Here is a 54,188-nt window from a genome sequence, read left to right on the forward strand (position 1 = left end):
TGAGCTTCACAAGTTCTCCAGAGACGTGCATCATGTACATGTCACTAGATCAGCCTTGTCCTTTAGGCAATGCTTTTGTTCCGTTTAGCAATCCTCTAGAGCGCGAGAAGTTTCTTAGCGTGGTTTCTCATTTGGAATCTACAACTTGTCCGTTTTCAAGCACAATGAAGTAGTTAATGCAAGGTATTTTGATTTGGATCGAGAAGACTAGATGATATGCTTCTTGGATTTCTAGAAGATCTATGCTACTTGGATTTCTAAAAGATCTTTACAACACCGTTGTCATTGGTAGGGTAGTTTCTACCATTGGTGTTGTGTGGTACACTAACAAGAATCTAACAACCTGGCCAAGGTCATGTTGAAAGTTTACCTCAATAATGACATGAGGATCCTAGATTCTATGAAGGTGAATGTTGGGCTCCCTCCTAAGGGTTGTTCATGAACAGTCCCCGTCTTTGCTCTGAAGAAGAAGAAGAGTGTGCCAGAGATACTAGATGAAGAGGCTTTTGTCACCTATTCCTCTAGCAAGATCAAAATATACCCCTAGTCGACTCTAACATTAGATGGATTTACACATGAACTTGGATTATGAAGTTAACCCAGAGGGTGAAGTTCAGGCTAGGATCATAGAAGTGGTGGAAAAAGTTGCAGAGCCAGTTGGCAAGGATTCAGTCTAGCAATGGATTTTAGTTCCTTCACCTATGCCATTTATCACTCTAAGAAGAAAATAGTGATCGTAAAACTTGACTTTGAAAAGGCTTTTGATAAGATGGAACACCAAACTAACTTGGAGGTTCTCAAGCTCAAAGGTTTCACTAACAAATGGGTCAACTGGGCAGAAGGCATCCTAAATTCTAGAACCTCTTCTATGTTGCTAAATGAAATTCCTAGTAAACCTTTTACCTATAAAAGGGGGGGTTAGATCGATAGGGATATCCTCTATCTCCTCTTCTTTTTATTCTCACAAATGATCTTCTATAATCCATCATTAACAAAGCATGGCGGCTAGGGGTTCTGTCCCACCCTTTAAGTGAGTACTTTGTTGGTGACTTTCTAGTTGTGCAGTATGCTGATAACACTTTGCTCATCCTCTGGGCCAAAGCCAGAACCCTTTTCAACTTAAAGGGTATACTCATACCTTTCTCTAATTCCACTAGTCTTCATGTAAATTTTAGAAAGTCTTTCTTGGCGCTAATAAATATAGAAGACACCCAAGCCAAGCATTTAGCAGAAACAATTGGTTGCAAGGTTAGAACAATGTCATTCACATATCTTTGGATTACCCCTAGGCACCACCAGACCTAGCTTACAAGGATCCATCCCTCTTCTTTCCAGAATAGAGGGCATACTTGGAGGAATCAACAAATTCCAAATTCCATTCACCTACCTTGGCTTACCATGGGCACCAGCAGACCTAGCTTACAAGAAATTAACCCTCTTCTTTCAAGATAGAGGGCAAACTTGGAGGAATCAACAAATTCATCTCCTATCATGGAAGGTTTATTCTGGTAATTCTATGTTCTAAGCCCTACCAACCTTTTACATGTGCAATCTTCCATTTCCTCCATGGATCATCAAACAAACAGATAGAAACAGAAAGCATTGTCTTTGGAGAGGGGGCGACATCAACAAGAAAGGTTCATGCTTAGCTAACTAGGAAATAGCTTGCAGGGATTATCAATATGAAAAACCGGAATTCAGCCCAACTCACCGTTTGCCTAAGCGGCCGTTTAGACCATTTAAACACTGTGTAAACGCTACACATTGGTACACCATTTCAGTTTAATCATCCGTTTAGTCCATTTAATTGACCGTTTAGCCCGTTTAATGGACTGTTTAGCCTGAATAATGGCTAAACGGCAGGTGACCGACTGTTTACCGTTTAGCATTTAGGAAAACATTGGCTCTACTCGTGCAGAAATCTCATGGGTGACCCTAACCTGGACAAAATTGTATAGAAACATAGATGTCCCTCTCCACGCAAGAAGCCTAGTGGGTTCTTTTTGGTGGAAAGACGTTCTCAAATTAGCTGAAGATTTTAGAACTCTAACTCAATGTATAACAAACAAAGGAAATTCAGTGATGTTTTGGCAAGACAACTGGTTCACCTCATCCCTAAGAAGTTTATTCCCCCAATTGTTTTCATTGGCAATCAAACCAAAAGGGTTAGTAGTCTACTTCCTGGAAGCTCACAAATATATAGTCTTTGACTACCACTCTCCTCCTAGGATTCAAACCAATTGGATTCACTTCAAGACCTTATTTAGGGAAGGAGTTGGAGGATTAACTTAGAAGGCAGTTGGAAGTACATTTGCAACTCAGATCTCTTCTCGGCAAAGAAAATCTACACCCATCAACAAGGTACTCTAGAGGCCTCACCTCTTTTTCCTTGGCTATGGTCCTCTTCCAAGCTTAGGAAGATAAATTCTTTTTCTGGCTACTGCTCAGAGATAGGATTAATATTAGAAACCTACTAACAAGGAAGAACAAACTACTGAAAGACTAAAATTTTGCCCTATGCACTAATGATTGCGAATAAACCATTTTGATCTCTCCTTTGAATGCCCCTTCATCACTACTTGTTGGAACTCCCTTTCTATTCAATGGGGCATTACTCTATAGCTCTTAGATACGATGATCGAGGCCATAACCTCTTCTGGTAATCCTATCTTCAGAGAGTTGAGGATCACTGCATGTTGGACCATTTGGAAAACATGAAATAGATTCATCTTTGACAATGATACCTACAGCCTAAAAAATTGGAAGTATAGCTTTAAATATGATCTTGGATTGGTTTGCATCAAGGCCAAGCATAGTAAGAAACTAGCTCTAGATTTGTGGCGAGAGAGTTTCCATTAGAAGATGTATCTCTTTTTTCTTTTGAGCTTTACAAGCTTTGTAATTGTACAAACACCCTTTCCTTTTCATACATACATATAAAAAATATAGGCACTTGCTGAGGCTTCAAAAGTAATCGCATTCATCATTAGACTGGAAAATTCATTTGCGCGCGGGGAGGAGAAGAATCGCCAAAGGGTGGTGGGTTCGGCGCTCCTTGGTCGTTCCTGGTAGACCTAGATATTTGCCTTTTTAATTGTAGAAAGAGATAAGTTAGTTTGTTTGTAATATTTAATTATTAACTGGAAGTTGATTTTTTATAGTTTCATGCTTATGTGCGTCACAATTTGTTCACTAGAGTTAGGTGGAGTTGAGCCAACCATTTATTAGTGCTACACAAATTTTAATGTAGGACATCGGAGAAACATGGCACTGGCTAGTTCACACCATAAACGTTAAAATTTGCATATCATTGTAAAATTGCAGCTATTTGCTATACTATTATATGCCATGTTTATCCGATGGTCCATATAATGTTTTCATTTTAGTTTCATGTACGCTAAAGTTTGCTCATAAGGTCTATATGAAATTTAATTGTGTTACCGGTTCATTTGATGTCACCATTTTTCTTACACATTAGATATTATCGACTTATAGTTTCATAAATTATAGTTTTTTTGTAAGTCATGCATACAAGCAATCATTTTGTATATATTACTGTTTGATTGCAAGCGCTAGTTGTAATCGAGATAATTCTTTATTTTGCTATTTTAACTCTACTGTTTACTCATAAGAACTAGGTGATCTTGTCGAGTTGTCTACTTAATTTTCTGGTTTGTACTTGTCATACACTAAAATTATTTTGTAATTTCTACTTGTCGAGTTGTCTACTTATGTACGCTACTATTTGTTTGTAACAGCAAGATGGTATTAGCTGGCATTACCACTTTTTCTTGTCATTTCTAGTTGCCTGCAATTCTTATAAGCCCTACATGCAATTGAATTTTGTGATTTGTAATATTGTATGTTGCTATTTGTTCTTAAGTGTTGGATGGCATCAAGTTGATAATTTAATACTCACCCTGCTAGCTTCTATATATGATTTATATGTAAGCTCCACATGGTTTTCTTGTCATTTGTAGTTTTGAATATTACCGTTTGTTTGTTGTTGAGCTGATCACTTTTTTTTACTGTTTTAGTTTCACATGCTACAGTCGTAGCCCACACCTTAATGAATCTTTATTGTTTGTAGTTTTTTTATTTCTTCATAAGTACTAGGTGGTGTCGTCTTGACCACTAAATTTTGTCTTCTCTAGTTTCATATGTTACTAGTAAGCCCAACATGCAATCAATTTTTTTTGCTATATCAAATTTTGTCCATTACCATTTTATAGTTTCTAAGTGTTTTGGAGCTATATCAACTTTTTTTTTGCTATAAACATTAGTTTTGTAAGCACTTTATAAACAGAATCATCCATGGCATTTGTGGTTGTACATGAGTTAGTATATCTGGTCTAGGCGCAAAACCAAGATAATGGTTACACATTGTGGTTTATACTCCATTCATTACTCAATATTGTTAGTTTGTAACAGGTAATTTTGATTTCATGAGGATGAGGGGAATAACTATTACATAATAGATTGGTTAAGTTTCTCTTATCAAATTATTTGAAAAAAAGTGACCATGATTGATACATGCCAAGTGTGTGTGTCATACATTTTTTACAAAAATAAGCTAATGAAAATGAAAAGAGTACAATGTGTCAAATGAATAACATGAATGATACATAAGTGTTTGATGTCTAGTCTACCAATCTTATTGACATGTGCATTTCGTAACTAATCTCCAATGTTCACCTCATGCCATGTAGTGCTATCTGCGAATGATGAGATGGAGACTATGGCAAAGGCGATACAACATGGAGCTTGTCACTACATGGTGAAGCCAGTACGCCCTGAAATGGTCAAGAACATATGGTTGCATGTGGTGAGGAAGGGCAAGAGTAATCTAAGGAACAAAGTCAACACCAGAAATGATAAACCTAGTCAAATAGTGCAACCTGTGGATGATGAGAATGGTGAAAAGGATGATGCAAAGTACACAAGGAAGCATTGCAAGAAGAACAGAAAAGATGGAGATGGTGCTGAAAAGGATGAGGTCATATCGACCCAGAAAAAGCAAAGGGTTGAGTGGACTAGACAGCTACACTCCAAGTTTCTTGAAGCCATCAATCACATTGGCATGGACAGTAAGATATTACTTTCCATTGTTTTTTCTATCAATATGAAGCTTAATTAATAGTTAAGTTTGTTTAGTAATAAATCTTTTGTTAATATAATTTCAGAGGCTGTTCCGAAGAAAATACTCGAAGTGATGAATGTAGACGGCATCACTAAAGAGAACGTTGCAAGTCATCTGCAGGTTGTTTTTATTTCTATGCTTTATTCCTATGTTTGAATTCTTATCCACTATTTTATTATTAAATATATTTGTATCAAACTCCCTCCCAGCCAATTGCCGTCTCAAACTTAATATCTATGTTTGTCACCAAAACTTGTGTTTGCAACGTTCTCATGGAACTTCTGTGTGCACCACATAAATAGTTCTAGCTAGTGCCATACACACATATTGTTGAGTTTTGGCATGTGTGCAGAACCACAAACCCTCAGTGGCAATCACACCTATACATTTCTAGAGTTAATGAAACAACAAAATATCTTCAGCTTTTGTTTATGTCAATTTTTTCCTTAACAAATGTACCTGTCTTTCTTGTGATTTCAGAAATTTCGTATGTACTTGAAAAAGCAAAAAGAGGGCACACTCAAGTACTCAGCATTTGTGGATGAACAACAAGCATGGCTGAATGGCAAGACACATGTTAATAGCAACATGAGTGTACCAGAATGTTCATCTACACAAATTTCAAACGAGCATCCACCATTGGGCACAAGCATGAGCTTTCCTTCATCTTGTTCTGGCATTTCCTATGCAAGCAAATTGCGTGCCAGTATTTTGGGATCAAACAAAGGTATTCCATTTGATCCTGACAGCTTCTTTGAAGAAATGGCAGGTGGTGAGCTGTTGCAGTCTCCTGAGTTGGCAAACCACCCTTTGGCTCAAATTCAATCATTGTCTACTGACCAAGTGGCTCCTTCGAGTCATTTACCATTACAGTCACCTGAATTGGTGAACCAACCATCAACTCAGATTTGGTCATCTTCTATTGGCATGTTAAACCAAGTTGCCAGGGAGCCTCCCCAGTTTACTAGTAGAAACTCCAGCAACTACTGGACAACTAGTGTGTCGTCCAGCTTCCATGATGGTCAAAATGTTGGAATGTCTATTGGTCCATCACAAAGAAACAACATCTTCATGAACCAGTTGCCAGGACTAGTAGCCTCTTCTCACAGTGTTCCATCTTCTAGAAATGAATATCAGAACCAAATGGCAGGAGTCATGGGGACAACACCAATGGTAAGCTTCAATGAGAAGGCAACCCTAGCACCATTCAACTTTGGAAGCAACGGAAGCTCTACAGTGATGCCAGTTAACAACTTTGTTCCAGGTAGTTCTTTAAGCACTAGACCTTCATTGTCTAACCTTAAGATCTGTAATTCTCTCATACTAACCCAAATGCCAAATGGTGGGGGTACAACTGGAAATCTCCCTGAAGGTGGTACCGTTGGTCATCAAACTGTTGGTGATCAAGAGAATAACAAGATTCAACTCCCCATGTCAACAAGGGAAGTACAGATTGACATGCCAGTCCAGATGCTGAATGGTGGGGCAAGTGGCAATCTACCTAAAGGTAGCAACACCGATCTGCATCCTGCTGGTGATCAAGTGAATAGCACCAATGAACTTCCCACTGCAGGAACAAGCGAGGCACAGAATGGAGCCATTGATAATATAGATGCCTTTTTGGCCGACTGGGTTAAACAAGTAAGATCTTTTTATATCAATTTCCTGTCTACTTATTTCACAATATGTTTTACATGTGAAAGTGATGACTACTTAAGTGAGAATTATCTAACTCAACTTCTTTTCTCACAACAGGATTTACTCAACGATGATGATGCTTTCTTCAATGGGATGTAAATTTAATGGGAGGAAGATGTTTCTGTATTTGTCTTTTCCCATCTTGACAAATGTATGGTTATTGTGTGTTGTATGTGCAAAATTGTGCTATTTGGAGTAGGCTAGCTAGGGCCTAGGAGCAGGTTTCAGCGAATCACATGTGTCATGTATTATAGTTATGCAGATAAGCTCTTGCATCTGCTGTAGGTTTCAACTTGGTGGGATTAGGTTTGGAGGGAGGTGTGGATCTACCTCCCCTGCTGACCCAATCTATACAATCTTTGGTTCTGAATTTGGGTCAATATTTTTTCACAAGGAATAACCTATTTGTTCTTAGGGATCTTTTCTTAGTTCCTTGGATCATAAATAGGTAATGTCAGATGGATCTAAGCTTGGAGTATGCGTTGGACAGCCATACAATTACTGTTATTTTCTCGAAATATGGATAGCCCTTCTATATCCATGAAACAGAGAGAAAGTGTCGATATAGCACCACTGTTCCTTGCTGAGCACAACAGAAGCAATATAGTTAATAAACAGAAACTGAGCCAAGACTGCTTTGATCTACTGGCCAGAGGCCTGCACGATCAGTCAATCACTGCTCCGGTGCGGGTTGGAGTCCCAGAACCTGCACCACCCCTTCTAATTGATAAAGGGGGGCTTGCTTTTTGTAAGATTTAGCGGTTTCTGATGCTAAGTGCGTAAATTATTGATTTTTTTCACCTTCTGTTAACTTGCCCTGTTGATCATGTGTAAGAATACAAATTCCTTTTTTGGCCTTTATTTTTTCCATGGATCCAAATATTTGTTTTCCCTGACTGTAACCGCAATGGCGCTTTGTCAGGAAGATGTTTCCGCCATGTCCTGATGATACTGATCAATCCATCCCTGAATGATGTCAACTTCTTGTCTCCTTTGTTCTATAACCCAGTCTGGATCACCCTTTGTTGAAGATCTGAAGTCTAAATGATGAGCACCTGATCACCGTGACAAATAACTGCCAATAAGTGAATCAGGAGGGAAAAAAGTTGCTACTACCGTCTTACATTTTTTTCAGCAATTTATTGCTCACCTTTCTCTGTGACAAGGGCAATGATACTGGATGAGATGTTCTTGAGAACCCTGGTTGCAACACAAGGGAAATGCTTTAAAAATACTCCAGCGCATTAAAAATGTTTCTGAAAGACTTAAACTATGCTGATGAATGATGCAATAAAAAGAAATGATCAGATAGACTTACCCGCCTCGACTCCATGGGTCTCGCATTCCATTAGAGAAGATGATGTTGCTCCCAAACCTCTTGAGCACCTTATCAATTTTCTGCAGCAAATTGTGCAATGAAGCAGCAGATGAGCATTTGATACGTGCCAGCAATGGCTTCCACTAATGGTTCATTCCTGCAAACTGAAATTCTGAAACAACACTTACATATCTTACTTTTTAAAAAAAACAACACTTACATATCCACCATATTCAGTTGTGATCCAATGCGGTCTCGGTCGAACCCCCCAGCTCTGGAAACATTCATCGGACCTTTCATCATAGCTGAAGGAGGATGGTGGGAACATGCTCTCGTTGGAGACCGTCATTGGCATGATCATCTCTGTGCAGGCCTGCACACACAGGAGTATGTTACAATCTCAGATTCTCATTGTTGTCACCATTCAGTCATTCACTAACATGGTATTACTTATCTCTCAGGTTTCACCTGCCATTGCCAGCCATCGAGGCCATGCGGGTCGTCTCCATCCTCTATCTTATTGCAAGTCTGGTCTCCTGTGTAGTTGTAGTACAAGCTTGCCGCTGCGAATGCCTTCTCCAGGATGTCTGCGCCTGTGGGAAACCCATCGATGATCTTGCACATCTGCAGATGTTTTCATGTGAAACTTCATAATGGGTACAACTAATGTGCAGACACTTGTTATAATGATGCAGGGTTCAGTTTGCCAGACAGTTCTGAAACACATGTTCAGAAGAACCAAAGAATAAATAGTTCGTGTGGATCATATTGGCAAATTCTTAACACTTCCTGCTGTGGTTAGTCTGGTTGACATGTGGGTAAAATGGACAACCTCCTTGACTGGGTAGGCAGGCAGATTCTCCAGGAAATTGGCTGGGGTCGGATAGTCCACCATGGCAGTGTAAGAGAATGCTGTCCACAGCCAGTTTCGGATTGAATAAGCGTACTTCACTGTCCTGAAATTTTAGTGAAGAAGAAAATAATTATAGCTGTTCTGTATTTAAGGTATCCTTAATGCTTCCAATAAAACAAAATAAATCATTAGTGATCATCGGTTCATCGGTTTAGCTTAGCATCCTTGTCATGATGATTAAACACACCTGTTGTATTATTAGTCATCGAATGATGAATATAAGCCACTAGAAAACCTATAGCTGCTTGTGTAAACATGGTAAGATTGCAAGCGACTATCCATCCCTTGATTACTGCCTGCAAGTCATCTCATTTCTTGCCTAAATGTTTGGCTATTGCTCCACTTACTTGCACTTGACGCAACGCAACCCATTACTCAAGCATTACTTGCACGCAGGAAGTAACACCAGTAATTCAGCTTAACGAGCTTACTTGCAGGCTCTGAAAAGTTTGCTGAGGTCCAGGAGCCCTTTGTCTGTGGAACCCCTCTCATCCAGGACATCCCAGGTTCCCTTGATGACACTGAAGCAGTTCAGGCTTTCAGACTGCAAATGTTGATTACAAGCTACAATCAGTCAACATCTGAAGAAGAAATATTGTAATTTGCTACTGATTAGGACAATGACCCAAAAACATAAATCTGTTAGAGTACGTCACGGGCCTATTGGGCCTAGGCTGGCGGTATAGCCCGTTAGTGTTAGTTAATTAGAGAGAAGAGTCGCTTACTTAGCAAGCCTTGCTTGGGAGTTAACTAAACCTCAATATATAAGGAAAGGAGATGTATCAATCTAATAAAACAAGAATTAAGAAGGAAATTCCTTCCCTCTTGATCGGCCATGGGCAAAGGCACTGCGGCCGGCCCTCTCTCGCCTTCGTAGTCCTAGCCTGCAAACAGTACCCGTGAGTACTCTAGCTCTATGGGTACTGTAGTGTGGCAGCTGTCGTTGCTCCCCTCGACTCTCTCCTCTCAATCACAACAGCCACGTAACAGAATCCGACAAAGATGCCACCAGCACTCCAGCAGGCCGGAGAGCTACTTGGGTTGCTTTTTTAGCTTCTTTATTAGGCAGGGCATTCTAGAAATGGCAGCTTCGAACACCGGATAGGTTCCAAGTATGTAAGCGGGGAGAAGGAGACTCCCGAACCCCCGGCCCCTCCCTCGCAGCCGGCGCCCGCACACCGCTCCTCCTCTCGCCACCCCTCCCTCCTCTCCACGCCCATGCGCAGAGGCTCGCCCACGGGCCGCTCGGGAGCCTCCGCCGCCCTCGACGTCCACGGATGGGCCACCGCCGCCGCTGGGCGCTTCCTCCACCGGCGGGCCGCCACCGCCATCGCTCGTGGAGTCGGGATCCAGCGCCCCATGGCCGCCAACCCCTCCACGCACCGATGGAGCGCCCTGCTCTGATGGCACCTTTGTGCCGCCGGGGACGGCCGTGGGAGCCACGCCACCGTGGCGCCTCCGCCACCCCCACCGCCGTTGGCCACAGCAGTGCCATCCACCTCCTCCGCCATCACCCCCTCCTCCTTCACCTCTGCCCCCAACCACCTCCCATCTCCCTCTCGCGCGGACCGCTCGCCGGGTGTCATCGCCGACCATGGCAGACCCCCTCCGTCCGCGCAGCTGCCGGCCATGGGGGCTTCTTCGGACCTAACACCGTCGGTGCTGCCAGATCTGGTGCCTAGGGCTGCGGCCATGGCCTCCGCCAAAGACGATCTGGAGCTTGCGGTCAGACCTGGTTCCGGGCGTCCAGGGCCGCCGCTCTACCCACTGCAGTTTGTGGGAGACGACGCCGCCGTCTCGTCCACCAGCGCCTCGACCCCATGCGGGGAGGCCCAGCCACCACCTCTGAGTTCGATGGCGGTCCTTATCGTGGATGTTGTGGAAAGCGAGGATGATGATATGGGCGCGGACGTGAGCCCCCTCCGTCTGCCTGCCCCCTCTCCAAGCCCGGCATCCACCTTGTCCCAAAATGCCGCACCTTTCCCTTCGGGGCCAGGTCGGTCTAAGGCCCGTCGCTGGGCGGACGAGGACATCGTTGACGCCCCTGACTCAGACACGGCGCTAATCTCCTACCTGGATGCGCTTCATCGTGTGCCGCTGCCGCCAAGACCTTTGTCGTGGCCCGTGCCGCCCTTGCAGCACACCAGGCATTCGTCTTCGGGCCAGCTGGCGTGGTGCCGGCCACCAGGGTGGGGGCTGACGAGGTGGGAAGCGGCGTCGGCTGCATCCACAGCTGGTGCACGGCATGCCCATTCAGCCATTGGAGGGCGTATCCCAGCACGCCAGTGCCTCGGACGTCGTGGGCGGAGGTGGCGCGATAGGCCACGTCCGCAGTTGGTGTGTGGCCTACCTGTGTGGCCTGTGCAGGGTCGCACCCCATGCCAGCGTCGCCGTGGTCGGATCTTCGCCCCTAACGCCGACAGGTGGCAGGAGGTACTCCACCGACAACATACAGGGTCGGCTACTAGCTTGGTTGTGTCTCGCACCAGCCAGTTGTAGCGCCAGCAACCTCAGAAGATCCCCGCGGAGCTTTTTGGGATATGCTTCAACTGTCTCTCCGCTACTCACCAAGTAGCGACTTGCCGGTTACCTCGGCGCTGCCTACGCTGTCATGGTCTCCACCACCTTGCTAGGGACTGCAGACGCCCCATGCATGCTGTGGCACCCCAGCGCATGTCCCGCAGCTCGACTTGCGCGGGGCGGGGGGGCCTGTGCAGGTCACCGTGGCAGGCGTCGGGGGAAGCCGACAACATCGACGACGACAATGAGGAAAGCTGGCGAGGGCCGCCACCTCTAGCGGCGACAGCAACGCCACTACTACCGTTGAAGCCGACGACTCCCCTGTGCCAGACCTCGTGGGGATGGAGCCGCTCAGGAGCTCGATGCCACCCATGTGGATCAACCCAATGCTTGAGGAGTTCGCTATCTTGTTTCAGGTTGCTGCTTCCTATGCGACAGTTGCTCCGCGGATGGCAGACCTACCTCCGTCATCGCCTATGCAGGCCGTGCCTCCTCAGTCAGAACCCGTTGTGCTGGTCGAGGAGGCGCCCGCGGCGAGCCCTTTGCTGCCAATGGACGGTCTGATGGCCGAGCAAGCCACGTCTAGCCTTAGCGACGCGACGCCCACGTCGGGCGTGGCCACTGCCCCATCTCAGCCATCGGTGCCAGAGTCGGCGCTGTTGACGCCTCCTCGTGCATGTCAACTCGACGTCGTGTGTTGGGACGAGAGGCCGACGCCGCTCGAGGCCACTCGGTGCCGCCTGTCAGGAGGCCCCCGCCTGTCAGGCCCAGGAGTAGTTGGATTGCCGCCCAACCGTTGGCACACATTCCGGCCTCCAAGCGGGGCGAGGTTCTCCTAAAATGCGGCTAGGGATTGCTCCGCCGACCGCACCGGATTCGCCCGCGCCAAGAGGGATACCCGACGCCCTGTGTACTAGGACCTTGTCGTCGAGCGAGGTGGAGGGCCTAGACGCGCGGTTCCCAGCGTTTAATGGGCGAGCGCGCGAGCTCTTCCGGGAGGACTCGTATGACGCGACGTTGAGCGCATTTTGGTTGATCCATTTATGTAATATCGGTCCATAGAACTCTTTGCTAGGTCGGTCCAGCTAGTGACCTAGCGCGCTTGTTGCGTGTTGGTTGTATTATAAACTCTTTCTTCTTAATATAATGATACGCAGATCTCCTGCGTATTCGAGAAAAAAAAAAGAAATGGCAGCTTCCTTTTTAGAAAAGCACTCAGGTGTTCCAAAAAAAGAAGAGTTCTCTGAACCACAATACAATTTTGAAGCAGACCGAAACGAGATTTGCAAGCACTTATTGCTAGTAAACTTGAGAAGCTATGTGACTCAGATCAGATAAGCCTAACAAGGCACAGTTTGAGTATCGCATTCGAGCTAATAAAACACTGACCTATCAGTCTTGACTCGTGAGGACCTGATCTAGCTGCATTATTAGTATGTAGCATTTCAATCATAGAATTAATTTGCCTGTCCGTGAACAATAGGTACAGGGACAACTGAGAAGGAGTAAGGTGTCATCAGGTGCAGCTAACCAACTGAAAACAATGAGCGCTCACTGCTCACTGGTCCTCTATTAGCCGCCTGCAGGAAAGACCGAAAGACAAGACATGATAACCGATGTGTCCTTACATGAGATTAGAGCTATTGGTTCAGAGCCCACACTACAGGCTAGCAGAGGAGAGTGTCCTGAAGACCTGGGCACACAGGTCAAAAGGTGTCTTTGCCGTACGCTATCCGGGACATTGAGCAGATATTTTGATAAATTTTTTGTCGTCAGATATAACTGGAAGCTGTCACTGAACCGGTGCAAAAAGAAAAAAAGAACAAATTCCAATCTTTAAACCCTACATACAGAAGCATATGTGATTTTGTTACCTTGAAGTCCTGCGAGACACCGTCGTAGAAGCTGCTCCAGGGTGTTATGTAGTCGAACTGCAGGATTGGCGCGGAGGACGCTACGGCCCCAATGGTGACGTGGGGGTACTTGAGCCTGAACCAAGAAGCCAACACTGCAAACAAACACAACGAGCATCAGTGAAAGCACAACCATAAACAAGCGAGAGTTAGTTTAAGTATGCCATCAACACGTCCTAATCGGACACACATTGAACACAACGCCATCCGCATAGTATATATATATATATATTCCTACTTAAACAAACAGCAGATCATTCATTGATCTTTTCTATGATAATTTAACAGATCCAGATCCACGTCGCCAGGGAACATGACAAGTAGTACACATGTGCATTCCTGGGAAGTGCCCGATCAAGAATCGCGTGTAGCCATAGGGCGCCGGCGGCTGACTTACTTCCGCCGTATGAGCCGCCGAAGACGACGACGGGAGCGGCCTCGGCGGAGAGGTTCTTCTTCAGGCTCCTGATGAGGATGGCGAAGTCAGCGAGCGCCTGCGTGGACGTCAGGTAGCCCAGCGTCTCGGCCGACTTGTACGAGTCGTTCCCGAACGGCTTCGACTCCCCGTAGAACCGGTGCTGTTCATCAATAGTGGCAAATTGGCATTGGAAGAAACGGTTTCATCAAAGGTCAGTTGTAGAGTTAGGAAAAGCAAGTGCACGGTTCAGACGAGATGAGAAACTGAGTGATGCTGGATTAGTGTGGTGTTTTTGTGACGTTTTTTTTCTACTTCTTCCTCCAGCTCCTTGTATATGACAAAGCAATGCTAACGTCAACAAAAGAATCTGTCAGGTCAGTGTTACCTACAGCGAAAGATTTGTCTTGGGTAGATGTGGAGACCCGGATTTTTGACTGTGTGAGTATCTTGTCAGCACTCAAATCAAACACCGGCAATTCAAAAAGTTTGAAGGAAAAATGCTCATGCTAGCTATACATGCTACATCATCTCAGAAATTACGACACTAGTGGTTGCTAAGTAAGCAAACCATGGTTGCAACGATCGTACCTCGATGAAGACGAGGAGGGCGCCGAACTTGGGCGCGATGTCGAACATGAATCCCGTGTTGGTGGCGAACCACTCGATGTCGCCCTCGTTGCCGGTGTACACGAACAGCGGCCCGGCGCCGTCGCCGTCGCCGGCGCTGGGCCTCCGCCAGAAGGTGTCGTTGAGGAGGTACTTCTGGCGGAAGACCATGGACGCGTTGGGCGTGAAGGTGAAGTGGTCCAGCTCCTGCGCGAAGTAGTGAACCGTGAAGGGCTTCTTCGCCGCGGTGCCGTTGGCCGTGCCATCGGCGGCCGCGGCGACGAAGAGCTCGCCGCCGGCCCTGATGCTGCTGCTTGCCCGCTGGTGGCGCTTCAGAGCTTGCAGGTGCAGAGGAGCGACGGCAGCCGGGAAAGCAGCAGCTGGCTTCTTGGGGGTGGAGGACGGCCGCGCTGCTGCTGCGGTTGGTGCTGCCGAGAAGGACGCCAGGAGTAGCAGAAGTGGCAGGAAGCAGGCGGGCAGAGGAGGGGCTGACGACGATGACCAGGCACCTCGTGGTCGTGGTGCCGCCATTGTTTGCCGTCCTCTCTGTCTCTCTCTCTCCCTCTCTCTCGTCAGTCGTCACTCTTGGTGGGGGATTTTTAAAAGGAAGGCGCACGGGCGGGCGCGCGGAGGAGAGTCAGATGAGGACGATTTCGCCTTGTTTTTGATGAAAAAACACGATTTTGCCTGGTGACGGAGGAGAGGTTGTACGTTTTGCCGGCCCCGGTGGGTGACACGAGCGAAGTTTGGGGATTTTGTGGCGGTTTTGGGGGATGGTCTTGCTCGGATTGGCAGGGAAACGGCTGTCAATCGCCGGCGCCGGCGCGGCTTGGACCGTGTCGCCGTCTTCTTGCTCACGCCGCGCTGTGTTGAAATCGAAACTACGAATCCTGTGCGCCTTCTTTGTGCTTTTGTTAAAGGTACGGGCACTACAGAAGGAAATGCACCATGTCGAGGCAAAGTGCTCTGTGTCGTCCTAGTCGTAACACTGTGTGTAACAGAACAGTGGGCCGGCCAATCGAGTCGATATGATGCGTTCGTTTTCACATCCGACGGCCGAGAACAGCCGGGAGCACGGCACGCCGTACCTGCGTGCCCTGCCCCACTCTCTGCCTCTGTAGTCTGCAGTCTGTTCAACGATGGCGCCCATGAGTGAGACGAGGACCGCCCCCCGGCGCCGCGCATGCATCGTACGAGCTGAGCTGGTAGAAAAACTCACTGTGCTGCGCATGCATCTTCCAGTCAGCTGGAACAGTGTAACAACGACCACGCCTGGCGGTGTGTGGCGCTGCGCGACTGGCCGGTAGCATCACCGGCCATTGCTACCAGGACCAGCTGTAGGAGAAATAGTCTTCACTGATAGTGGAAGGCGCGACGGTTCCTTCAGGGTAAAGTTAGGGCTTGGGCAGTGCCATTTGAGGGTGGGTCATGACAGTCTTTTAGCATGACACGAAGCATAGCACGCCATAAAATATTTTGAATCGTGTTGAACCAGCACGACATAAAAATAACAAGTAAACATTTTTATAACTATGCAATGATTTTTTTAATATTTATTCTTCAATAGATGAGAAAAATGTTCCTTCTGGGAGCGCGTGAGCTGGGGCATGGCATGGGCCAAGCGTTTGGGTGAAAGAAAAGTGCGTGTCCCTGTTGAAGATGATGGTGTGCGGAGGAGCTCCGCTCCGGTCCCCCAGAAACGCAGGGGGGAACGACGACGCGGCTGCGGCGGCGAGCAGACATTCCGGGAGACGATGATGGGCTTCGTTTTCGTTTTTGCGTCGCCCCGCCAAATCCAGTGGGAGGAGCGCCGGGAATCGTCGCGGGTCCACGGCTGTAGCCTGTGTCCGATCCGATAAACACCAGTGCGGCACACGTCAAAGGTGGTTGGGTGATTCCATCCGCTGCGTGCGGCTGATGGATGGATGCGTATTCGCTTGCGATTTTGAGTGTGACCATGACTGGAATCTGGAAATGCCGGCGGACTGATTGGGTTGATTGATTGCCTGTGCTCACCAGTGACTACCGAGTGGTACTGACTAATGAGTGGATGGCTACCGGATCAATGCCGTAAAGCCTCTCAGACAAAATCTATATCTATATATACCTATATGTTCTATAAAACTAATCTCCCTTTACATATAAGCTATTTACATCGTATCGCACTACCCACTACAAGTCTATCTCTAGATGCAAACCATTCACATCATACCCCACTAAGAACTAAGAGCATCTCCAGTAGTTTGGTAAACCAACTTGCTATCCTAATTTATTTGGCAAAACCACAAAAAACATCCTCCAATAGTTCGTCAAATGAACTTGCTATCCTTGGCAACTTGCTATCCTCCAGCCTCGCACTGCCATATTTGCGCACTTGGAGAAGACTTGCCATCACGAATTTTTCCGTCGCCCTCGCATGTCCCGCACGACCGCCTTCCCTCCCGCGCGCGCCAAGTCCTTCCCGCGTTTCTTCCTTCCGCGCGCGATGAAAACCCCGCCGTATATATCCAGAGAAGTTGTCGCGGTTTCCTTGTTTTTCATCACCGCGACGCCGCCGGTCTTCATCTTCGCGCGAGTCACGCAGCAGCTCCTTTCCTCTTCGCGTCGCCAGGTATGCCCCATCCACGATCTGCTAGAGGATCGATCTGCTAGCCTGAGGTGTCGAACTTGTTGCCAATCTTGCCAATATTCTAGTATATTGTTTGCTTCGGCTCAAGACCACCAATGCATAGCTAGATGCATGGCATCACGGGTGCATCAGGTCACATGCTTGCTTTCTTGTGGCTACAGTCAATCATCACCACGGTATAGTGTCTATTCGATCAGTCAAAGAAGGAAGCGAGCAACAGGTGAGCTTCTGGCAAGTGTGTCCTCGTCGTCGCCGCAGCAGGAGTAGTGTCGTGGTGCAAAGGAACCGGCGGCGGCCTCTTTCACGTACGCGAGGAGTGAGGATCTTCAAGGCGTGAGGAGGCCTAGGGTTGGATTAGGTACTATGTGGGCCTATTTTTTTAATTTTACCAAGTTAGAATGGCAAACTATTGGTGAGACATCTTTTTTTTCACTTATCATATCATTTAGCAACTTGCCAAATCACAAGATTTGGCAAATGATTTTTACCAAACTATTGGAGATGCTCTAACTATCCACATCGTCTCACACTAATAACTAGTATAGTGCTCGTGCTAACGCCACGATTTTATTCTAGTAATGCACTTAAAAACAACCATTTTCAACCAAACAACAATATTTGTTTTCAATTGTTTTTAGTCTCATTCAATTGTATATGCCCATTCATATGATCCAGAATACACTTATACATAAAAAGAAATAATAAAGTCATGTCTCACATGCTACAAATAAGTTCTGAATTGCTTAAGTACATCTTGAAGCTCAGGCTGGATATCCAAAATAGCCCCCCCCAGTCAAATGCATAAGTTCTGCGCCTGATGGTGATCGCTCACTTTGGAAGGGTGTGTGGTCTTGAGGTACCTCTGAAGGTACGTATGTTTGTATGAATGTTGTGTAGAGATATTCTCCCAGCCAAGAAGAATAAGCACATTAGAAAAATTAAACTGGATGCATGCTACTCACTCTACGGTACTTCAGTGGATGATAGTTTTCATGCAGTGGTCGAGGGCCCTTAGGCCAGGTGCTTGAGATCAGCCATGAGAGACCATTGGCCGATACATGATTATTGCCTTCTGAGTAGAACTGGGCCGGATTAGCGCCTCCTACAGCAGAGACTCTCAATAATTTTAATAAATTTCAACTTCTAATTGCATGTTATCCATATATATCGTCTCCACTGTGCTGCTAGACACGGTATAAATCCTGTCTACTGATCCCTCTCCCTCCCTCCTACGACTAGTCATTATAGAATACGCCACATGCCAAACTTTCTCAACTTTGATCAGATTTGTAGAAAATATGTGCAACATTTATATCTTCAAAAAAGTTTATTATGAGAGTATATTCAACAATCTATATATCTAATGATACTAAAAATGTATTATAAATATTGATATTAATATTATATTATTTTATAGTTATTTGTTGCATGCATAATTTAATCGCTATAGTAAGATTTAGCCTGCGTTTGGCTATTTGCTCTATGCATGCGTCCAAAGTTTGATGTGATGGAGAATCTTATAAACTTTTAAAATTGGGTGCATCTAAATAAAACCTTAGCTTATAATTGGACACCTATTGATAAATACTACAATATCCAAATTCAGTAGTTCTCAGATTCCTCGTCACATCTAGTCTTTAGACGCATGCATAGAGTATTAAATATAGACAAAAATAAAAACTAATTGTACAATTTGATCGAAATTAACGAGACGAATCTTTTGAGCCTAATTACTTCACGATTGGACAATAAATATAAATAAAAATATTATAGTATTAATTTTTCAAAAAAATTTAGAAGTAAACAAGGTCTAAGTTACAGGCAGCAGCTCCCTCCCCGACTCGGGACTCGCCCTGTCGCGGATTTGTGTTTGCACGCAGGAGATGCGCCGGCGCTGCTCGGCTGCTGCTGTGCCGCAACCGGCCAGTCAGCGGTGCCTGCCACCTGCCACCTGCCGGCCACGCACAGTTCTGGCCACTGACCAGTGCCGGAGGGAAGGGGGGCTGAGGGGGCCTGGCACCCCCAATCTTCTCATAACTCCCTTAATATATACTATAAATTAGGTGCTTAGGGCACTCATAATACAAGACTCTATCACAGAGTCCAAGATAATTAATTACATACTATTTATGATATTTTGCTGATGTGGCAGCATATTTATTGAAGAAAGAGGTAGAAAAAATAAGACTACAAGTCTTATTTAGACTCTAAGTCCACATTGTTCGAGGTAATAAATAACTTTAGACTCTATGATAGAGTATGCGTTGTGAATGCCCTTAATTGTCTAATTAACTAGTTATAATAATATTATATGTACTAAGATTTTTATTCTTATTTCATATTGATCTCTAATAGTTTCTTATATAAATAAAATCTAGATCTTTCTAATATTTTCTTCATATTTTTTATTTTTATTATTGCCTATCAAACATTAGTTTGTCCCCTACCACACACTCTAATTAGCTAGTTAATTGGAAATCAGCGTTTTTCTTGTTGAATCCTTTTGAATTGATTTCCAACAATGGGATCTATATTATTTAGCATTAGTCTTCCTATTATCTTTCTTATCTCCTATGTTTCTATCATTATTCGTCTAAACTCTAAATGGTCATTAAGCACGTGTACTCAACTTTTAAACACTAACAGTGGTATGGTGTTTTGGTTTAACCTTCTATTTAAATGACCATTTTACCCGTTTAAGTGATCGCCTTGTCTGAGGCTAAAAGATATGTAACTGATTGTCATTTGATGTTAGGATCTAGTACTAATTAATTTTGCCCCCGTTTAACTACTTGTTTTACTGTGATTCTTTTCCTGGCCAAAGAAATAGATTGATCAGGTAAAGGTTAGGGGCTTGAAAATAATTAATTTCTCTTTATTTTTTTCTGGTTTTTTATCGCAAATGTTTATTTTGGTGCTATGTACACCTTTGTCATGTAATATTTTGACACACATTATTATTTTTGATTTGCACGGCCCCTCTATGTTCAAATGACACACATGATTATTTTTGATTTGCACGGCCCCCCTATGTTCAAATTCTGGCTCCGCCCCTGCCACTGACAGTTGACGCACCAGCAGGTACCGGACACTTGACAGGTACCGGACACTTGAGAGATCATGAGAGACATTTTCCGATAATGTATTGTAGCATGTGCCTGCTCAGTTGTGCTTATCTCCTACCATTCAAAAGTGCTTTAAGATTTGTGCTGCAGTACACTCTCTCTTCTATGTTCAGCACTTTTCTTCCCAGTGTTTTGTATTCTCTCTTCTGCTGCACATATCTCAAAGTTGTTTAAATGGCCAAGATAGTAGCTGCTAAACAGCCAAAAAAAAACGCGTTCGACATTTTCGCCAGATAATCGTGTGAAACACACGCAGCTCACAAGAGACGATCTCGTCAAAGGACTTGGTAGTTGCCTAGTTGGTACCCAACAGTCGTACTCTGACCCACGTCGACCCTACTCTGCAGCGATAGTGTGATACACATTTGTTTGACAGGTTTCCACTTTCCACAGGGCGCTCCACAAAGAAAATATTTTTTTAAAAAAAATTCTTTGCTGAGTGCCTTTCGCAGGACAAGACAGTATATATATATATATATATATATATATATATATATATATATATATATATATATATATATATATATATATATTAAATTTTTTCTACTCGCTGGGAGTAGTTACTCCCACCTCTCCACGGTTCATTTCACGCACACACGGTGTGGTGCCATATTAGTTAGTGGGTTCAATTAACAGATCCATTCATTAGAGAAAAAATCCACCTTTTTAGGAGGCTCGTTATTTATTGGTTGGTAGACCGGTTTTTAATTTACTTTTTCAGTACTATTGTATTACTGGATACTTTTTTAGATTATAGTATCAATTCATACGTATGTAGTATATACACATTCTTATATTTCTACATATGTTTTCATGAAATATTTGTTCCTGGAAGTATTAGTCCATACTACTGGGTGTATATATGAGTCAGGTATATACACACTGTATTAATTTTTGTCCACGAAAAAATACCAGTGTATATATGGATATACTCCCAAGTATATAGATATACTAAAATAATCCTCTGATTATATAGATATACTAATAAAATAATTTTTCTGAGTATATGGATATATAAAAATAACCCTCTTTGTATATGGGTATACTTCCAAGTACAAGTATATACTCATTTTTAATTAAAGTATGCGTACATACTTTACTCATACGAAAGCATATACGTCTGTAAAGAATAATACCCTATTTAAAATAGTGTATAAATACATACTCCAGGGAGTATGCGTACATACTCTAGCAACTGAGACGCAAGGCCAAACCGAGAATCACAGCAATAATGTAGTAGATAATATTATTTTATTTGATTCCTTAATTATTTCTACTGGTTAGGTACACGCTGATACAATTCAACACTTGCGGACCTGTTATGGCCAGCGGCGTTGACACAGCTGTTATGTTTCCGGTTGCAGGCACAAGCAGTCCCTTTGCTAGGCACGACGTTGGTCAGTTTCCAGCGTGGACGTTTTTGGCTGGAGGCTTCCTCCATGGAGGGCAGATCATCGGCGTGTGGGAGGGAGAGGGCCGGCGACCTTCACAGCGAAGCGGCAGACGGTGGTGTTCTCGCGCGGAGTAGCGTTGGTGCTTACGAGTCGCGACTGCGCGTATATGGGGAATTTAGCAGAAGGGTAATAGGGTCAATACAAAACATACATATCTTTTTAGATGACAAAAGAGATTAAAAAAGAAATAAAATGTTATTAGAGCTGATTATAATTGTTTGGAGTCCTATTTAGAAGAAACAAACGTTAGGAGTCTTATTATAGAGAAATCAAAAGTTTGGAGTCCTATAATAACCAATTTCTCAGCGTCATGTGTTGATTTCCTAACCATAAATATTTTATATCAATATGATCATCACATTCTGCATGTCTGAACAGGTACTCATCTTCATAAATAAAAGTAATCAATTCCTTTAAAAAAATAGTACATAAATATCTAGTTACTGGAATTGGTCTCCCTCAACTAACAAAACAGTGGTAAAATACCACCAGCTCTCTCTGGATGGATCAGAATCGACAAGCTTCCCCGTTCGGTCAGCAAATCGATACACAGTTATAATAACAAGGATTAAGGGCTAGCCTTACCTCACGTGTAGGAGGCCGGGTTCGGGGCTGCACAGCGACATCCCTCGAGAGGCATCTCCTAATGAATACACTATATTACACAACACAATTGGTATTGGTAACAGTTATACAACCATCATTGGCGGCCGAGACAAGCTCAACTTGCTGCAGTTGAAGAGGAGCTCTTGGTCATGACCTGGGCCGACAATCAAACGCTCGCAGGGAACACATCCTGCACTCGAATCATCAAATAAAATCAAGAAGGGGAAGGGGAAGGAGGAGGAGATGGTGCAAACGAGGAGCTACAGAAGGGGATCTGGAGGAGGGGCGCCTGGATCTGTCGGCAGTGTTGGCAGGAGCAGCGGTGGTGCGCCTGGTGGCGAGCTAACGGCTAGCGTCGCAAGAAGAGTCGCCATTGGGCCTTCAAAACTGCGGCCACGGCCAATAGCGACGGCGATCTGAGGGGCTGATGGGAGGGGGGAGGGAGATGATACTAGGATGGCCCTTGGCGGCGGCGAGCTACGATAGGAGGAGCTTCAAAACCAAGGTTGCGGCTGCGGCTAATGGCGACGGCAAGCTGAGGTGGTGAGGGGAGGGGGAGGAGGGAGACAATGCCATGAAGGCCCTCGATAGCGGCAAAGCAAGAGGGCGGCGGCAGCAAGTGCATCGGAGATGGCGATGGCGGCGGCGAGGCGCGAGTAGAGCTCGGGCGTCGGGAGCAACGAGTTGGGGCGAAACTGGCGTCTCCTCCGTGTGTTCCCCACGATCTGGAGATTATAGAAATGAAAAAAAAGGATACGATAAAAAAGAGGTTGGTGCCGAGAAAAAAAACAGAGGGATAGGAGGAGCACCCGTGGCTCGGCGGTGTTTTGGGGTCGGGTACTGATTATTATTCAGTACCCAAGGTATAATATATATATATATATATATATATATATATATATATATATATATATATATATATATATATTTTGGATCCTTGCTCTAGGAGTGAGCAGGATTCTTACTTTCATTGAGAGGATAGCACACTGAGTTGGGGCAATTTTCTGGGTTTATTTCTCACACAATACTATGCCAACCTCATGGTTGGGGATACATATTTGTAGGGCTGCTAACCAGCCAGCATATGCCAAGATGCTAGTCTAAGATGCTGTCCTACAGATGCTAACTGTTGTCCTAAAAGCAGTCAAGATGCTGTCCTACAGATGCTAACTGCTGTCCTAAAAGCAGTTAAGGATGTTGTCCTACACAAGGACCATGTGCTGCCTACTGCAGCCCACAACCACCAGCCAACAGAGACTTATCCATCATTATATATATATATATATATATATATATATATTGACTCTTTGCCGAGTGCCCGTGATCCGGCACTCGACAAAGATATTTTATTTAATTTTTTTGCCGAGTGCCCGATCACGGGCACTCAACAAAGAATTTTTTAAAAAAATCTTTAAAAAATGTTAAACCTATTTTGATTTATAAAAAATAAAAAATTTTGTCGAGCGTCGGACGGATAGTACTCGGCAAAGATATTATTTTAAATAAATTGAATTAATCTTTGCTGAGTGCCATAGGGAGGATACTTGGTAAAGAGGTTTTGTCGAGTGCCAAAAAAGAGCACTTGGCAAAGTTTCTTTCTTTTTTTGTTTTTTTGTCTTCAAACTTTTCATACTGTCTTTACACAGTATTTTAGAGTGCATGTTCAAATTTGGTATATTTCTCAATGTTTTTCCTATATTTATTTAATTTATTTCATTTAATTCCATTTTTCTAGAAAATTGATATTTGAACTGGAGATGCCTCGAATCATAGAATTTAACGAATGAAAAATAACATTCATGTTTCTTAGGGTAGTTTGAGACCATATCCAAGAACACCCCCAAAATTTTGAATATCTTAGGTATGAAACATGACCCTAAACTTGCGATCGAATAGCTTTTTAATTGTATAAAATGAAAACAAAGTCCAAAAATCATGAAATTTGTCAAGACATCTTGACATCGCATGTGGAGGCTGTGATAAATAATTGGAAACATTTCGTGCATGATGTGTCATACGATGCTTAGAAACCTATACTTCTCAATGCGATTACATGTGAGTTGTCTAGGTGATGTTGTGGTTTTTAAGCATTGTATGTGACAATTGGCATCAAACCTTCTCGAATTTTTATCATAGCCTCCACATACGATATAGCGATGTCTCCATAAGTTTCATGATTTTTGTAATTCTTTTGAATTTTATAGAATTTAAAAACACTTTGCCCGCAAGTTTCTCCTCATGTTTCGTGAACAAGATGTTAGAAATTTCCGTTCAGTTCCTGGATACGGCCTCACACGACGCTCATTAACTTTAATATAATTTTTTAAATCTCTAGATTTCTTTATTCGATGCAGGTGCATTTCAAATTTGTATTTTTTAAATAATTCAATGAAATGAAATTAATTCAATAAATGTAGCAAAAAGTCACAAAAGTGCACCAAATTTGAATATGTACTTGCAGGTACTGTAGTAGGCTAAAGAAAAAATTTGAGCGCCAAAAAAATAGAAAAATAAAATCTTTGCCGAGTGCCACGTATAAGGCACTCGGTAAAGAAATTATTAAAAAAAAACATTGCCGAGTGCCGGGGCTAAGGCACTCAGCAAAGAAATTATTAAAAAAATAAAAAATCTTTGCCTAGTGCCAGGCTAAGGCACTCGGCAAAGAAATTGTTAAAAAAAATAAAAATTTTGTGCCGAGTGCAGGGGCTAAGGCACTCAGCAAAGAAATTATTTAAAAAAATAAAATTCTTTGCCGAGTGCCACACGGGGGACACTCGGCAAAGACTGACGGCCATCACCTACGGCCATCGTTGCCGAGGGTCGGGCTTTGCCGAGTGACTGACACTCGGCACAATTTACCTTTGACGAGTGCCAATCTGCGCCGAGTGCCAGGCACTCAACAAAGGAATCTTTGCTGAGTGTTTTTCTTTGTTGAGTGTAGCTGCCACGTGGTGTGGCGCTCGGGGAAGATGGTGTCTTCCCCGAGTGTTGCACTCGGAGAAGATTTTTTTTAAACAAGTAAATGGCGCCGGCTACCACCAACGGCGTCAACTCTTCCCCTAGTGCTAGGACGGCTCTCGGAAAAGTCTTCCCCGAGTGCACGATTTTTGGCTCTCAGGGAAGACGTCTTTTCCGTGAAAAGATACCCCGCACTCTTCTCCGAGTGTTGCACTCGGGAAAGGCTTCCCCGAGTGCAACTGGGCCTTCCCCGAGTGCATTTAACACTCGGGGAAGTCACTGCTTCCCATAGTGGATGGTGATGCAGAGCTATACCAAAAGAGTTCTTACTATTATTCTCACAACCTTTCATTCATGATTCGTCCAAGAGTGTTTAAGTTTTACAGTTTCTGATGAGAAGTGAATAACTGAATTGGCTTTAATTTCACCATTTGTATCTACTTGCCACTGTTCCTGTGATCGCCCTGTGCATTATAAGGAAATTTTCTTTTTTATTTTTTTCATAGACCAGATGTTAACTTGTCTTGACTGTATACAGCAACAGCACCATTAGGATACTTGCGCCGTGTCTTGATAATACTGATCTATCCATCCCTGTATAATCTCTACTTCTTGTCTCCGTTGTTCTATAACCCAGTCTGGATCATCTTTGGTTGCACCTCTGAGGTCTAAATGGTGAGCACCTGACCAACAGGGACAAGTAACTACACATAAGTGAACTTTGAAAAATGCCACTGTGATGTGTGATCTTACGACATTTTTCTTCAGAAATTTTCTAGCTCACCTTTCTCTGTGACAAGGGCAACGATGCTGGACGAGATGTTTTTAAGCACCCTGATTGCAACAGAATAGTAAACCATTACGGTGTACCCTAGCAATAATTGGCTGTGTACATCCTCGGATGTAGAGGCCGGATATTTATATATCCCTTATCTAAACAAAAGTTGTTATCTGACAGACTGAAACTTCCATGACGAATGATCAGATAAAATGATGAAACTGTCCAGATAAACCTACCCGCCTCCACTCCATGGGTCTCGCATTCCGTTGGAGAAGATGATGTTGCTGCCAAACCTTTTGAGCACCTTATCAATTTTCTGCAGGATGTTAAGCAAGGCAGCACCAGATGAGTAATTTACATATACCAGCAGCAATTGTTTCCAATGAGGGCTTATATGTACACGCACTGAAACTCTAGAAACAACACTTACATATCCACCATATTCAGTGGTGATCCAATGTGGCCTGGGTCGAACCCCGAAAAACCGGAAACAGTAATTGAACCGGTCCTCGTAACTGAAGGTGGATGGTGGGAACATACTCTCGTTTGATGATGACATCGGCATGATCATCTCTGTGCAAGCCTACACAGGACAGGAGTATGTCACAATCTCTGGTTCTCAGTGTTGTCATTAACATTTTACAAGTACTTGTCTTTCAGTTTATTGTTTATACATACCTGCCACCGCCAGTAACTGAGGTCAAGAGAACGGGGGCTGTCTTTGTCCTCTATATGGTTGCAAGTCTGGTCTCCTGTGTAGTTATAGAACAAACTCGCTGCTGCGAACACCTTTTCTAGGATGTCCGCATTTGCAGGGAATCCGTCGATGATCTTGCACATCTGGATAATTAGTTTTACACATGAGCAATAGCATGTTCAGTACAACAGTACAGTAGGTGTTGCTCAAGCAGGGTTCGAATTGGCAATTTTGTGGAAATGGGAGAAGTGGTTGTAGAATGTCAAGAAAAGATGCATACATGACAATTTTATATATGCCCAAAGAGTTATACAACTCCTCCATAAAAAGAAGAGATCAGCCTTATTCATCAAGCTTGATATCTCAAAAGCCTTTGATTCCATTGGATGAAGCTTTCTACTAGAGGTCATGGAGGCTTTGGGATTTAGTACAAAGTGGAGAGATTGGACATCATCTTTACTAGGAACAGCAAAATCAAAGGTGCTTGTGAATGGCCAACCGACCCAAGGGATTACACACGCCCGCGGATTGAGGCAGGGAGACCCCCTATCCCCACTGCTATTCATTTTGGCAATTGACCCGCTACAGCGCATCATCGAGATTGCAGCTCAAAGAGGCATTCTTAGGCCAATCCTACTGAAGGCGGCAAACCTCCGATGCTCCCTCTACGTCGATGACGCGACCATCTTTGCAGACCCATCAGCTTTGGAACTGGATCATCTATACACAATACTGAATTTCTTCGGAGATTGCTCAGGACTCAAAATCAACATCTCCAAAACAGAAGTTTTCCCCATTCAGGTGGATAGTAATTCCATTACACAACTTCTCCAAAATTTCTACGGGAAAATTTGTAAATTTCCTAGAAAATATCTTGGTCTCCCACTCCATATTCGAAAGCTTCGCAAAATCGAGGTACAACCGTTGATAGATAAGATTGGTGCAAGACTACCGGGATGGAAAGGGAAGCTACTATCTACTTCCGGAAGGGAAACTCTAGTCAAGACGGTTCTCTCAGCACAACCAATTTATCACATGACCGCCTTCCCAGAAATGAAATGGTTAGTACAGAAGATCGATCGCATTAGGAGGAGTTTTCTATGGAGGGGTGACACCCCGGACAAAGTGTATGGCGGTCACTCCCTAGTAAATTGGCCAACCACGTGTCGACCGAAAGAAAAAGGAGGGCTTGGGGTGCTGGACCTAGAACGTTTTTCCCGTGCGCTAAGACTACGATGGCTTTGGTTCAAGTGGAAACACAAGGAGCGTACTTGGAATCGCCTAGATTTGCCATGCGATTGGCGTGATCGTGATCTCTTTGCGGCCTCCACAGTGGTAACAATAGGAGATGGTAAAACTGCGAACTTTTGGACGTCGTCCTGCATTGAGGGAACATCGCCAAAGATCATTGCACCGAACCTTTTCTGAAAAGCTAAGAGAAAAAATATTACGATGTGGAAGGCGCTTCAAGATAACCGGTGGGTGGCACATATTCTACTGCTGCAAACAGTTCAAGAGTTGCATGAGTACGCCACACTATGGGAACAAGTACAAGAAACTACACTTGAGGAAAATAGTGAGGACACAATTCGTTGGAGATAGACAGCAGATGGGGAGTACATAACCAAAAGCGCATACAACATCCAATTTGAAGGATCTTTCAGCAAGCTAAAATTGACACCAATTTGGAAAAGCACAAGCTGAACCTAAATGCCGATTCTTTGCGTGGACACTTCTGCACAAGAAAATTCTAACTGCCAACAACTTGATAAAACGTAATTGGGCAAATGATCCCATTTGCAAACTATGTGGAATGGACCCAGAAACGCCAACTCATCTTTGCAAAGACTGCACCTACGCAAAGCAAGTCTGGTCTTATTTAAAACAATGGCTCAATCTATACGCGCTAAACTTGGTTGGAATGAATGGATCCTTACATGGTTACTGGCGCAAATGTCGAGCAAAGTTTGATAGAAGTGAACGTAGAAAGATAGATGGTGTCATGATCTATTTTTGGTGGAACGTCTGGAAGAAACGGAATAGAAGAACTTTCCAACAAAAACATCTGCAACCGATCCAAGTAGCCTAGCTGTGCAAGGATGAAAATCAACAATACCAAATGGAAACAAGACCTAGCACTATGGTTGAGTAGGTGTTTATGCTAGTGCAATACAGTGGTTTGGAACCGGTTACTTTTTTTTCCTTTTGTTAGTCTTTTGGTTTTTGGCATGTGTGTCATAGTAGTTTAAAGTCGAGTTGCTATATAAGTTGTTGTAAATATTTTCTGTTTTTCTTTTTCCTCGTCGTTGTTGTAAATATTTTCTGTTTTTCTTTTTCCTCGTCTAATAAAAATACGGCAAAGCTCTTGCCGCCTTTCTAAAAAAATGTGGTTAAAATGGAGAACCTCCTTCACGGGGTAGGCAGGCAAATTCTCCAAGAAACTGGCCGGTGTTGGATAGTCCGACATGGCAGTGTAGATGAATGCTGTCCAAAGCCACTTTTGAATTGAACCATCGTCCTTCAGAGTCCTGAAAAGTTGTACCAGTAGCAGACTTTTATATATATATATATATATAATATTTTGTAGCTAGCTACAGAGTATAATCTCCATATATATATATATATATATATATATATATATATATATATATATATGGAGACTATACTCTGTAGCTAGCTACAAAATATGTTATTCTATAGCCATCTCCATTTACGATAATTTTATATACTAATTTATGATAATATGTATACATATTTACGATAGTTGAGTTACTATAACACATGAGGATATTTACCGTAATGTTATAGTAAACCACTTAGTAAGAAATTACTATAATCTTATAAATTAATATAGTAATTATCGTAACTCAAAGTGGCTACAAATAAGTTATTTTGTAGCCAGCTACAGAGTAATAGTTTTATTTATATATATATATATATATATACACGTTAGAAATTCGTGAATAAGTGTTAGAACTGGGTAATTCAAAGTCATATATAGGAGTACTTTAAGATATTTTTTATAATTACATTTTGTAGATAATGCAGATTTAGTGGCTTTCTTTATGTTATTTGTAATATTTTTTTTGAAAGATCCAGTTGCCAGGTTAGAGAGGTTTACATTGTTACATGCGCGTCTCATCCAGCAGACGGCTGTATGAGTCTAAATGGACTAAAGTTAATTTGCATAGGTGGATAAGATGCAATTTTGTTATGTTATTTTTCTTTACAGTAATTTAGATGCAAATTTGGTTAATCAATTTAGATTTTTTTTCATATGTCATATGCAGCTAATTTAGATGAAGATTTAGTGTCGCTTTAGGTTGTCTTACTACTAGTGAGTCTTCTTTTTAGAGTCTTCGTATTAATTCTCATGAGACAAATCTCTTGCCGCCTTTCTAAAAAAATTTCTCATGAGACATGGACAAATCTCACTATACAAGGTAAAGTGTGGAAACACCAAGGGCCCGAGCTAGTATATAGAATATAAATAACATTCAGCCTTGTGGCTGTCAAATTTATTCACAAAATTCAAATACTGTCTCTCGAAATTACTGGCTCCTGTAGGAGCACGAGTTGTTGTACTAGGATTTTTTATAATAGTCGAGATGTGCATTATTGTAGAAAGTATAATAGGTATGTTGCCAAATAAACGGATTTTCTAATATTTGTTGCTTCTTGCTACCGCATTTTTGATGACGATTAATATGAGAATACAAAATGCCAAAGGATGCTACATGAGTTGGTCTAGACACTCTGACGACACCTCCCAGGTCCTGAGTTTGAATTTCAGTGGAAGCGAATTTCAGGCTGGGTTAAAAAAAATCCTCTCGCCTGTTCTTATACCAAAGCACTGGAGGGGCTTGGCCCAATTCTCACTTGGGCGACGGAAAATCCACCATGTATTAATGGGGGTGGGGGTTTGGGGGTTTTCGTTGGGTCAGAAGGCACTTTCTTCTTAATTTAGAAGCTGCGGCGGCAATCTTAACTGCCCTGGTCGAGTTTTTAATATAGAATACAAAATGAGTCTAATATTACTAGTAACATTGCAACTACTCACCACCATTATATTGGGTAGTGGTTAGTTATCAACCAACCAGCTAGGATTTAGTGCTAGTTTGTACTTATATATATTAGGCTCTTTTTGGTAAAGCTTATGCCTGCTCCACCGTAGTGTCACTATAGCCGGAGCAGGAGGAGAAAAAAAAACTGGCTCTACCGGTTTTGTGAGAGAAGGAGAGAGAGAAAAAAAGCTTCTGCATCAGATGGGAGTTCTACTAAAAGGGGACTTATTTACCGAATTGGGTAGTCACTAGAAAACTTGCTTGCACATGACAAGAGTACAAAAGACAAAATGTTTGCAAGCCATCTCATATACTTTTTTCCCCGACAATTAATAGAATCCAATACTCAAGTTTTACTTGTTGGCAAGACTAAGACTAGCAATAGATCGAGCTTTCATCCCCTCACAATCATCAAGATTATTTTGAGTTTAAGAACTTACTTGCAGGCTCTGAACAGTTTACTGAGCTCAAGGAGCCCGTTGTCATTGGATCCCCTCTCCTCCAGCACATCCCAGGCTGCCTTGATCACACTGAAGCAGTTCAAGCTCTCAGACTGCAAAATCAATTGAAAGTCACACCTACTCCATATTTCTTTAATTAGATTTCCAAGTATAAACATCCTCTATTCCATATTTCTTGCTAGCCAAAGATGGAGATGATGATAACGCTTTAGAGTGTGCACAAGATATAGAAAAATTGTTGGTTGGAGGATACGCAAATATAGAAAGCGATTTTTACTCAAATGACTATACAAATAAAATTTAGAGAAAAAATTTTAGACTCTTGAATGTGCTCTTAGCAAAGAATTTTAATTGGCTCTTGTTCCCCCTCCCTCTCTAGTTGCAATTTCAGTCCTTTGTAGTGTGAACGTCTATAAATAAAAATGCTATCTCCTAAAGTTATTTTGTAGTAGTGAATTTTGTACGATTAAGACATGTTTTGGAACCAAGGGAGTACCTTATAGTCTTGCGAGACAACATCGTAGAAGCTACTCCAAGGTGTTATGTAGTCGAACTGTAGGATTGGCGCGGAGGATGCCAAGGCCCCAATGGTGACATGGGGGTACTTGAGCCTAAACCATGAAGCTAGCACTATAGAAAAACAAGCATTCGATCAAGCACAACATGAATTGTGAGTTCAGTTAGCTCACTGCATGTCTAGATCACTCAATTCTTTTGCATGTTCTAAAGATCATAGAAATCCAAACATTTTGAATTTACAAAAAAGGTTTAATTTGATGCAAATAAGGCACAACTCTTTCGATAGGGATAAATTTGAATTTTGAAAATATTTTTAAAAATGCATTGAAGCAAAAGGATGTGCATGCTTGAGTGCCTTGATTGTTTGAGTGAGATGTTGGGAAAATGGACCCCATGGGTCATTAGTTTGGATTTTGATGTTTCATGATTGACATGACCAATTGCACTAATATTGTGCGCTAATGTATTTATTGTAGTTCAATAGGGATGCCCGACAGACTTAGGTCAATGCAAATATAATCAACACCTCAAAGAAGACCCTAGGAGCTTTATTGAAGATCCACAAATTAAGAAATAAGTCCAAGACACAAAGGATAAAAGCCCAAAGAATGGAGAAAAAGGCAGGATCCACCTGCCTAATAGTGGGACCAGCCCCAATGGTGGTGGGACTGCTAGGAGGACCAAAGTATGTTGATGTAGATGGTGTGGAGGTTGTAGGAACATGTGCTCACACGGTTCATCGATGCCTAGCACTGCGACCACCAGGAACGGGCCACTAACGAGAGGGTCCATAGTAAAGGCGACCGTTGGTAGCAAAAAGGACAACAAGAGTGAGCACTATGACATTATGGGCTCAAGGCCACCCCTCCTATCCTCCTTGTGGGTCATCTCCTCTTCTTAGTACGATCCATGCACATCACCCACCCTTTTCTAGCCTTGTGGCCCATAGCTCACACCGGCCTATTACGTCACCACCGTGCCCACTCTTGGGACCACCCTATTATCCATTCACTACCTCGCCTGCATAGTCATTGCATGGCATCCACGTTTGGTCCAACCACTGATGCATGGACATACCAATCAACTTCATATTCCCTATCATGTTTTCCCACTCCATAATAGCATTGGCCACATTGTTTTATCTCTAACTCACTTTGTATTGTCTATTATGATAAGAGCTCCATGTAAGCTCGGGATTTCCTTGACCCTTTTACACGGTGATGACAAAAGTGTAAGAGTGGTCATACGCATATGTAGGCTAGTTCCGCTTGAGGAGCTAGATCATAAGCATATTTTGGATGTAGGGTGTCATGTTAACTATCATCAAGGGCCCCATCACATCGAGCTAGACTAGATGATGAGGGGTTGGTCATAGTCGAGTATAGACGATGCCTATGGCGAGTATTCAACTGAGGATGTGTGGGTGAGTGGGGCCATCAAATGCTTCTATGTCTATGCTACATGATTGAATTTTTCTAAAGCCATCACCTCTCATCACGCTGCCCTCCCTCAAGTCTCTCCATTAACATGACACATAGCCCAACGCTCATGCCATCACCTCCTACCCATCTTCACCCAAATTGAGCCACCATGCACTTGGCCCACTAGATTACACACACACACACACACACACACACACACACACTTGTGTCCTCAGCTCATAGCTAGTGAGTTATGTTAACATCACATTCATTCTAATTGACCATATGAACACATTGAGGCCCTAGTTCGGGTTATGGTGATTATGAACACAAGTTTATTTGGTAAAATTTGTTTCATACTGTTAAGTGTTAATGACAAAGAGTTAATCACATTGGAAATTTGGTTTTCATGGCCCTCGGTGATGGATTTAGTGTATGATGCAAGAATATTCTTGAAGTCTAAGAACAAGTTAGTGCTAAGTGCTAAATTGTTGTTAGGAGAACTTAGAAATAATATTAGTGTTTTTGTTTATCTATGACCATACTACTAAGTGGGGTGGAGATTAATAGCTTGATCAAAGTTAGAGTTAAGAGCATTTTGAGGCAAACATGAGAGGTAATTTGAGCAAAGTTGATCAAGAGTGTCTGGAATATATAGAGTGTAAGTCAGGGATCTCAAAGAAGTTGAATTATATGAAATTGGACTTCAATAATATGAAATTTGAAGTCTAAAGTGCACTACAACAGGTGACATTGTGAGATACTTAAGTGTCAGGTAGTGTTACTCATAGGATGATATGGTGAACGATCATGCGTGGTTCGATGGATGATCTAGTGGCACTATGAAATGGTCATTTCAACATGGACATGCTTGTTGGAGTGCACATTATGATTTGGTGACACCTTACTGCGACCATTAGATCATCTAGTGTTGCAATGCAATGGCTAGGTATGCTGGACATGGTTACTAATTATGCACCATATGATCCACTAGGTACCTTATTGGCGACAACAACATATCATTTGGGAAGAATATTCAGGAATTTTCAACATTGACTATTGGAAAAGCAGGAAGAATAGGGTCGCTGGATAATCTAGGTGCTCTAGAGTGGAGAGTGTGTACTTATAGTGGATCCTTAAATCAAGGCAGCTCAACCCTTAGTGTATGGATTAGGAGATAGTGGCAACTATTCGATACCACAGGAACCATATGGTTCTTTCTTGTCCACATCTTTCATTCATAAGCATTACATTCATTGCTTTCTTACCTCTTTGTGTACTTGAGACATATTGTGTGAATATTTTAATAGACTTAATTTTATCTCAGTGTGATTTAGTAACTAGGTTTCATTATTGCAAATAGTGTTTTCTAAACGGTAAACAATTGGTCACCTACCGTTTAGCCATTATTTAGATTAAAATGAAAAATAAATTGAGAGTAAATGACTGATTAATAAAAAGGATAAAAGAATGATTAAATAAAAAAGATTGTCGGTGTCTGAACCCGTGACCCAGACACAAACAAGTGATTATGAGTCTACGTGTCCCAAAATCTAGATGGTGATGCAAGAAGAACACAAGGATTTATACTGGTTCAGGACAACGGTGCCCTACGTCCAGTGTGAAGACCGAGTCTTGTATTATCTTGCACCCGAAGTGCTCGTAGTAGGGGTTACAAACGAGCTGCGAGAGAGGGTTTGCGGCCAGGTCTCAGCAGGTAGTGTACTGCGAATACGAGTGTTTGTGTTGAAGTGTTGTTGCTCGATGATCGTGATCAATTTTTTTCTTTTTCGTGAGTCCCTAACTATCCTTTTATAGTCAAAGGGGGGTCAAGGTTTACATGTACTATGACATAATTTACTACTAGTATACAGGCCAGGGGATGGCCTAGGCACTGCAACAGCGGGATTGCAACAGCGGGATGCCCCATCCCTAGGGCTGTACTCGCAGTGTGGTGGCCTCTGTTGATCGTGGTAAGCCATTCTTGACACTGTGGATTTGACGTCTGACCCTATTGATGCTTCATCGAGCCCTGTTGAAGGTCGTGGCCTTCTCTCAGAGGCCTCTTTCTTTGACTGGGACTGGACAGTGGTCGTAATGGCCACAGTGAAGACTTGATGTTCTCCATGCCTCCTGACTCGCCGTACACACAGTGACAGGCGTCAGTTGCTGTAGTGACGGGAGCAGGTAGCACAGTGAGCGCCTCTCCCTGCCACGGCATGGGCAGGAGCGTGCCCTACGTCCTTCCCACGGCGTGGTTGGCGTGCATGGGAAGTCTGAGAATAGAAAATCCTAGCCGAGACTGGGGTCGGGCGAGGCGGAAAATTGGTCCAAGACTGGGGTCAGGCAAGGCGAAAAATTCCTCTGACCCTAGGGCTCGGGCACGAGCGAATCAGAGAAGGTCCTGTTACCTCAAGGTCCATCCTGGCCCATAAGGGGGGTCGTTGCGGTCCATCTTGGGAACGCTTCTTAAGGCCTATGGGCCATGTGATGTTGTGTTGGGTCTTTGTTCTGGCTTGATTAGGGTACTCTGATTTACGGTACCCGACAAAGACAATATAGTGTTTACATGGTGTTTAAATGGAGTAAACGACCTTTTACATGAACAATGCAATTTTCTATGGACTCCTTGGTAGTGTGTTGTAACTAAGTACATAACTTAGTGTGGATCATTTATATTTTAAGAATAAGTTGATAAACACATTAACCATGGTTCAAAAATGACTTACTACCGCCATAGGAGCCACCAAAGACGACTACGGGTGCTGTCTCAGCTGAGAGGTTCTGCTTAAGACTGGTGATGAGGATGGCAAAGTCGGCGAGCGCCTGGGTTGACGTCAAGTAGCCCAGTGCCTCCGTTGAGTTGCTCCTAAACGGCATCGACTCCCCGTAGAACCGATGCTGATCATGGTAGCAAAAATAATAACATAAATATGCAAATGTAAACAGATCACAATGGTAACAAAACTAGGATAAATGAAAGCTTCTTTGGTTTTAGAATGTATCCGTATTAGATAAAATCAATTTCATCCCATATAATTGAATTCTTGTAACAAGAAGCTACAGGACGGGTAGTCTGACAAGAAGCTACAGGACGGGTAGTCCAGACTCGGCAAGTTGGCATCCGTTCTGGACGCCCACATGTCCTGTAGCTGATTTGTGAGACTACCCGTCCTGTAGCTTCTTGTGGACGTCCAGAACGGATGCCGACTTGCCGAGTCTGGACGTCGCGCCCGCATCTAGCTCCGCCTGCACCTAGCTCGCTGCCACGTCCGCCTGTCCATGCTCCCTCCCTCCCTCTAAGAGCTCCGCCATGGTGAACCCACGCTCCCCACGATGGGCGGAGGGTTATAAAGAGGTCACCATGGATGTGGTAGGATTTCACTGAAGCTCTGTGGCCACGGCTGTGGAGGCGGAGCTCCGGAGAGACCCTTCCGTGCTATGGCGGTGGGTGGTGGGCGGAGGGGCAGTGGCCGGCGATGGAGGGCAGGGGAGGGGGACACTGGGCACGGTGAAGAAGGCCACAGGAGATGGACGCTGGGTGTGCAGATAAGGATGTCCAGACAAGCGTTGGATGTTCGGACACTAGCAGCGCCATTTCTCATATCATGACCCATGGAGGCGAGGAAGGATAACAACATTGAGAACTCCGGCAGATGTCTTGAGATGATTGTATTTGACAACGTGCACAAGTATTTGTACCTCGATGAAGACCAGGAGGGCACCAAACTTGGGCGCGATATCGAACATGAAGCCGGCGTTGATGGCGATCGACTCAATGTCAGTCTCGCCACCCGTGAACACGAACAGCGGCCCAGTGCTGCCGCCTTTGCGGCCGCTGGACCTCCGCCAGAAAGTGTCGTTGACGAGGTACTTCTGATAGAATACCGTCGACGCGTTGGGTCTGAAGGTGAAGTGGTCCAGCTCCTGCGGGAAGTAGTGCTCCGTGAACGGCGGCTCCGCCATGGTGTCGGTGCCATCGGCGGCCGCGGTGACGAGCTTAGTAGCGTCCGGGCTGCTGCTTGCTGCTTGACGGAGGCGCTGCTGCCGGCGAGCCTGATGCAGGTGCAATGGAGTGATTGGCGGGAATGGATTGGGGTCATTGGAGTGTGCCGGCAGTGCCGCCGCTGCGGTTGATGCATGTGAGAGGGCTTTAGCGAGCAGAAGCAACAAGAACGTGAGCACAGGAGGTGCCGCCATTGTTGTCCCTCCCTCCTCCTCTTCTCACTGTGGTGCTCTCTCTTTATTAGCGTCATCTATCTATATCACTCTTCCTGTGATGTAATAACAAGGTGCACAAACAAGGAGGTCACGACAAGGCTGCAGGCGCGTTGTTAGTTTCTGCAGATTAGCCTTGTTGAGGTCGTATGTCCGATGACCTGGTGACACAATAGCAAAGTTTTGAAATTTGTCGACGACTTTGCCCATGATCCTGCCTAGTGGCACACGGCGTAGAGCTGGCTGAGCTTATTACTTCTTCCTCCCCACATATCCCCCTCCTTTTCCTCTCAACTGCCGTAGGTACTTTATTGTGCCGCATATCTTGAAGCCGGTTCATTTCGTATTTTTCTAATTCAAAGTAAAATATGAATTTTCAGGGATCAAAGCAGTTTTTTATTAGTTTTACATAGAAAATATAAAACCATCTATGAAACGAGCCAAATGGCTAAATTTGTCTGTTTTCAATAGTTGATGGGTGTCCATCCGGTTTTGTAGTTTAAGATTAAAAACTGGCCTGATGTCTAATGCACAATTTGAAGGTTGAAAATGTACTTTAGATATTCACTCCTATATAAATATTTTTTTCAGACTACACTTTAACAAGAACATAACAACAATAAATACAAAAGAATCACCAATCATATAGGTTAAACGATAGATAAATTACTTATTGCAAAATGGTAATAAAACTCAAACAATAGCAATAAACTCTTATGACATAAGGGCCAAAAAGGAAAGCTTCAACAAAGACCATCATTATTGGTACGAAACATGTGTCTCAAACATATGTGTATATCGACGAGATGTGCACACGTGCCGCTACTCCCATCCTAAAGATGCATCCTCCAAGCTCATGTACATGAGAGGGGGAACATGCATATGAGGTTTCTGAAAAAAAAACTCATCAAATAAGTTGCTTTAACAAAGCTATTTTAAATCATAGTTTGATTAAGCAATGAATTTAAACACAAGGTAATAAAAATATCAATTACTTACTAATTGTACTGCATAATGCATGTGAATGCAAATGTTATAATGCAATGTATGACTTCTTTACAAGCAAAGGGGCAAAGGGTTGCAACCACATTGCTCATTTTGACCAATGTTATGTACTAGTACTTACCACACCAAACAAACTATGCTTTTTTCAAATACGTATTGCAAATGCAATACATGCACTTCAAACACCTTAAATTCAATAATTAAAGAGCAATACCACAAGTTATAAAATAGGATACTTCAAAACAAAGAAATAACTTCAAATATTTCAAAATATCTAGCTAGTGTGAGGAAATGAGAATTAGTGAAGACAATTCAAACAACAAAGTTAAAAACATATGGACCATGTTGCACTTTTACTTGCCTTGATCAATGATCAAACTATATATAGAGTTAGGCACACTCTTAAGGCAACCAACTGATCACAAGCACACTTTAGTATGAACATCATCATACAAGCAAGTACAAACAATGAGTAACACACACTAACACACCCAAACTCAATTGTTCATAACATCAACATTGTCTCTCCACTTTTTTAAACTTCCAACCACTCATCCAAAAAATCTTAAAATTTACCAAATGATACAAAACAACATTATCTTTGGCATAATATAGTTTGAATAACAACTCTTCAATATGACATAAACAACCACTAAACTTAGCTAGAATTTTCTAACAAACATAAGAGGGTTGCATACTTTTAAACTCCATAACTGGAGAAATATAGATTCAATTCGGAAGATTATGAAAAATAACAAAAATAAGTTTAAGTTATAAAGCTAAAATTATTCCATGAAGGTTGTCACAAACAGAAAGTTGCAATCTTGTAATGATTGTATCTCTTAAATTGCAACTTGTAGGAACGATACACTCTAGGATAGGCAATCAGAGGGGGTGAATGATTGCGCAAGCCAAAATTAAAATTTAAACTTCACCCTAAACACAAAACTGAATCAAGCCTCATTTTCACTTCTAAACAGAACATTGTGCCTTTAATAGAAATAAACTTGACCGTCAAATATGCTCCAATTGATCTCAAAATTTAAACAATAAACTATATGAAATTTGTGAATGAATCCAACCGAAATCATGTCAATCAGAGGTCTACAACTCGAGATATAAAATAAATAATGTTGTTGCGTCTGATAGTGACGTGAAATGGTCCACCTCTATTTTGTGATTATGCAAAATGTACTAAAGCTTATGCAATGAGACTTTTCAGATTACTAGCACAATGGCCTGGCATAGTTCGATCGAACAAAAGACATGTCTAAACTTGCAAACAAGATATGAATCTAAAACGAAATGCTAGACATGTAAATCAAGAAATTAATTCGTAAAACGAGATTAACAACACATCGTATGTGAGAACTGGATTTCATTACTCTGATAATGTGTTCACATGATGCAACTTACAAGCATCCACAAAAGGATTCTACACAAAAGTCCAAAGCACTAAAACAACTGTTGGCTAAACTCATATTGCACTAGCTCTCTTTTCTCTAGTGTTGCACTCGCCTACTTTTGTTATTCTCCACTAATGGCTCGACGTGCACACCTCGATCTCTTTTTATAGCCAGGCATAGAACCCTTGTGATGTCCAACATGGATACGGTATGTTGATCTTATCCTCAAATCCCGCACAGCCATTTGGCCTAGTCAGTTCCTTAAACTACAAGTCAACCAAATATAGCCTTACGTGAAGAACACCATGTAGTCCCACGATAATCGCACATGATCATCTCAGTGGAGCTCTAAAAATAACTCCCAATGACTTGTGCCTAGTCTCCATAGCAACACACCCTCCTTGGCTTTGCACAGCCTTAGGACTGCTAGGTCTCCACATCACCATGCAATCTCTACGAAGCTCCTGTCCATGCATGTATCACACATGCATCATAGCACCAAGTCCATGCCTAGACTTTGTCAAACAAACATTCCAAGCCCCCATGCATTGCACACACCACGCAACCTGCAACTCATTGTTCTCTTAGCTTGAACGTCCTGCATGACATCCTTGACCATTAGGACCTCAGTTCCTCTCTGAACTTAGTCTCGAAACCTCAGTTCCTCCTAAACCTAGTTCGAGTCTGCCAACGACCACGTTCCGCCTCAAACAACACCTGCACATGAACAAACATGCAAACTGTATCCGAGCCCAAGTCCATGACTTGACTCAAGTCAATCCGCGCAACACCTCACATGAGTATGTCATGAAACAATGCTAAATCACCATGCTATCACAAGCATATATAAGCAGCACATGCATATCACCCTATGTCATAATCCAATTCACTTTGCAATGCCAATTTCATATCAAACTAATTTTTCATCACATGATCTCGCACAACAGCTCGGTGATCCTGGTATTAAATGGAAGGTATTGAAGTCATCTACAACTTTGTCCATAACAACATAATTTATTATAGACATTAAGATGACTAGATACTGTATAATGATAAATTTTAGAAATTGATGATATTGATTTAGGAATTACTCTAACTAAGGCCCTTCTAATCAGATGATTTCATCCAAAAATGACAAAAAGTTAAGATTTGGCATCTCCTCTTGGGCAACCACAAAAAGTACAACAACAAACCCCTAGCAATTCTCTTCTCCATCTCATGGCGATCTTAGCCACTACAAACTTATCGCCATTATTTCAATCAACACTAAAGTGGCATAGTTATACGATGCTTAACCAGTTTTTGAAGAGTAATGAGCATGGCGAGCGTAATAGCAAGTCCTAATTCCTCTCTTTCTTCTTCTCCCTTCGTGATTCTTCTTCTCTCATGCGTAGAACATAGAGGTTGCGGTTGAAGGGGTGCACATCGATCATGGGACAATGCTTCTTCTTTCTCTTGTGCGTGGAACATAGAGGTTCCGATTGAAGGGCTACAACTAGATCATGGGATGGAGGAACACAAAAAAGAGAAAAAATAAAACGAAGACTCGACAAGACTTACCCCTCGATTTGACGTACTTACCCACATACTGACGTACTTACATAGGGTGTACTTGTTTCAAAAGCTAGGCAGAGGTGACTACCAGACAACTTTCCTAGGGCATTGGATTTGGTTGCCTGGTGGTTACCAGATTGTTGCTTGGCAGCTGACTTGTATTAAACCAAACACGCCTTAGCGTCCTTTCTTTTTTTCCTTGTTCAAACTAGTGACTGACATATCTCTGTGATCGATCGAACTTCCAGTTGGTGAGTTTGACTACTTAAACAGAATATTACGCATCCATAGCCTTCGATCATTCAAATCAATCATTCAACTAACCAAGATTTATTTCTTATGGGTCTCTTTAAATAGTTGGGATCCCAACAAACAAAGTTATGTTAGGCAAAAGCAGTTTTTGTGTATGTGTGTTAGATAGTGGTAGCTATTTGAAATGTTCTTCTCAATCTATTTCATTTTTTTGCTTCATTTTAAACTTTTTATAGTGCGCCTTGGAGTTTTGTCCTCTTCACACCTAAATTTTGGACCTCTGCAGGATCCATATCCAATGTCTCCTAGTCTATCCAACAACCACATTTGTGAGCATGTGTTATGATCAGTGTCACATATCAACGTTGGGCTGACACAGTGGCTAGGCCACGCAGGCAGTTAGGGCTAGGCGCCCAGGATTTGATCTCCTTAGATATTTTGCTTGTTTCCATAATTATAGGATATTTTGATTGGTATGTTAGGACAGAGATAAATACCCCTAAATAGTTTTGGAATGAACTAAGCAAGCAAATTATCTCAAGGGCCTTCCCTATGCGCCTCTTTTCCTCGTTCGCTCGCAACCGCGCCATCACAGCTCCTCTGCGCCGCCAGTGATATTGTCCCCGACCTCCGATCTCCTACTCCTATGCCTTACGCAGCCAAATTGAAGTGTTGCAAAAATTAAGGTATTTTATTGGAGTCAACTCACAAACTTCTAGTTACATCATCTCTACTTAAAAATTACTCTAAAAGAATCAATACAACTCTAGTGTACATAACTTAATTGAGTATGAATTAACTATAACAAAGGTGTGAAATGAATTTGGGTGCTCAAGGCTTTAGAAACACCTGACTTTTGTTTCCCCTTTCTTGTATATGCTACATATTTACACAAGAAGAAGAAAGAAAAACAAAAAAATGGGGCCCAGGAAGGGAAAAATTTACCAAGCATTGTATAGCAATTATGTTATTTTTCAGTATTGCATCTGAAGAAATACTTGTGCAGTTTCAGAAACAGAAACTAAGCATTAAGCAACCTCTCATTCATGATTTGTCCAGGAGTGTTTAAGTTTTACAGTTTCTGTTGATAAGTGAAATAACTGAATCGGCTTTCACCATTTGTCATCTTACTTTGCCAATGTCACTGTGATCGTCCTGTGAGTTATAAGGAATTTTTCCTTTTTATTTTTTTCACAGACCAGACGTTAACTTTACTTGACTGTAACACAGCAATAGCGCCTTTAGGATGCTTGCGCCATGTCTTGATGATACTGATCTATCCATCCGTGTATGATCTCAACTTCTTGTCTCCTTTGTTCTATAACCCAGTCTGGATCATCCTTGGTTGCAGATCTCAGGTCCAAATGATGAGCCCCTGACCACCGTGATGACAAGTAGCTGTACATAAGTGAACAGCAAAAAATGCCACTAAGATCTTTTCATATTCTTCCAGAAGTTTTCATGCTCACCTTTCTCTGTGACAAGTGCGACGATGCTGGATGAGATGTCCTTGAGCACCCTGATTCCAACAGAATAGTGAACCATTACGTAGTACTCCAGCACATATGTTATCTGACAGACTGAAACCATGCTGATGAATCATCCAGAATGAGAGGACAGATGGACCTACCCGCCTCGACTCCATGGGTCTCGCAATCCGTTGGAGAAGATGATGTTGCTCCCAAACCTCTTCAGCACCTTATCAATTTTCTGCAGGAAGTTGTGCAGGTGCAACGCAGCACCAAATGAACAATTTAAATATATATACCAGCAATAGTTTCCACTGAGGGCTTATATATATGTACACCGAAACTCTGAAAGACGCTTACATATCCACCATATTCAGTGGTGATCCAATGTGGCCTGGGCCGAACCCCGTACAACTGGAAACAGGTATTGGACGTGTCCTCGTAACTGAAGGTATCCGGTGGGAACATGCTCTCGTTTGAGTCCGACATCGGCATGATCATCTCTGTGCAAGCCTACATACACATACACAGGAGTATGTCACAATCTCTGGTTGTCAGTGTTGTCACTAACATTCTACATTACTAGTTATCTTTCAGTTTTATATATTGCGTATACCTGCCACCCCCAGCCACTGAGGCCAAGAGAACTGGAGCTGTCGTCGTCATACTCTATCTGGTTGCAAGTCTGGTCTCCTGTGAAGTTATAATACAAGCTCGCCGCTGCGAACACCTTTTCCAGGATGTCCGCGTTTGCGGGGAACCCGTCGATGATCTTGCACATCTGGATAGATTTTCGTTAGAAATAACATGTTTAGTACAACAGAAGTGCAGTTTTTGTTCATGCAGACGGAGAGTTCGGTTTGGCAAATTTGTTGAAACGAGAGAAATGTTGGCAGAGTATGGGTAAAATGGAGAACCTCCTTGACGGGGTAGGCAGGCAAATTCTTCAGGAAATTGGCCGGTGTTGGATAGTCCACCATGGCAGTGTAGACGAATGCTGTCTGTAGCCAGCCTGCAATTGAATCAGCGTACTTCAAGGTCCTGAAATTCAGTGGAAAAATAATGTCATCTAGTATAGCAGACTGAAACATACACGGGCCCATCAACGGTGGTTCCATACGGGCTAGTAACTACACTGTCAACAGGGCAGGAATTGGATGTAGGATTAAATATAAAGTTGGTTTTCATTTATCCCAATTAAGCACTAAGGTTTCAATCTGAATTTAATGTATTTAGGTTATTTGCTGCTAACTGAAATGAACTTACTTGCAGGCTCTGAACAGTTTACTGAGCTCCAGGAGCCCTCTGTCATTGGCTCCCCTCTCATCGAGCACATCCCAGGTTGCCTTGATCACACTGAAGCAGTTCAAGCTCTCAGACTGCAAAATTAATTGGAAATCACAATCAGTGGTCAGTTCATGCTCTCAGACTGCGAAATTAATTCTGAGGTCAAAATCAGTTGATATCTAAAGAAGATGGCATTATTTAGCTTGAGACAAAGACTAACCTTACCATTGTCAATCAGACAAAAATGAGCCATTTGGTTTGCTTCTTTACATTATTAACGAATGGAATGCCGGCCATATATGACAGGATATTATTCTAAGAAACCAAAAAGAAAGAAAATAGTGTTTTTTACCACAGTACATTTGTCTAGAGTATAGTAATGATGTTGTCATTTATCACCATTAGTGCTCCTTTCTAAAATGGAAGTTGTTTTGGTTTTATCCTAATTCAAATTTATCTAACTTTAATCATATTTATAGAAAAATATATTAATATATCAATGGTACCAAATTAATGCACGATCAAGACATACATTTTGAAACAAAAAATAGTACCTTGTAGTCTTGTGAGATGGCATCACTGAAGCTGCTCCATGGTGTTATGTAGTCGAACTGCAGGATTGGTGCAGACGATGCCAGGGCCCCAATTGCGACATGGGGATACTTGAGCCTGAACCAAGAAGCCAGCACTGCAAACAAGCATTGGATCAGCCGATCAGACGCAACATAAATAAAAATGGGTGAGTTTAATTAGCTCATAATATGGACATACTTAGTTCACTGCACGGCCATCCACAGATAATTAAACTAATGGATTATTGCATGGTAATTATTTTTGGAAATGACTTACTGCCGCCATAGGAGCCGCCGAAAACCACTACGGGGGCGGTCTTAGCTGAGAGGTTCTGCTTAAGACTGGTGATGAGGATGGCGAAATCGGCGAGAGCCTGAGTTGACGTCAAGTAACCCAGTGTCTCCGCTGAGTTGTAGGAGTCATTTCCAAACGGCAGTGACTCCCCGTAGAACCGATGCTGATCATGGAGAAATGTTTGTCAAGCTTGATTATTTTTTTGAACAGGTCAGCAGGGGAGACCCCTACCTATTTTTTTTGCTTTTTCATTAAATGAAAGAATGAACTAAGCTTGATTATTTTCTTGGGTTAAAAGTACTTGTGCAGTCTTCAATGTATGTATTTATCATTTGGTTCCTTTATTCCTTAAATCCTACATGTTGATGAGGTTTTACAAGTATTTTCAAATACAAATATACACAAATTACTTGTACGTTTCCTTATTCCATAATAAAAGTTAGTGTTCGTAATTTTAAGATTTATTAACTGTCCTAAACAATGTGTTTTTCATAACCAAATAGAGTAGTATCTTATATAGTATCCTTCACTACTACAGATAGCTTTTCTAGAGGTTGTACATGGTTAATGATGCGTCTCTTATATCAGCGATTTCTAGAGACCTTTTTTCACACAAGTATGTGTGCGGCCGCCGAAGATCGAACTCATGAACTTAGACCTCGCACGTTGCCTCTTAACACTTTGACTCAAAGTTTCTTTTACCAACTAAGAGCATCTCCAGCAGGCTACCTAAACAGGCTACCTATCTTATATTTGAGTAGTTAAGGCTAAAAAATGCACTCCAACAGACTACCCTACCTAAATTTGTTGGCCCAACAAATTTCTCCTCCCACTACCTACATCTGTTGGGCCAACAGATCTCTCTACCTATTTTCTTCCGCGTGTTTCCTCGCAATGCTCGACTGTTTTCTTCCCCGCACCTTCCATCCGCCGCCGCCGAGGAGCGGCTTCCTCCCCAGCATCCCATCCCTCCCCGAAGGCCCTATCCGGCAACACCACCACCCCGCCGCGACGCGGCCTGCTCACGACGAAGCTTCACCGGCGCGACGTGGCTTGCTCCCAGCACGACGCGGCTTCCCGGCGGGTGGCCTCAACGGTGCTCACGACCTACTCCCGACGCTCGGCCTCACCGACGCTCGCGACCTGCTCCTGCGCTCGGCCTCACCGGCGCAGGTGGCCTACTCCTAGCACGCAGCCTACCCTCGGGCTTGTTCTCTTCCCTAGCGTGCGGCTATGGAGAAAAGACCAACGAAGAGGATGACTCGTGGGACCCGCCTGTCATTCTTAAGGATGGGTTTGGGTAGCTTGATTTTGGTAGTACTGCTGGAGTTGAGAGCAAAATATAGATAGTAGAAAAATTGGTGCCTACCTAAAAAGAATAGGTAGTCTGTTTTAGGTAGTACTGCTGGAGATATATTATTCACATATTTAAGACCATAGACGAAATCAAATTAAAGAAAACTTCTCCATCTATAGTCATTTGAAAAAATTTAAAAAATATATGAATAACAAAAATTATTAATCTAAAATATAAATTATATTAAATGATTTTAAATGAAAAGTCGTTAACTATAAATTTCTATATCTCTAGGTACTACAACTTTAGTTTAGGTTATTTCTCATCTGAGGTACTTCAAAAATAAAAAAACTAATTTTGAAAATCTAAAAATTAAAAGAGAATTTCCTAACACTAACGATTTTAAATGAAAAAGTAGCCAATTACAAAGTTGCTAATCCCTTCAAATACTATAACTTTAATTTACGTAGTTTCTCCATCCAAAGCCATTTGAAAAAAATTTAAAATTTGGTCTTAAATGATGTCAAATGAAAAAGTCATTAACTGCAAATTTGTAAATCTCTTCTAATACTACAACTTTTATAGACAATTTAACTTTATTCGTGTGTGTGTGTGTGTCTATATATATATATGATGCGCCTAATTTTAGAGCCAAGGAAAATTACCAACTGCCTCTAAAAATCTCTTTCTAGAGACAGCAAAATACCTAAGTTGCATATAGACATTTCTCCGTTTCTAGAGACGGCCGGAAAGTCTAGCTGCCTTTAAAATATAGAAAGCATTTCTGGCATTCGGTCCAAAATTAGAAAATTCTCCACTAGAAAAGCAAGCTAACGCACGGTTCAGACGAGCTGAGAAACTAGTGCTTGGTGATGCTAGATTAGTGTGGTTTTTCTGTGACTTTTCCTTCCCTTCTTTCAGCTTCTTTTGAAAAGCCTCGTGCAAGGAAATTGTCGGGTATGTAATAAAAAAAATATTACAATATTGAAAAAATACACACACAGTAGAATCAGCAACACGACAACCACTAAAAATAACAAGTTGTTCCCAAAGCCACCAAAACAGCTTCAACTTATCAGCATGGTTTATTAGTCATGGCAATGTTTTTCTATCACAACAAAAAAAACATCAGTCGACTTATCCATCGGTATCAGCCAGCAAAGTCCTTACATTGGGCGTGGAGATGGTCCCTAAGGCTATCTCCAACAACAAATACCCATATCAAAGACCCATTCTATGATTTGGGTTGTGCATAGAAAAGTGTAACCAACCCAAAACTCGGCTTCTCTAACAGCGTACGCAAAAATTTTCCTCAAACACCGTCCGATCTTCGGAGGAAAAAACGCCGCCCACCACCTACTTCTCGCCGCGCCGGCAGCTCCTTGCCGCGAACGCCTCCCCACCTTCCTCTCCCCTCCCTTCTCCCCCCTTCCATCACCTCAGGGAGCGGATGTGAAGCAATCAAATCGGAGCAAGCAGTCAGCCGTTCGCCCATCGCATGTCACGCCTCACCACGGCAGCTCGCCCCGCCGTGGGCAGGCCTCGCAGACCCGCCGCAGACCTGGCTTGCCGCGCCAGCGGGAGTGGGAGCGCCAGTGGTGGCCTTGGGCCTGGCTCGGGGCAGCGCGGGCCTGCATTGCGCAAAGGCGTAGGAGCATGTGGTCGTGCTGCGGCGGCACAGTGTGGGGCAGCGGCGGGGCATGCCAGCGAGCACCTCCCTCCCTTCGCCGTTCCCTCCCCTGCGGGCCCACAAATACCGGCGCTGGAGATTGTGTCTTCAGTGAGAGACAACGCATATATGCGTCGTGGTTTGACGGGTACGCAAAATGCCTCCTGCCTTTGCGTCATATGTTGGAGCCGCTAAGGCCCTATTTAGATTGGAGATGAAAATTTTTTGGATGTCACATCGGATATGTCGGAAGGGGTTTTTAGAAACTAATAAAAGAACAAATTACATAGCTCGTCAGGAAACTGCAAGACAAATCTATTAAGTATAATTAATCTGTCATTAGCATATGTGGGTTACTGTAGCACTTAAGGCTAATCATAAAGTGACTAGACTTAAAAGATTCGTCTCGTGATTTTCAACCGAACTGTGTAATTAGTTTATTTTTTTATGTATATTTAATTTTCTATGCATGTGTCCAAAGATTCGATGGGATGGATAAAAAAATTTTGGGTGGGAAACTAAACAGGGCCTAAGACATCCTGAATGACCCATTTTGGGTTTGCGTCGCCGTTTGGGTAATGTATTGGAGTCAGTCTAAGACACGATGTCTCCAAGGATATGTCAGGTCAGTGTTGACATCAGCAAAAGAATATGCCAGGTGAGTGTTATCGACAGTGAAAGATTTGTCTTGGGTAGATGTGAACCTGAAGATTTTTTTTTTAAGAGGTGACCTCTGCTTTTTAGAAAGCAAAAGCTGAAGATTTTTGACTGTATCATGTTTTCAGCATTCAAACACTGGACCAGCAATTCAAAAGGCTTGAAGAAAAAATGTTCATGCTAGCTGATTCATCTAAGATTACGACACTAGTAGTGGTTGCTAAGTAAGCAACCATGGTTACAAGCTGGTACGGTACCTCAATGAAGACGAGGAGGGCGCCGAACTTGGGCGCGATGTCGAACATGAAGCCGGTGTTGGTGGCGAACCACTCGATGTCGCCCTCGTTGCCGGTGTACACGAACAGCGGCCCGGCGCCGGCGGTGCCGTTGCCGCCGCTGGGCCTCCGCCAGAAGGTGTCGTTGACAAGGTACTTCTGACGGAAGACCATTGACGCGTTGGGCGTGAAGGTGAAGTGGTCCAGCTCCTGCGGGAAGTAGTGTGTCGTGAACGGCTGCGCCGTGCTGTTGGTGCCAGCATCGGCGGCGGCCGCGGTGACGAGCTTGGCGTCCGAGCTGCTCACTCGCTGCTGCTGCTGCTGCTGCCGAAGAGCCTGAAGATGCAGGGGAATGATTGGCGGGAAAGGATTGGGGATGCGGTGCGCTGAGGTTGATGCTGCTGAGAAGGCTGCCAGGAGCAGAAGCGGCAAGAAGGCGAGCACAGAAGGTGCCGCCATTGTTGGCTTGTTGCCTGCTAGCTCCTTCACTCTCGCCCTCTTTAGCACCACTCCTGCTGTGATCTAATAAAAACAACAAGGCGCGCGAAGAACAAGGAAGCTGCAACGAGGCTGCCGTGCTTTTTGGTAACTTCTGCCGATTCGCCTTGTTGGGGTTGTGTGTCTCATTGTCTGGCTTTGGCCTGGTGACACGAGCAAAGTTCTGAAATTGCAATGGCCAACATCTTTGCCCCAAGTTCCTGATTGCGACGCATAGCTTGAAGCGGGTTCATCCATATGGATATCAGCTACCTCAATCACACTATCTAAGGGCCTATTTGGCTACTGTTGGTATCGTCCGTCACGTCAAAAGTTTGGACACATGCATGAAGTACTAAAAGTAAATTATTTAAGAAACTAAAAACACAGCTAGAGAATAATTTGTTTAACGATTGAGCCTAATTAATCCATGATTGGACACTAATTGTCAAATAAAACAAAAATGCTATCGTATCTGTTAAACTTTAATAACTTCAACCAAACACGTCTTAAATATCTATTTGGTATCCACCTATTTTTTTTACTATCCATATTCACTACCGGAATCTGACTCTTTGCCGAGTGTCTAGTGGTTTGCCAAGTGTTTTTTTTCAGGCACTCGGCAAAGAGCTTCTTTGCCAAGTGCTAAAGAAAAAACGCTCGGCAAAAAAAAACACTCGGCAAAGAGGATTCTTTGCCGAGTGTCAAAAAAAACACTCGGTAAAGACCTTCTTTGCCGAGTGTTTTTTTTTACACTCGGTAAAAAACCCTCTTTGCCGAGTGTTTTTTTTGACACTCGGCAAAGACCCTCTTTGCCGAGTGCGAAAAAGAAACACTCGGCAAAGAAAATTTCAAATCAAAATTTGAAGCCCTAAACAAATTCAAATCAAAAAGTTTTGAACTACAAAGTTGTATAACTTCTCAAGATCTATAATCTTTATTTTGGCCATTTCTTCATTTGGTAAAGTGAAAATAAATTTGTTCACAAATTTTATCTCTCTCTTATAGTTCCTAGAACTACAAGAGAGATATATAATATTTAAGAAAATATTAGAATTGCCATGTTAGATGAGCAAATGATCAAACTACCAAAATAAACTTTATAGATTTTGACAAGTTATGAAATTTTATAGTTGACATTTTTTCATTTGAGTTCATCTTATCATTTAAAACTGCGTCTTTATTTAAAAATTTTTAATTTTGATTTTCTGAAATTACCTCTGATGAAAAAACTGACTAGATAAACTTGTAGGTCTCAAAAAGTCATGAAACTTTGTAGTTGATAACTTTTTGATTTGAAATCATGTTGTCATGCAAAAACTACGTTTAAATTTCTCAAATTTGAAATTCAAATTTTGTAAACGACCTCGGATAGAGAAACTTCCTAAATGAAAGTTATAGATCTAAAAAAGTTATGAAACTTTGTAGTTGACAACTTTTTGATTTGAAATCGTTTAGAGGCTCAAATAATCAATTTACATATGATTTAGTATGATATATGAGGAACCAAAACGTAATGTAATCACAAACTGATGGTGTAGTGCAGTGGTGAAGGAGGGAGCTTGGTTCCAATCCTGCTCGCGGCATATTTGTGGATTTTGTAGAAAAAAAGCTGAAAAAACGTGGAGGGGTGCGCTGGCGGGTGCTAGCCGATGGGCAGCCCTTCTCAAAAAAAAAGTTTCTATTTTTTCGGCTTTTTTTATTTTTTTTCTTTGCCGAGTGTCGGCACTCGGCAAAGCCTTTGCCGAGTGCCCGATAAAAACCACTCGGCAAAGACCTCTTTGCCGGCCAGAATTTTGCCGTGTGCTCTTTGCCGAGTGTGGCACTCGGCAAAGGCTTTGCCGAGTGTATTTGGGCCTTAACACTCGGCAAAGCGCCTGTCTCCCGTAGTGATTTTGCTTTAAACTCCAGCATCACTACCTAAAACCGACTACCTAAATTCATTTACGGAGTGAATGACATGTGGGGCTGTGTTGTCATCCTCTCCCTCTTATTTATCTATGCCGGCGAGGAGATGTGCCTGTGCCCACGCTGTGTGCCTGTGCCGGGGAAGGCCACTGTGGGGAGGTACGTTGGGGAGGAGGAGCCGCATAGAACAGAGAGGAGCGTGAACCTCATAGCCATGGCAGGGAGGGGCGCTGCCATGCATCCGCGTTTGGGCCTGCATGCCGTGCCGGTGGACGCACACCATGCCGGGGCCGCTGGCAGCACTAGAGCAGGGGAAGGTTGTGCCTGGAGGCCGGTGGAGGTGTGGCCATCGTCGTGGAGGCTGGTGGAGGCGCAACCGTCGTTGTGGAGGCCGGATCCGCCGCGGTCAGGCGGAGGTCACTGTGGGAAGCCGCCTCCTACCGGTGCCAGGGTAAAGGGGAGGCAGTGCGCTCAGGGAAAGGGAAGCCGCCGGTGTAACAACCCAGAAATTCTCATAAAATACCAAAAATACCACCTGAAATTTTTTTCTAAAAATAACCCTTACTTGGTGAATTCAAACTAGGAAAAACACCCTGTAGGTGCACAAGTAGAGCCTATTTAATTGTTGAGCATATGCATATTTAATTTAACGTGTGATTTGGCTTTTATTGATTTTAAGTAATGAGTAATAAAATCAACAACCTTTATTTAATTAATGAATTCTCTTCTAAAGCCGACCCTTGGCTTGTGCCCATGAGAACCCTAGACCCCTAGAGAACACCCCTTAAGGGCGTATACAAGTTGGTAACTAGTATATGCAATTAGGGAACCAAGGTATAGATAGAAGACTTAGCAGAAAATGGAAATAGGATTTAGGCTGGGGCTGGGAAAATTAGAAAAGCAGTTTTGGCCCAAGCTCAGCTTGCGGCCCAACTCGCCGCACAGCTCGCGCGCGGCCCAGCGCTGCCCCGCCCGCGCATGCAGCCAGGCCCAGCCACCGCGCGCGGCCCAACAGCCGCACCGCAGCCCAGCGCTCGCCAGCGCCGCGCACCGCCAAGCACGGTAGCGCCCAAATCCCCCACCTCGCGCGGCTGACAGGCGGGCCCCGCCTGTCATCCCCCACCTCACCCTTGCCTCCTCTGCTTCCCCCCCCCCCCCCGACACGCCTTGCCATGGTGACGCCACCGCGCCCCATTTTGACCGGACAAGCGCGGAATTGGAAGGCGCCAGCACGCTCGCAACCACCCCGCGGCCCCAAGCCCTAGCCTAGGGAGCACTTATGCCCTACGCGTGTCCCGATCGCACTCCCGCCGTCCGCCGCGACACCATGGACGAGATTGGCTATAAAAGCCAATCCCCGAGCCCTAGCGCACCCCGTCCGACCCGCCGCCACGCAGCGGCATAGCCTCACGCAGCGAGCACAGCAGGCAGAGGGAGCAGTGCAGAGGAGGAGAAAGAACCGAGCGCCGGAGTCGCTCGGGCACCGGAGAAGGAGGTCGCCGCCGCCATCTCCATCCTCTTCCCCGCGACGGTCATCACGACACCGCGAACCTTCGGCACGGCATCAGCTCACCACCGCCTCGCCAACCTTCAACCCCGCCACCACCGGTGAGTCGCTATCCCCGCAGCGTCCACTGCCGAGACGGCGCGAGCGCCGCCGTGCGCGGTCTCCGTGGGTACAACCCCCCCCCCGACGCTGGCACAAACACGCCCTGGGTAGAGCCAAGGTGCCTCCTTTCGCGCGCCCCGCGCTCGCCCCGCACCCACGCAGCGTATGCACCTAGCGCGACGCGACGCCCACGCCCGAGCGGGCACGCTCGCGGCCGCGGTCGCCGCGAGCACGAACACTCACGGCGCACACCCCGTTCCGGCCTAAGAGCAATACTAGAGGACCCAGGGACCCAGTCGGCAAGTTCGCCACGCCCTGGAACGTATGGCGCGCACACTTTTAGCTAGAAGAAGGCACGAGAGAGCCGGAGCCGAGGCACGGCCGCGCGTCTGCCATGGACGGCCCCGCCTCGACGCAGAGCGCCCCGTTTCGCCGCTGTCTGCAAGGTGAGATAGAGAAGGGCACCACGCGAAGTCGTGCGGCGGAGAAGGAAGCCGGTGCGCTGCCGAGAGTGGAAGGAAGGAGGCGCTGCGCGAGGGAGGGGGTCGCCGGAGCGTCGCGCTGCCCATCGGCGCCGTGGGAGAGGGGAGCAGGGGGAAAAGAGGGGGAGAGAACCTCCTGGCTGCACCCGGTGCGCCGTGGACCGAAGAAGAGGAGAGAGAGGGTGGACCAGGTCCACCAAGACCCAGCCAACGGACCACTGACCCCGCCGTGCACCCGCAGCCGGCCGTGCACCCACGCACCCGCTTCCTGGCCGCTGGGCCGAGCCCAGCGCCAAGCCGAGGCCCAGGAACGCCAACAGCAGCGAGCAGGCCTCCGCCAACAGGCCGTCCTGGCCCGTCCCGCCAGCCCGCGACCATTTCCCCCCCTGGCCGCTGAGTTGGGCCGAAATAAGGCCCAAACCACAGAACCAGCTTCCTGCTTCTTTTTCTTTTCTTTTCCCAAAACTATGACTTGCATAAATCATTTAAACCCCCAAATGATTTCCGAAAAATAT

At 43.8% G+C, this 54,188-nt stretch overlaps 4 protein-coding genes and 1 long non-coding RNA gene across 6 annotated transcripts; 1 reads left to right on the forward strand and 4 right to left on the reverse strand.

Moving 5' to 3' along the window:
• On the forward strand, window positions 4,462–6,298 carry LOC110431245 (two-component response regulator ORR24-like). The gene is made up of 2 exons (XM_021450112.1): window positions 4,462–5,087; window positions 5,184–6,298. Exons 1-2 carry the CDS (start codon window positions 4,688–4,690, stop codon window positions 5,294–5,296), a joined length of 513 nt encoding a protein of 170 aa, XP_021305787.1. The 5' UTR covers window positions 4,462–4,687; the 3' UTR covers window positions 5,297–6,298.
• Window positions 7,351–15,330, reverse strand: LOC8058418 (lysosomal Pro-X carboxypeptidase). Of its 2 annotated transcripts, none has more exons than XM_021450111.1 (10): window positions 14,509–15,330; window positions 13,900–14,080; window positions 13,464–13,597; window positions 9,501–9,613; window positions 8,989–9,112; window positions 8,625–8,780; window positions 8,377–8,529; window positions 8,157–8,236; window positions 7,989–8,038; window positions 7,351–7,913 (listed from the first exon to the last, which is right to left on the reverse strand). In XM_021450111.1, the coding sequence occupies exons 1-10, from the start codon at window positions 15,055–15,057 to the stop codon at window positions 7,879–7,881; spliced, it is 1,575 nt and encodes a 524-aa protein (XP_021305786.1). In that variant the 5' UTR covers window positions 15,058–15,330; the 3' UTR covers window positions 7,351–7,878. The 2 variants fall into 2 exon arrangements, with proteins under 2 accessions (XP_021305786.1, XP_002438750.1); XM_002438705.2 differs by having other exon boundaries at window positions 7,352–7,893; window positions 14,509–15,319.
• Window positions 21,396–23,127, reverse strand: LOC110430866. Its single transcript, XR_002448258.1, has 2 exons — window positions 22,320–23,127; window positions 21,396–21,830 (listed from the first exon to the last, which is right to left on the reverse strand). It is a non-coding gene; the product is annotated as an uncharacterized LOC110430866 (long non-coding RNA).
• On the reverse strand, window positions 25,848–37,441 carry LOC8069334 (lysosomal Pro-X carboxypeptidase). The gene is made up of 10 exons (XM_021449912.1): window positions 36,944–37,441; window positions 35,971–36,142; window positions 31,798–31,931; window positions 31,281–31,393; window positions 29,181–29,304; window positions 26,758–26,919; window positions 26,510–26,662; window positions 26,316–26,395; window positions 26,083–26,132; window positions 25,848–25,981 (listed from the first exon to the last, which is right to left on the reverse strand). The coding sequence occupies exons 1-10, from the start codon at window positions 37,439–37,441 to the stop codon at window positions 25,848–25,850; spliced, it is 1,620 nt and encodes a 539-aa protein (XP_021305587.1).
• LOC8069336 (lysosomal Pro-X carboxypeptidase) lies at window positions 42,609–49,917 on the reverse strand. Its single transcript, XM_021449002.1, has 10 exons — window positions 49,180–49,917; window positions 45,282–45,462; window positions 44,987–45,120; window positions 44,412–44,524; window positions 44,063–44,186; window positions 43,762–43,926; window positions 43,506–43,658; window positions 43,307–43,386; window positions 43,146–43,195; window positions 42,609–43,051 (listed from the first exon to the last, which is right to left on the reverse strand). The coding sequence occupies exons 1-10, from the start codon at window positions 49,654–49,656 to the stop codon at window positions 42,918–42,920; spliced, it is 1,611 nt and encodes a 536-aa protein (XP_021304677.1). The 5' UTR covers window positions 49,657–49,917; the 3' UTR covers window positions 42,609–42,917.

This window comes from Sorghum bicolor, chromosome 10 (genome assembly GCF_000003195.3).
Source record: "Sorghum bicolor cultivar BTx623 chromosome 10, Sorghum_bicolor_NCBIv3, whole genome shotgun sequence".
NCBI classification, from domain to species: domain Eukaryota; kingdom Viridiplantae; phylum Streptophyta; class Magnoliopsida; order Poales; family Poaceae; genus Sorghum; species Sorghum bicolor.

Coding starts and splice junctions, on each gene's coding strand:
- LOC110431245 (XM_021450112.1), top strand. CDS start 4,688: ATGTTCACCTCATGCCATGTAGTGCTATCTGCGAATGATGAGATGGAG. Junction 5,088..5,183: donor CAATCACATTGGCATGGACA/GTAAGATATTAC, acceptor ATATAATTTCAG/AGGCTGTTCCGAAGAAAATA.
- LOC8058418 (XM_002438705.2), bottom strand. CDS start 15,057: ATGGCGGCACCACGACCACGAGGTGCCTGGTCATCGTCGTCAGCCCCT. Junction 9,614..13,463: donor GTGTCTCGCAGGACTTCAAG/GTAACAAAATCA, acceptor CAACATTTGCAG/TCTGAAAGCCTGAACTGCTT. Junction 8,530..8,624: donor TCGATGGCTGGCAATGGCAG/GTGAAACCTGAG, acceptor CTGTGTGTGCAG/GCCTGCACAGAGATGATCAT.
- LOC8069334 (XM_021449912.1), bottom strand. CDS start 37,441: ATGGCGGCACCTCCTGTGCTCACGTTCTTGTTGCTTCTGCTCGCTAAA. Junction 31,394..31,797: donor TTGTCTCGCAAGACTATAAG/GTACTCCCTTGG, acceptor TTGATTTTGCAG/TCTGAGAGCTTGAACTGCTT. Junction 25,982..26,082: donor TGCCCTTGTCACAGAGAAAG/GTGAGCTAGAAA, acceptor CCTGTTGGTCAG/GTGCTCACCATTTAGACCTC.
- LOC8069336 (XM_021449002.1), bottom strand. CDS start 49,656: ATGGCGGCACCTTCTGTGCTCGCCTTCTTGCCGCTTCTGCTCCTGGCA. Junction 43,927..44,062: donor CTGCCTACCCCGTCAAGGAG/GTTCTCCATTTT, acceptor AAATCTATCCAG/ATGTGCAAGATCATCGACGG. Junction 43,052..43,145: donor CGCACTTGTCACAGAGAAAG/GTGAGCATGAAA, acceptor CACGGTGGTCAG/GGGCTCATCATTTGGACCTG.